At 42.0% G+C, this 71,153-nt stretch overlaps 5 protein-coding genes, 1 long non-coding RNA gene and 2 pseudogenes across 18 annotated transcripts in view; 4 read left to right on the top strand and 4 right to left on the bottom strand.

Annotated features, from left to right (window-relative positions):
• The window catches only part of LOC100282427 (uncharacterized), a 7,188-nt gene extending 6,981 nt beyond the window's left edge, over positions 1-207 (bottom strand). For 3 of the 5 annotated variants that reach the window (XM_008679023.4, XM_008679024.4, XM_008679022.4), the window contains exon 1: positions 1-207. This exon is cut by the window's left edge and continues 69 nt beyond it. The gene's annotated coding sequence lies outside the window, so the exon portion shown is untranslated. The other 2 variants (XM_020551556.3, NM_001155338.3) reach the window with 2 other exon arrangements.
• Positions 208-4,213: 4,006 nt separating this feature from the next.
• Positions 4,214-4,789, top strand: LOC103656008 (uncharacterized). The gene has a single exon (XM_008682660.1). The coding sequence runs from the start codon at positions 4,214-4,216 to the stop codon at positions 4,787-4,789; it is 576 nt and encodes a 191-aa protein (XP_008680882.1).
• A 1,052-nt stretch (positions 4,790-5,841) lies between these two features.
• Positions 5,842-8,630, top strand: LOC103654869 (sucrose synthase pseudogene; annotated as a pseudogene). The gene is made up of 6 exons (NR_160902.2): positions 5,842-6,047; positions 6,121-6,241; positions 6,911-7,569; positions 7,641-7,807; positions 8,084-8,292; positions 8,430-8,630. The product of NR_160902.2 is annotated as a sucrose synthase pseudogene (transcript).
• Positions 8,631-11,489: 2,859 nt separating this feature from the next.
• LOC100273662 (ATP-dependent DNA helicase pseudogene) lies at positions 11,490-14,095 on the bottom strand (annotated as a pseudogene). 2 transcript variants are annotated; one of them, NR_158605.1, is made up of 4 exons: positions 13,339-13,726; positions 12,678-12,744; positions 12,543-12,597; positions 11,740-12,051 (listed from the first exon to the last, which is right to left on the bottom strand). The product of NR_158605.1 is annotated as an ATP-dependent DNA helicase pseudogene, transcript variant 2 (transcript). The 2 variants fall into 2 exon arrangements; NR_158604.1 differs by lacking the exon at positions 12,678-12,744 and having other exon boundaries at positions 11,490-12,051; positions 13,339-14,095.
• A 1,167-nt stretch (positions 14,096-15,262) lies between these two features.
• On the bottom strand, positions 15,263-18,418 carry LOC100280201 (uncharacterized). Of its 3 annotated transcripts, none has more exons than XM_020551511.2 (10): positions 18,115-18,418; positions 17,838-17,925; positions 17,492-17,724; positions 17,214-17,397; positions 17,035-17,130; positions 16,633-16,961; positions 16,263-16,475; positions 16,090-16,182; positions 15,918-16,022; positions 15,263-15,829 (listed from the first exon to the last, which is right to left on the bottom strand). In XM_020551511.2, exons 2-10 carry the CDS (start codon positions 17,893-17,895, stop codon positions 15,458-15,460), a joined length of 1,683 nt encoding a protein of 560 aa, XP_020407100.1. In that variant the 5' UTR covers positions 17,896-17,925; positions 18,115-18,418; the 3' UTR covers positions 15,263-15,457. The 3 variants fall into 3 exon arrangements, with proteins under 3 accessions (XP_020407100.1, XP_020407101.1, NP_001146604.1); NM_001153132.1 differs by having other exon boundaries at positions 15,278-15,829; positions 18,110-18,372; XM_020551512.2 differs by having other exon boundaries at positions 17,838-18,406.
• Positions 18,419-27,348: 8,930 nt separating this feature from the next.
• LOC103654868 (gamma-glutamyl peptidase 3) lies at positions 27,349-28,589 on the top strand. Its single transcript, XM_008681687.3, has one exon. The coding sequence runs from the start codon at positions 27,438-27,440 to the stop codon at positions 28,395-28,397; it is 960 nt and encodes a 319-aa protein (XP_008679909.1). The 5' UTR covers positions 27,349-27,437; the 3' UTR covers positions 28,398-28,589.
• Positions 28,590-59,897: 31,308 nt separating this feature from the next.
• Positions 59,898-67,288, bottom strand: LOC100280672 (STE20/SPS1-related proline-alanine-rich protein kinase). Of its 4 annotated transcripts, NM_001153591.1 has the most exons (16): positions 66,744-67,239; positions 66,173-66,430; positions 65,657-65,784; positions 65,504-65,545; positions 65,308-65,389; positions 65,162-65,230; positions 64,917-65,087; positions 64,779-64,844; positions 64,465-64,533; positions 64,263-64,385; positions 64,115-64,176; positions 63,728-63,825; positions 63,427-63,512; positions 60,374-60,435; positions 60,247-60,290; positions 59,899-60,164 (listed from the first exon to the last, which is right to left on the bottom strand). In NM_001153591.1, the coding sequence occupies exons 1-16, from the start codon at positions 66,945-66,947 to the stop codon at positions 60,157-60,159; spliced, it is 1,572 nt and encodes a 523-aa protein (NP_001147063.1). In that variant the 5' UTR covers positions 66,948-67,239; the 3' UTR covers positions 59,899-60,156. The 4 variants fall into 4 exon arrangements, 3 of the variants coding, with proteins under 3 accessions (XP_008677174.1, NP_001147063.1, XP_020407116.1); XR_004857565.1 differs by lacking the exon at positions 63,728-63,825 and having other exon boundaries at positions 59,898-60,164; positions 66,744-67,287; XM_008678952.4 differs by having other exon boundaries at positions 59,898-60,290; positions 66,744-67,288.
• On the top strand, positions 60,442-62,716 carry LOC103654867 (uncharacterized). The gene is made up of 2 exons (XR_566390.2): positions 60,442-61,435; positions 62,513-62,716. It is a non-coding gene; the product is annotated as an uncharacterized lncRNA (long non-coding RNA).
• Positions 67,289-71,153: the final 3,865 nt, after the last annotated feature.

Here is a 71,153-nt window from a genome sequence, read left to right as displayed (position 1 = left end):
GCCTAGCGGGGGCGGGGACAATCCGATGCAGGAGAGGCTCACCTCCGCTCCGCTGCCCGCTTCCGTGCGCCGGCTAGCCGTCTAGGGTTTTACGGGTGGCTGGCGGAGCCGTGCAGCGTCGCGCGGAAGGCTCGTCCGGAGTTTGGGGGGCGAATAGCACCGAAACGAGAGAGGCAGATGCCCACGTGTGTGCCATCACGGGCTGACGAAGGGGAGTGCAGACCCAGTGGACCTTGGAATCTCAACGGAATCAAAAGCCCATGGACCATACGCGAGAGATCGGGAGGCCTCAAAAATTTAAACACATTTTCTACTGTAATAATTGAACGAGAAACGCTAGATACTGCTGTAAACAAAGTTCGCCCATCCAAACCAAATTTAAATTTCAAGGATACGAAAAAAGATTTTAATATCTATATATGTATACAAATAATCTAAATCTAGTTTATGTGCGTATGAGAAGTAGGATATAGAATCTCAAAATTCAATGAATAAAGATTATCCCATCATTGATGTGAAAAATAATACTCCCTATGTTCCAATTTATAATTCATTTGACTTTTTACCTCGGTTTTACTGACTTGTCTTATTAAAAAATCATAATAATTATTAATATTTAGCACATATATTTTGAATTTTCATTTCCCGTAAACATTTTAAATAAGATGACCCGGTCAAACTAGGTACGACGAAGGGGTACATTGGATAATGCCTTTCTAGTCTAAAACAAAAAAAATAATATAAAATTAATAATTGATAACTATTGTTTCTTATAAGGACACTCTTTGAGTGTCATTTCTGATATATTTCAAGAAAAACAAAGGTTGATACAAATGGAAGACAATAAGATACAAAACAATTTTCAAAATTCAGAGTTTACTTTAAATGTCTAATGTCCGCTAGAGTTTAAAGATTGTAATGTGTAGAAAGCAAATAAGATGGACATTTGCAAACAATCTCACCAAACAACGCTTTAAAGACCAAAAACCCACTTGACAATCAGAACGAGATCAATTGTTCATTGAAAAAACATTGGCTAGAGGAAACATTCAAAGAACACATGCTTATATCAATCCTTCATCATCTAAACAATGTGATGAAGATGTAGTACCTTGTGGTATATGTTAGAGTATTATGGGTCGTATGTGTGCTGGCCCATTAGGGTTCTATATTTTGTACCCGTTACTGTAGCTAGGGTTTTGTATTCTGTAATCCAGCAGTATAACATACCAAAACAAGAGGTCAAGATCAACGTATCAAAAGCCAATCAACTGCCCCTCTTATTAGCACACCAAATGCAAAGACTTGAAAAGGTAGAACAATTTTGACATACCAAAGTCTTATTGGTCCTTCGCCAGTGTTAGATCGAACATCATCGAGGTAGGAGAGGGCTAGACAGACATTATTTCAATGTATCATCGTCATCACCATCTCATCAAAGACACATGAAATCAAAATCCTAAATCAACCACAAACCTAAACATGAACTGTGAAGAAAAAAGGAAAATCAGGTCCTCGCTCATCTATCCACCAACAAGATCGCCAAATAACAGAGGAGAAATGGACACGGTGGTATGTTGCTGGATGTGAGCCATGCCAATGGTTGAGAACCACGCAAAAGCGTGGGGTCTTAGGAAGACAAATGGTCAATTTTTTTGATGTGGTTGTTTTTATTGTCTAAATTTTGAATTGAGAACTTGCTAAGTGTTATTATTTACTTCCTCTATTCTAAACTATGTCGTTGCTTTGACTTTTTATGGTGCATCAATGTTCTGCTACATGTTTAGATATAATATGTACTAAAAGAGTAAAAACAATTTATGGTTTAGAATGAAGAGAGTATTAGCTAAGGACATGTACAATTGATGTTTTGAGCTGTGTTTAGGGGGTTGAATGTACAAAATCATAACATGTCTCTTAGCTCTATGCTTGAGGTAGAAGACATACCTAATTTTGATTTTTTTTGAATACTCTGACTGGTGTAATGAATATAGTAAAACACAAGTTTTAGATACATCCACTCAAGGGAGGATACAAGATTCATACATCTCTACATACCTTGATGATTACTTTTGGGTCAAACTATATTAAAATTCTAGTATCTACTATACTTAAAGCACCAGTTTCAACGGTCGTCCCACGTCATCTTTTTACAAAAAAAAAGTTCCAATATTTCCTCCAAATCAACTCAGCGTAAAATACTAAAAAACGGTGCATCACGTGGGGTATGTTAAAAAGCGGTGCAGGAGGTAGTGTTTGAACCCACACCCTAATGGAAGAAGGGTCAAAGACACTAGGCGAAGTTGTCTAACCAGTAGAACATAATGCTCAGGTGTTTATAATATTGAATATAAATTGTACATATGTACATATATGGTTTTTTTATAAAATAAAAAATAATTGTGTCGGGCTGGGCTAGCACTACGGGCTGAGGCTACGACCCAAGCACCGCACGACGCTCGTGCTGGGTTGGGCCAGAGCCCCAGACACTATTAAATGGGTCGTGCCTCGGGTCGGCTTGCCAGACACGACACATTTGACCATCTATATATCCGCACGATAATAATGATCCTCGGCTCAGTTGCCACCACCTCGTTCGTTATTCTACTTCTTTTCTCTCCCCCCTCATACCTCCACCTCCGCGCTACCCCATTCTCGGCAGAGGGCGTAGGAGCAGGCGCCTCCTCCCCGTATTCGTCCGACACCAGCCCCGACACCGACTCGCGCAGTGGCTATTGCACGTCCAAGAGGATGTTTCACATCATGCATGCACCATCGTTTTCGCCGTCGTCGAACGTCCCTTTCGTCTTCCCGGCTCCCCAACATGCTGCCCCCGCCCACGGTCATAGCCACGAGCCGACCGACGCTCGTCGACGCGGGTATGGGGCGAGTCGATCATGCTCATGGCCTTTTCTCCGTGTGTGCCGTCGAGGAGGACATGGTGGCATTTGCCACACTTAGGTTATCTTAGCGATGAGGAGTCCAGTTCTAGGATATTGGACAACTAAGGCCCATAGCGTGGCAATAGTCGGCATATGCTACGGAGTTGATGGTGGTGTTGTGTCGCTTCGGCGGGTCCAGAGCTGGGAAGACACTCGCATTCTCTCGCTCTTCTCGGACTGACGCCTAGTGCGGGTGCCTCTTGGTTTGGAGCTGCTTCGGCTGGGCTTCTTTCTCCGTTTGCGTGCTCTCTCCTTATATATCTAATGATATACTGTCTATGTCGTCTTCAGATGCCCAGGTCTTCGTCGTGTCCTTCTCCGGCAAAGAACGGGTATGTCCGCCTCTTCCCTTCCCCTCCCGCTCTACGAAACCTTAGAAGTGCGGGAGGCGAGGGATGGAGGTCTCTGATTTGCTGCCTATGATACCCGTGCGTTCATAAAAAATATTATACGAAGAGTGGAGACAATCAATAAAAAATCTTGATATCTTTTTGATGGATAATTTATGTGGGTATTGTTGTTAGCCGTCGCAACGCACGAGTAACCGACTAGTATATTAAATAGACCAGCCCAGGGCGTGATCAAATCTTGGATCCTCCCCTGCACGCACTACATCACATTATATCTTAATTGTGTCTTGAGCTTGAGTAACATGCAAGGGGTTTAGAGTTGTACATGCCCTATTAACTAGTCGTACTGTCAATTAGAGATGATTTGGTGATGGCTAAAACCAGTTATAATTTAGACCATTGTTAGTGCTAATTTGATAACCCTATTTTTATAAAAGATTTTTATTTTCTTAAGAGAAATTAGTCCGTTTTACTCGGAAAATAGGAATCCCTCGGAAAAACAAAATGTAGTTACTTGTGCTTTTCTCCATAACACCCGAAATCTCTACTACTTATTAAGTAAGCAATAGTAGTCTGCCATTGACTTGTTCTGCCTTTGACCTGTTCTGCCATGGCTCTGGTTCTGCCTCCACAGGCCGTACACGCAGGTGTCCAGCAAAAATTCTTATGCCTGCGCGAGTTGAAACTGACCACCAGTTCAGCCACCATTTGAAACTGATCAGTTCAGCCACCGCGCCAAAGCTTATAAGCCGCTCCATGTCTCCTTTACTAGCCAATATGGTACTAAAGTTTTGCAAGACAATACAACAATACAGCAGTGCAGGCGTTTTGGGCTGCTTTTTTGGTGCGGCCCATACTCCAATTAGGTTTGGGCGGCCCATGGTCGCGCGCACAGCAGCCGTTTCTTCCTCCGTCCGCACGATGGAGCGCCCAACCGTCCGTTCCGGCCGCCCCTCGGTCAGCTCCACGACGGCACGACCTCAGCTCTCCAACCTGGGCCTCGGCTACTCCATCGCCATCGCGCTCGGCTTCCTCATCCTGTTCGCCTCCTTCCTGCTGGCTTTCTACTTCTGCTTCGGCCGCGGCGGGGACTACTGGGCCGGGGAAGCAGTCACCACGGCTTCCAGCTCCGGCCACCTCTCCATCACCGTCCCGCGCGTGCTCTTTGTCGCGGAGGGGTCCGAGTCCCCCGAAGACGACGCTTACCCCTCCTCCTCCGCCGCCGCGGCCTGCTCCCCCGTCGGGCTCGACGCGGCCGCCATCGCTTCCTACCCCAAGGTCGCCTTCTCCAGCAGGGCCGCCGAGGCCGACGCCATGTGCTCCATCTGCCTCAGCGAGTACAGGGACGGCGAGACGCTGCGCGTGATGCCCGAGTGCAGGCACGGCTTCCACGTCGCGTGCCTCGACGCCTGGCTGAGCCGGAGCGCGTCCTACCCCGTCTGCAGGTCCTCTCAGCTCCTTCCCCGTTTTCTCTCCTTTGCAGTTTTTGGTTCCTGAATTCTGCACTGTCAAACCCAAGCTATACATAAACAACTGATGGCTCAATATGCTAAGCAATTCTTTACATTGGGTATAATCAATATAGGGGCATTATGGGATATTAATTATTTTGGTTATATTTGATTGTTTGGAAATATTGTTGTTCTTTACATTCAGGGCTTGGTTGAGCGTATGTTTAGTGACAAAAAAACATTGATCAGAGAAGCTTCAAATGTCCAAGTCATCCTCTTTCAGGGGAACATTTGCAGGTAGAGGATGGACTGCTTAATGGTTCTATTTACCAGTGCATTTGGCAGTTCTATTTGTCAGAGGCAAATGTGGGTGATTTCTCATATCTACTTGCTATACATCTTGTCAAAGCACTGCTAATAGAAGAAGGGGACCATCTTATGTCAAAAAAAGAAGGGGGCTATCTAAGAATTATATGGTCAATTACACCTAGCATCCAGTTTTACACAATTGGTCCTTGACATTATCTAAGTCACCTAATTGGACATGAAGGCGAGGGGTCCATCTTCCATATTATAAAGGAACTAGGTAAGTTTACTTCCACAAATGGTTGTTGTACTTATGATTTTGCTAACCTTATCTACTCGAGTATAGTCATGTCATCCTTTACTCGTCAACCTGTAACATATCTAATCTAACTACTATAGGATGGGTCGTTAACTTAATGCTAGAGAGAGCAATGGCAATAATGAGTATTTTTTCTCAGCAAGCATGAGGCTCACTGATGCTGGTGATGGTCAGGTTTGATCCATATTATCTTAGTTGAGCTAGCATAACCATTTTCATTGGAGACACTTTGATATTACTTACGCCTTTTATGCTACAATTATTTTAGTATAATGTAGCACACATGGAGGATATTGTTCGGTTGATCTCCAAATATCTTCATCTGTTAAAGGAAGTCAGTTAGTGGATATTTAATGAGGTAATGGAAAGGGCCATGGTTTACATATCACGAGAAGCAAATGGTAAGTCAGAAGACCTGAAATATGTAACTAACTTGAACAAATTGCAAGAGGAGACTGGTGGTAGGAGCTTACAAAAGCAATCAAAGCCTTAGAGGGCTTGATGGAAGCAAATAGGGACTTTGAAGAACTAAAAGTATGTGTTCCAGTCTATATAATGTTTATTTTTCTTAGATTTTCATGTACGTACTTCTTTTGGGCACAAATCAAACCAGCTCCTGAACTGCTAGATGAGCTGTGCATTGTGGTTCGTTATAGCTGAAGCACATTTCATGAATAAGGTATAAAATTGATCATTCTATTTCCAGTCTGTAAGATATTGAGTTTTCAAGATGGTTATGCCTTGCTTTCTAGGTTGAAGCCTTATCGAGTGTAAACCATAAAAATCTTATGAACCTTGTGGGTTATTGTGAAGATGAAAACCCTTCATCTGGATGATGGTCTTCGAGTATGTTTCAAATGGATCACTATTCGAGCGATTGCATGGTAAGTTTAATTGTGGGGTTACCTTTATCTATTTTGATGTGTACATCACATGGTACTGCGAATCCGAAACACCCTGGTTAACCGCTATTAACAATTTTCAATTTATTGGCATTTTCAATTTATATCTTGAAATAGCATATATCTAAACCTAAGTGTCGGTAATTTGATATGACACGAACTAAACTCCAGTCTGATTATAAATCTAATTACACAGATGAAGACTAAAATAGAAGACATATTTATTAAACATATATTTAATATATAAAATTAATATTCAAACATTTGATATGACATCAACTAAACTTCAGTCTGGGGAACCAAACACCAGCTAACAAGCAGAGTAGTTGCATAGACGATGTTCTTTTCTGGTCACATGCATGGAAGCGCGTGCACAAACTGGCCTAGGTTTCCAGTGAGATGGGATGCCGTCCACCTAAAATTAGGGGATTTGTTTTTATTTTATTGGTATTTGCTTTTGTGGTCTCTTAGTTATTTTGGTTCATAATTTTCAAAAATCAATGGCCACGATTTGTTCGAGATATTACTTTTTATGGGGTATCAGACCCTAGCAAGGCTCATTTAATTATTTACTTATTTGTTTTAGGTTACTCGACTGATACCAGATGCAAAAGGAACATCATGCAATCAACGGCTTGAGAGAATTAGTGGAACACAACATACTTACATTTTACGAGTTCCCTTCAGAAATGAAAACGGGATACTTAAGAAATGGATATCAAGATTTGATGTGTGGCCATATCTGGAAACATTTGCTGAGCTTCTTTTAATGAAAAAAAATCTGAGGAAAGTACCTTATGACTTCATGGTACAATGTAAAATCTGTGAATAGTTAGTTAGGAGACGATATTTGATACCCCCTCAATTTCAAATTGTAATTCAGTTTTTTTTTTCTAGATTTGTAGTTTTACTATGTAACTCAGTGAAAATTATATACCTAGAAAGCAAGACAACTTACAACTTGTAATGGAGAGAGTACATATTAAGAAAAGGTCCAACACTCAAAAGGTAAGAATCCAAATTATTTCCAGTAGAGTTGCATGAAAAAGCAACATTTCTGCCTTTGCAAGTGTTGATTTCTTATATGCAAATTTTCTGTGTACCGGTTCTTTTTTACATGACATTTTCTACTTCAATGGTCTTCCCCATTTGACAAAAGCTGTATTTTCCTTTTTTATATAGGATGCTGCTGGTGAAATTGCTACTGAATTACAAGGTACTCCAGACTTCATAATTGGAAACTACAGTGATGGAAATCTTGTGGCATCGTTGCTATCTTACAAGATGGGAATTACCCATGTATGCCTGTTAATCATACTTGAGGTCTTACATTTGTTTCGTTACTAACCATATATGCATGGTCCTTGCAGTGCAACATTGCTCATGCTCTGGAAAAGACTAAGTATCCAGATTCAGACATATTTTGGAAGAATTTTGATGAGAAGTACCATTTCTCCTGTCAGTTCACTACTGATATAATTGCTATGAACAATGCTGATTTTATCATCACCAGCACATACCAAGAAATTGCTGGAAGGTTTTTATTCTGTTTCCGTCTTGTTGGCCACTGTAGATTTCTTCTGGGACTTAGCATTCACCAATTAATTTGCATGCACACTGAATCATGTTTACCTCGCTCATGCATATACTGTTCTGATGTTAAGTTACTGTATTGATTGTAATTATGGTAACATGCAATCCATGCTTTTTCATGCATTAATCTTGCATGGACTGTGATCACATATGGATAATAGCTATTCTTAATTTTCTACAAGACGCTCATATATATACTTATTCTAATTTTTTTTCTCAGCAAAAATATTGTTGGACAGTATGAGAGTCATATTGCCTTTACTCCGAGTTGTCCATGGGATCGATGTCTTCGATCCAAAGTTCAATATAGTCTCTCCTGGAGCTGACATGTCCATATACTTTCCACATACCGAGAAGGCCAAGCGACTCACCTCTCCATGGTTCAATCAAAAATTTGATTTATGACCCGGAGCAAAACGATGAACACATGTGAGTACTTTCTGCTATCCTGCCTGGTCCTTTGAGGCCTTTTGGGTTGTGACATGGACGTCCTTCGCAGTATTCTCTTCTAATTCGATTCGAGCTTGGAAATTTCTGCTGATGATATTGTTATCACTAATTCGCAGTGGGCATCTGGATGACCGGTCAAAGCCCATCCTCTTCTCCATGGCAAGACTCGACAGGGTGAAGGACATAACAAGGCTGGTCGAAGCTTTTGCTAAGTGCGCTAAGCTGAGGGAGCTGGTAAACCTTGTTGTCGTTGCCGGGTACAATGATGTCAAGAAGTCCAAGGACAGGGAAGAGATCGCGGAGATAGAGAAGATGCATGAACTCATCAAGACCCACAATTTGTTCAGGCAGTTCCGCTGGATCTCTGCCCAGACAAACAGGGCCCGTAACGGTGAGCTCTATCGCTACATCGTTGATACCCATGGTGCTTTCGTACAGGTGTATATATATGGCTATGGATTACAATCTAGATTATATAGAGGTTTCATTCCATACCTGGCATATGTATGGTCCGGTCGTTGTCCAGCAACAGCGGCTTACGTACCGACTTTAATCTTGGCATGTTAACTACAACCGACCTTCTATGAAGCGTTCGGTCTCACTGATATAGCTGAATATTTGATTTAATATGTAGGCAATGTGATACTGTCCATACTACAGTAATGAGTTGTTTTATGTATTGCTAATACTTAACATAACTACCTCACATGTCTGATCTATTAATATGTGCATTGTATATGTTTGGTTTTTCTTTGCTATGTCCACATTCAGTTTTTTTTAAAAATCTCATGAAATGAGACAATTAGTGTGGACATAGGATTGTATTTTGTTGGTTCTTGTTCTGATCTCCAGATATATTCTTGAACCATCTTTTTCCCCTTGTTAATAATTTCTATTTAGAGTCATTAATCTGGGACACCTGTAACATTATCAAGTTACTCCCTGTGCTGATGACTTTCTGTATTTTGATTTTTGCATGCTTAATGATATTGGTGTTACTCTAATGACTAGAAAATGGCATCGGATTTCCTGGGTACTTCTAGATTTGGGTTGATGCGACTTGGTTTGTCTATACAATTTATGTATGGATAGGATAACAAATGTATTAAGAAACCTTTTCTCATAGCAGTACCGTGGTATTATGTGTTTTCGTTGCAACGCACGGGCACTCAGCTAGTTAATTTTTACTTGTGCTTTTCCCTCCGACTCCGGCTTTCCAAGGTGTCAACATCGTTCGACGTGGCAATAATTGACAATGGATTAGTAATAATCAAAACAAAACTAACAAGTCACGCGAGTTGCCGATTAAGTTATTCCTAGCAAGACTTTTGCGTAGCCTTTTAGACAGCTGCTGGCGGGGCGGCCCGCAATATGATATTGTACGCGTAGCCTACCGTCGCAGTAAGCATTTCGGTAACTTAGCAGCACACTACCGTCCGTATGGGGTCAGGTTGAAACGTGAAACCCGTTTACCTCGTGCTTCAATATATCGACACATTTTGTGTACTATACCATAACAAATTAAATGCAGCTTGACACGGTTTCTACATGCATGCGGTATGAAATTTTTACAATTCAACTTTTTACGTAGAAAGTTATCCCCATTCCAAGATGTGCTAAATGTTCCCGGCTAAGTTTTTTTTTCTTATACCAGTACTACTCGATCGCCAATAACTTGAACACATTCTGGTGTTAATTTTTTTTCTACTAGTGGTTCGTGTGTGTAGTCTTATATCAAGTATAAGTCTCATGATAATTCTATCAAATTGCGAGCAACATAGTACGTATTAATTGCTACTATCGAAGTACTCTAGCTAGTTACGCGTAAGCACAAATGATACTTATTTACCATGACCACGCGTATATCAATAACTTAGTTTTATTCTTATTAAATGGCGTGTCATGTCAGTAATTTGGATGATGTGGCAAACAATTATTGGTACAGAGTTGGAATGAGTTTTATGAAGATGAAACTATATCTACATTGTTACCCTAGACATTGTCTTGCATATTACTTATGCGTAGAATGAAACTCTCCACTTCAAATAATGGTGTTAACTAAGTTTTTTTTAAAAAGAAAATATGTAGCATCTTGAAATACATAAATATGAAACCTACCCTTGTACATGGCTAGCTGTAAGTTAATCATGATGCCAGAACGAAGGGGTTCTACTATTAAAAAAACACCAATTTACACTGTCACCGTGTTCCCCACGTTTAAATGGTAAAAAGCTAAAATGATGCACAAACAAGAATTTGAACAATGGTTGTTGGTTCTAAACCCACATTCACATCTATGTAACTAAAAAAAACACGCATATTTTTATGTTCTATATAAAAAAATAAATAGAAATCTTAGGCACGTACGAGCATTACTAGTATTTATTTAAAGGTGTGGCATACCTTATCTGTTTGTTATTTATTTAGGCGAATCTACCATGTGATTTGGCAACTGATTGTGACCCTAGTCACGGAAGTATAAGTGATCAACGGTACACCATCGTCATTGACAAATTGCCTCACACACACACAACACACACACACACCATAATTTCCTCTAGTTTCTTCATTTCCCTTCATGGTGTGTGTATGAAAATAATTAATTTTCTACTTGATGGAAAAGTGCCCCAAGAATTATGATGATATGCATCTCAATTAACGAGGGAAGGTGTTACTTAATATATCCGCTCTAGCATCTGCGACAACCACGCAGGAGCAAATACCATGGTGAAGCAAGCATACAGCGAGGGATTCTTGTGCTCGATGAGTGGTATTGGATTTATGTGGCCTAAATTAATATTCAACTAATGACATGTCCGTGCGTTGCGACGGGCACAAAATCTCTACTCCCACAAAATCGAAATCAACAACACAATTAGATCTTAAGATGTGTCTTATTCCCTCCATCAACGAAATAAGCCCGAAAAATTCTATTTGAGGCCTAAATAACCTCGCAACATATGCTTGCAATCTGATAAATCTTTTTTAGATACCAGAACATATTGGATCTTTAAAAAAGACAATTCAGATTGACACATAAATGCAATGATATGATCAGAAAAAGAAAAGAGGGGATGTGACCAGCCAAAAACACAAGCCACATATAGTATCTGATCTCTAAAGTCTGGACACATGTCACACATGAATAGCATGAACTGAGTCAGGGACAATGGTTTGATGTGACACTATATTACCATTACACAACATAGCCCCTGCAATTTTCGTTTCAAGTGAGAAGAGTCAACCTGCCCCTTATACTTTGTTCAACCCTACTGTGAACTGGAGATTGAGTTATAGCAACCACCATGAGACCGCGACAAGAAACGTTCGAGAAAAAACAAAGAAAGGAACAAACCGGGACCAAGCCCTTTTTGAAAACAAAAGGATGGCAGCATACATAATTCATTCAAAAAAGGCAGAGTAGCTGCATTACTTGTAGAGGCCATTTATATCCAAAAGCTCTTCTTTCGTTCTTGGTACTCGGATACTCATTTCCTTCAACGTGTCTGTTCTAAAGATGTGAAGCTCACCCTTATCAGGAGACAGTGAATGCTTCCACAAATGACAAGGTGAGCTCATGCAAGTATAAGCTAATTTCCAGCCTAGTGATTGTGTAGTCCCTGAGAAAATCAACCCAAGAGACCTTCCAATCATGGGCACCCGGAAGTAGGACACTCAACTCTTATGAAGGGCATGGCAATATGTGACAACTCTAAGAATAAGCTGAGGTAATAACTCCTGCAGTTAATCAACACAATATTATTTTTCTTAATTTAGGTATGATACAAATGGCAAAATTAATCATCTCAGTGGAAGTGATCTGCAAATTTAATCACAAGCAAAATATAGTTTAAACTTTAAAGGAACAACACTGATCTGGGGCATTACTACATTGACTACAGAGCATCCACCACAACTCGCGTATATTTTGTTTTCTTAGGATATGGCACAAACCGATCAACATCTATTCTTTCCATTACCCAACAGAGATGGAACCAATATTACTTTGCAATTGGGAATACAAGAGAGAAGATATCTGATGCAATCTAACTCTATCTAAAAGAGGAGGTACAAAGATAAAAACTATAGCTAAACATACTTCGAATCAGTACACTTTTCTAACAGTTAGTTGCACATGTCAATGACTTTCATCGAGATCTAGTTTTACCGCTGCTACATCATATGCAAACTAACAATGGAAGGTCAAATTCTTTCTGAATGTAACTTACTTGATTCCAACAGGCGCATTGAGAACAATTGATCCAAATGCATTAAGGAATGCTCCTGGAATGGGTGGGGAAAAAGATGTGTAGTAAAATCAGAGAAATGAAAATAGGAAAATAAACAGATCCTATATAACTCACAACTAACAGTTTGACTGTTGTTCGGTTTCATGGAACATTATGAGGGGCAAACAACCTTCACTTTCACCTAAATTTGCAAATGAAACATTATGTTGTCACCTCATGGAGTTCCATCAACAAAGCAAAATATAACTAACTGATTTATGACATGAGTCAATAGCAATATATAGAAAAAATACCACAAAAGGAATGTCCACAAGCAAGCCTCTCAATGAACCATGGTAGTAAAATATAATTGGATCACCTACCTCTATTTTTCAAAATTTGAGCACCATCCTGCATAAAAGAGAATAATAGCCTACTGCATGTTTAATTCTGTATCAATGTTCAAACTAATCACACTACAGAAGAAGAGGCTACATCTGCTTACATGAGGAGATATAATTTGATAGAGAATGTTGTTTTCCATGATCGAGGATGGCACCCAGAATGCAGCTATGACATGTACTGTATTTTCATTTATTGAAATAGTTGGATGCAAGACCAAATTGACATCATTACCCGCTTCACTATTTTTTAGGTGCCGACAACAAGCATGAGTTTGTCGAGCTGACACTCAGATCTGTTTGTCGAGCTGACACACAAACAGATCTGAGTTATTTTGTTAGATCGATCTTGCGCGCTCTTGAACCATCCCGTTCAGCTTGCCTAGGTAACTCACCAGCGAACGAAGAAATCGATCTGAGCCTGGAAGGATCTACACCCCACGCTTACCCACCATCTCCCATTCCTTGTAGGTCATCCAGGAACCAAAGTGCCTCTACCAGCATTGGCCCCGAGGACGATGGAGATGGCAAGGTGGCCGGGGAGGTTGTCGCAGCCTCTATCTCGGTCACGCACTCACCCCCTCGCCTAGCGCACGCTCTACATCAGCGGCGTGGATGAGTCTGGCACGGGCCCAGCACGAGCGACAATGGGGACATGGGCGTGGTGGAGAGGTCGGGATGAGGAGGTAAGGTGCGACAGGAGGGAGGCATCGCCGACGGTGGTCCTGCTGGCAAGGTTGGGAGAGGGAGGCAGGGCGCGGCGGGAGGCGACAGATCCGGAACGCGGACGCGGCGGGAGAGAGGCAGGGGTTGGCGTGGGCGAGGGCGTGGCGAAGGCACAGGCTAGGGTGCGGGAGCTGCCCAGCCACGTGGGCGCGCGCATGCGTGGGCGAGCGGGGACGAGGGCATGTTGACGCCTTCCATGGAGAGCTGGGTCTCGGTCGTCGCGCCTTCCATGGAGAGTCGGGGTTGGGTTGGTGTGGTAACTGGTAAGTCAAGGGAGCGTTGATTGCGAAGCGAGGATCTGCGCGGTGGAGAGCGAACGTGGCTGGGCAGCGAGAGAGACGGGTCGGGGGCGAGAGAGATGGTGCGCACGCAGATCCGGGCGGCTTCCATGGACGCGGTGGAGAGTTTCCTTCCATGGGAGAGCGGATCCGTTGGTGGGCGTAGACAGCGAGAGATACGGGGCGGGGGCAAGGGCAGGCTTCACCATAGAGGTGTGGACGCCTACACTCTAGTCATATAGAGTAGTAGAGATAATAGTCAATGCTAAAGGTCTACTTTAATACTATGATATATGTACTAATACTTTAGTAACATACCGGAAGTTTAAGTGACAAATCAATCAACTTATATAGGTGGCTCATTGGTGCATCTATTGAGAAGTTGAGAAAATGATGAAAGACTGTCACACGCGTGCGCACGCCACCGACCGGGCCGTGATAGATCCGATATTGGTCCGAATATTCCTTCCTAACGGTTGTGTATTTTGCCTGGAGTGATGATCGTACATTAGTAACGGATGGGTTGTAATGGTCGTTAGCCGGCCGGGCCGTGGTAGATCAGATCTTGATCCGAATATTCCTTTCTAACATTTGCACATTTTGCATGGAGTGATGACCGTCCATTATTGTCGTCCGTTACTGTCTGTTTCTTGCGTTACGACTAGTAACGGACGGGCTGTAATGACTGTCAGCTAATAACAGACGTCACTGATGGCGTCAGTTTCTGGCTGACGGTAACTGTAGCTTTGATGGTGACTGTTACTGTCCGTTTGCCTCCCTCTGCGCGTGTACATACACTACAAGAAATCCCTTAATCAATGACAGACAAATTCTGTCATGGATTAGCGAAAAAACGTCACAAAGCCAAGATTGTGATGGATTTTGATAACGTCATGGAATGGGGGTCACAAATTGTATTTTTTGACGTTTCTATATAATCATCATAGGTCATGGCAATCAGTGACAGTTTGTGATCGTCACAGAATGCTCCTAAGCCCACACAATCCAGCCCAAGCCCACAGTTAGTGACGAAAATAAACATCACAAATTATTGCCACATAGGATAAAATCCGTCACGAAAATAGTTGCCACATGGCATTTATGCCAACATGGACACTGATGTGGCACATATGGCAATACGCATGCTGACGTGGCAAACATGGTTGATGGGTTGATTTTAATTTGTGCATTTATTTTATTCAGTTTAATTATTTTTGCCAAGGCTAAAATCTAGAAATTTTATCGACCATTTATAACTACAGCCCATAATAATTTTCAATAATTTCATTCTCACATCAAAAGCACAATCAGCACATAACATAACAATTATAATGACAAAATATCAATATTTAAATTCAAATATCCAACTAGAACTTCACATGGACAATCCCAAACAATAAAGACTATCCAACCAGAACACCACATCATATCCAAAACATTATAGTTGGTTCCATAAAAAAGAAAGAAAGTTGTTGCAACAACAAAAAAAGTTGTCAACATGACATAAATACTATCTCAATCTTGAATGAATCTGACTCAACACAAGTTGCATCTTTGTTTCCATCTCAGCTTGCTTCTTCTTCACTTCCTCTTGCTCCCTGATCCTATTTTCTTCAGTTTCTTGCATTTGCTTTAACAATGCATCCAATTGTTCATGTTGAGCATCAACAATAGATTTAAGGTCACTGTTTGCCCTCTTCTCCACTTCCAACTGTGCTTCAATATTTCTCAGACTAGACCTAGGACCAACATTTTGTATCCCCACATTTTGAAGGAACAAATTCTTCTTTGTATTTTCAGCAAGCACATTAGCAACAACTTCAGTTGCAGACATTGATTTTTCACCTTCTGTAGTTGCAGACCGCTTGTTATCCATTTGAGTCTAGCATTCAAGAAACATAAATGGTTACTGATTATAAAAAACCTTGAAGAAAACAATATAAAAGCATTTTTAAATAGAGATGCCTTACTATAGCTTGTTGCACGGTAGATGTGTAACATTTCTTTTTCCTGCTGTAATGACACTCCTTGAACAAATCTAATGCATCGGGCTCTTGACCAATGTTTTTATCTCCCTAGAAATAATAGTTAGATGCAATATTATTACTTATGCGATCCCTGCAATCTATTAAATGAACTTACCAAATTTTCTACATGAACCATATAGCTACGAGATCCCGTTGTTTGATGAAATTTAACTTTGGATCGGTTATCTTTGTTCTTTTGTGATGTCTCCTGCATCAAATTACAGAAACATGTTAGGTAAGTGTCGAACTATGGATAAGGCAAGAGTTTAGATTTTAGGAAAAACATACCATCCTTTTTGGGCTCTTCCAATATTCCACAAGATCATTCCACTCTTCATTACTCATCGATCTGATTGGTGATGTTTTTGTCACCAAATGTAGTGGAAAAGGATCAAAGAATTTTTTCTTTAGTCTGTACCGTTGTTGCCTTATAGCATTTTTCATCATTTGGGAACAAGCCTTTTGGACTGGTGCATCATTTGTGTTGATATCAAACTTTGCCTACATAAAAGCATGGGTAAATATGTAGGTTAAATTCAGAATCATTCTACATTAAAGCAGGGGTAAACAATATATGCAAGCAAGCAATGAGAGCTAGTAGGTATAGTGTTGGAATGTCATATTTTATGGGAAGAGAGGATGAAGATAATGCACTTACACTAAGTTTATCTGTAAATAGGTTAAACATGCCATTATGGTTCTTGTAATCCTTCCAATGCTTGTACACTGGCACATGGTTCCTAACTGCAATATTGCATTCAGTTGAAAACTTTGCAGCAACAAGAGGTGCCACGGGCCTTATCCTCCCTTCAGGAATAACAACCGGCAGTTTTCCACGCATAGCTCGGTTCATCCTATGGAGACCATGTCCCATATTAACTCCCCTTTCCCATCGATCATTTTCACCTAGTTGTACATGTACACTAGGCTCGATGCTAGCTTCACCTCCACTGGTCATGTTGTCATCAACTTGGATGTTTACATTATCTAAAAATGGTACACATAAGAATGCGTACATCATTCAATGATGGATAATATAACGATAGTTAGAAATCATCACCTTTGTTTCCCATCAGGTTGTGCCCATCAGGGCGAGCAATGGAATGACCTCCATTAGCCATGTGGGTGTACTCGTCAAATAGAGCAGGGTCACTAGCTGAAATAAATTTCAGTTTGTAAGGGCAGTCATCATGCAATTAACAATACTAGAGCGATAGTAAACAGAATGACTGAACTAGCCTTGAACTGTAGCCTGGGTATGGCCATCGTTGTTGTCAAACACTTCAGTACCATTAGGCTGGGCAGCAGTTTTTTTTGACCTTGTAATTCTAATAGATTCTTTCTCTGCAAGAAGTCTTTTAGTGCGTAGCTTGATTACACCATTAGACATGTTTGTAGTCCTCATATTATAATCCTTCGAGCCCTAGTAGAAATGAAAGCACATGTGAATTAATAAAGTGGATAGATATATTTAACAAGCAAACAGCTTGTTAATAGATGGAGGAATTAATCTGCACCTGAACATTGTCATCATCAAGTAAATCTTCTTCACCAGTGTCATTTGATGAAGGATTATAATCAGATTCTGAATCTTCATTATTTGTAAAATTTGGCTTATTTTTGTTGTGATGAAAGGAATATGCCTTTGGCAGTGTGTCGCATAAACCAGGAATTCCCAGTTGTTGCAGCCTTGCATTGTTTCTCATAACTTGTCTAAGGCGCTGCACTTCATATGGATGTAATGTGTTTCCTAACATGAGAGAAAACACATGATTACTAGTTATACAACAACACTTTACTACTCATGTGAATTATTCACAAGAACATGAAATACATTCAGAGTAGATGAGTTAAGGACTGCACCTGCTTGGTTATGTCCTTCTGTTGTTTTTGTTCCAACCTGCAAACGACTAGGAGGCATCTTGTAATAGTGTGGCTAGCACCGAGTCACCTAGGTAAAATTAACAAGCATAACTTAATTGAGTACTTTTGGCTACCTACTAGTGAACATGAACAACTAACTAGTAAACATGGGCAACTAGTAGTGACTTACATCTGTGCCTAAAATTTATTATCAAACATAGAACAAGTAATAAGTGGTTAAAGAAAGCAGTATCAAAGAAAGTAAAGGACACCTGACCTAGGTCTTCTCGTGCAGTTTGCTGGCACCACGGATGGAGGAAGGTCGCGGATGGAGTCAAGGAGGCGACGATTGTCTGCTGCCCCGTGCAATTCGTCGGTGCCGGTTCCACGTACGTGCTGCCGTTGCTGGTTCCCCGTGCACACTGATCCTGATTCCACGTCTAGGGTTGTAAGACCTAGAGAGAAGAGGTCATCCTTAATGCAGGGGAAGTCGCAGATGGGTCAAGGAGGGAGGGAGAGATGAGGCCAATGAAGGGAGGCAATTATTTCTGTGAGGTAGAGGTCGCGGTGTTTTCTGAGATAGAGCGGCGGCATTTTCTGAGATAGGAGACAAGAGAGGAGGCGTACAAACTAAAACCTAAAGCCCACCTAAAAAATTGGACCTAACGTGCTGGTCCATTTTAGAAATTCTTGACTTGACAAAACTTGTGTGATGTTTTCATTTGATAAAACTTGCGTGCTGTCATGGAAAAAGGAGCCAAGATTTTAATAGAATCACAAATCCTTCTCTTTTAGAACTACAGAAACTGTATCTTGTATTCTTTCAGTTTCATACGTATACGAGTAGCCAAGATTTGAACAGAGAGATGATCTTCTAGCTACGAATGAATAAACACCCTTCCATATGTGGCACTGTGAAATTGAAAATTAAAAGTGGAGACAAGCAGTGCACAGATTTCAATTTCAGATTGCATTATAACATATGCAGCAGTATCGCAACCTCAGTTTTCAGATTTTAGTTTTAGTTTTCTTGATAAAATATGTATGTAGGTACATATTTCAGTTTTAGATTTCGTGTAGACTACATATATAAGCCGGCCTCGCAACCTCAATTTCAGATTTCACCATAATATGACTCTATGCCAAGTTTCAGATTTCAATTTCAGATTTCTTGATAAAACTTGGATGTAGGTACAGGTTTCAGATTCAGATTTGTGTAGACTACATATATAAGCAGGTCTCACAACATCAGTTTCAGATTTCACCATAATATGACTCTATGCCAAGTTTCAGATTTCAATTTCAGATTTCTTGATAAAACTTGGATGTAGGTACAGGTTTCAGATTCAGATTTGTGTAGACTACATATATAAGCAGGTCTCACAACATCAGTTTCAGATTTCACCATAATATGACTCTATGCCAAGTTTCATATTTTTTGGCCACATTTGCAACATGTCATTACAAATACATGGTCTATGGACAAACATCAAATGAACCAGCCTCATGGTCTGAATCATTACAAAATGGCTATTCATCATCACTGTCAACCTCATTTGTAGTACCTTCATCTTCACTGCTGCAATACTCCATAATTGTGTCATCTTCCTCTTCAATATCAATCTCATGCATTTCTTGGCCTTTTCCTTTCATCAATTGGGCAAATTTAGTAGCATCTAAAACAAGGCCTTGTTCATCATCTCTATTTAATGGCTTCTCATGTACAATGTCAGAAATTGTTTGCCGAGTTCCCTCATCTACACAACATCCATCCTCTTGATATGCAGGAGCAGTATATTGAACAGGTTCAGTTTCGCTCACATTGTAAAGATGTCTATGGTCAAATGTCTAGACGATATGCCAATTTTTACCTAATCTTGTGTCTGGCAAATAGAAAACTTTCCTTGCTTGAGTGGCTAAAATTAAAGAATCATCCTTGTACCATAGGCTTTCAAAATTTATGCTTTTAAAAAGGCCATCATCTTTAAGTTCAGTCCTCTTCCCATCTAATTTAAACCAGTCACATTTAAACAACACTACTGATCTCTCATCACAACCATATTCTAACTGAATTATCTCTATCAAGGTCCCAAAAAAATCAGTGAACTGATTATTATGGGTACCTTGTGCCATTACTCCACTGTTTTGTGTCTTCCGATGCTTGTCACGGTCAACAATATTAAACCGAACACCATTCACAATGCATGATGAGTATTTTTTAATTCTAAAATCAGGACCACATGCCAAAGAAAATAGATCATCATCAACCTCTTCTTGATCTGAATTTCGTAACCTTAGCACCTGCACATTACAGCACATATACATCAGTTTCTATTGCCTAAAAAATGCCTGAAAATGATGTGAAAAAAACTTACATGATTCCTAAACCAAGCCTGAAATCCTCGCTGCAACATTCTATTAATGTTAGGCACTACTTCTCTCTCCAATTTATCTTTGAACATACTACAAGATGAAAATAAATAGAGCATCAATGTAAAGGAAGCAAATCAGAACATTAAAGATAGTAATTAAAACATACCTAACATATTTGTCAACTTGACTACAATTGTTCAGAACATACCACACCATTTGATCGATGCCATTCTCATCATATACATGTTCAGGCGCAGAAGTAAAATGAACTCCATGCCCAAAAACATCAACTTTATAGGCTTCTTCATTAGAAAAACCTTTATTTCTTGGTTCCCTATTAAATCTTGTTTCAACGTCATCCATATATCTAGAGCAAAATGTCAAACATTCATCTGCAATATATGCCTCAGCAATTGAGCCTTCCGGTCGTGCCCTATTCCTCACATACCGCTTCAAAGTATACAACCTCCTTTCAATTGGGTACATCCAACCATATTGCACAGGACCTCGCAACAATGCTTCATCAGGTAAATGTACAGCAAGGTGAACCATCACATCAAAGAAAGCTGGAGGAAAGATTTTCTCAAGTTTCACCAAAATTATTGGGATTTCTTTCTTAATTTCAGCCAACACATCCTTGTTGAGAGTTCTACTGCACAATTCCCTAAAAAATTTCCCTAGCTCTGCTAGTGCTTCATAAATATCCTTGTCCAAAAATCCTCTTACAGCAACAGGTAATATTCTTTGCAAAAGAATGTGACAATCATGAGTTTTAAGACCCTGTACCTTGGTTCCCTCACTATTTAAACATCTTGATATGTTAGAGGCAAATCCATCTGGAAACTTTATCTCTCTTAAAAACTCACAAAAGGCCTTCTTTTGTGTTGTGGACAAGGTATATCGAGCATGAGGCATCTCACATGAACCTCCACTCTCTTTGATTTGTAGCTCCTTCATAATTCCTAGATCTTTTAAATCCAGTCTAGCTTTAACTGTATCCTTTGTCTTCCCAGTTATATTGAGAATAGTCCTAATCAGGTTCTCACATATGTTTTTCTCAATGTGCATGACATCAAGATTATGTCTCAACTTTAAATCCTTCCAATATGGTAACTTCCATAAGCTAACCATCCGACTCCAAATTGTCACATGATTCTTGTCCAAATCAGAACGCTTCCTTTTCCCACTTCCTTGTTGCTTCCCAGGTCTGACATGTTTAACTCTCGCTAGCTCAGCCATCAACTCTTCTATTGAAAATTTACTTGGTGGCTCATTGTTTTCATGAAGACCAACAAATTCATTATTTCTCCGCAGACGATGTCCTATAGGAAGGAAACGAAAATGTCCAAAGTACCCAATTTTACTCCTTAAGCGGTATGAAAGAGGGTTCTTGTCACAATGAATACATGCAAAATAGCCTTTGGTGGTACGCCCTGAAAGAGTACTCAAAGCTGGGTAATCATGGATGCACCATAAAACTACAGCACGAAGGTCAAAGTTTTTCCCACTTAGAGCATCATAAGTGCGGACACCATTCCAAAGTTGAAGTAATTCTTCTATAAGAGGCTCTAAAAATACATCAAAGTCCTTTCCAGGTGATGCAGGACCAGGAATTAGCAAAGCCATCATGAAATTTGACTCGTCCATGCACACCCAAGGTGGCATGTTGTATGGCATAACAAGTACAGGCCACATGCTGTAATTAGTGTTCTTTTCTGAAAAAGGATTAAATCCATCAGTAGCTAGGCCAAGTCTAAGATTTCTAGCATCATTTGCAAAATCTGGATATTTTCTATCAAAATCTTGCCATGCATCACCATCAGCTGGGTGGCTCATTTCCTTCTCCTTGGGATGTCTCTTTAGCTTGTGCCATTGTGCTTGTTCTGCTGTTTCATTGTTCACAAACATCCTTTGTAACCTAGGTATCAACGGAAAATGTCGTAACACTTTCTGTGGAATCTTCTTTCTTTCAGCATCAATCCATCTTGAGAGACCACAAACTGGGCAATTGTCAAGCTTGGCGTATTCCTTTCTAAAGAGCACACAATTGTTGTAGCACACATGTATTGATTCGTATCCAAGACCTAATTCCTTTAGAATATTCTTTGCTTCATAATACGATTTTGGGAGTGTATTGCACTCTGGAAAAGCATCAGCCAATAGCTTTAATATTGCAGAAAATGCAGAATTGCATACCCTATACAATGACTTCATATGAAGGAGCTTTATCACAAAATTCAACCTCGAAAACTTGGTACAACCTGGATAAAGGTGGCGCTTGGCCTCTCTCATTACTATTTTGAAAATCGAGTCATTATCATGAAATTCTGCATCTGTGTTTCTAACTTCATTTTCACTATCTCGTTTATCTTTCTCTGCATTGCATAGGTCTTGTAATAACCCGTTCAAATTACTATCATCAAAGTTATCGTTCACCTCAACATGATGTTCATCAACATATGCATCAAAAACCTCTCCATGATGAATCCATCGAGTATATGTAATTTCCATGCCATTCATCAATATGTGCCTCTCCACAATAGCTTGATGTTGGTAAATCTGATTAAGGCATCTACTGCATGGGCATAAAATTTCTTCATCCTCACCAAATTTTCCATGAATGAAACTCATAAATTCTTTAACACCATTGATATATTCCTGGGAAAACAATCTAGCATTCATCCAGTTTCTATTCATCTAATCAAACATCGAAAAAGACACAAATCAGCAAGTCTATATACAAATAAAACTCAATAGATCTGAAACTGCTCTGAATTTTGAAAGAAAAAATCTGCAGCCACCAAAGACACACCATATCTTCCAAACTAGCAGGCCTAAAATTGCAATTCTTGATCCCAAAGGATCATTACAGAGTCCTTTCAAAGAATATGAACTTTTACTTAATTTAAAAGGCCTAAAAACTAGATATAAATAGATCTACACAATCTGAAAATTCCAGAGCATACAAAAAATAATCAATTCAACAATCTCCAAAGGATACTCACCTCTGCCGCGGGCTCAGGCTGCGCTCCTGCCGCAGGTCGTGCTCAGGCCACGCTCCCGCCGCAGGCCATGCTCAGGCTGCGCTCTTGCTGCGGGCCGTGAGGGCGGTCCAACAAAATGGAGGTTGGTTGTTGTTCTTGGCGATTAAGACTTCGTAGGGTATAAGGATTCGGTACTGTATAAATTAAACACATAGCAGGCTGTAGATGAAGTGGTATTGATCAAAAACTGTGTGTTGTGTGGTCATGGGTTCGAATCTTTGATATTCTCAAATTTTTGTTCCATTTTAGATATTCCTTTATTTTGTCTTTAAGATACACAAACATTACTTTCATGCACCAGCTAATATTTTGTTCCATTTTTAGATATTCCTTCATTTATCTTTAAAATACAAAACATAACTTTCATGCACCTGCTACTATTTTTTACCGCATCATAAATTATAGTAGTTCCCTTTTTAGTTTCATCCTATTATATACTTTAAGCCCTTAATAACTACTTTTAAAATATGTAAGAGATTTCATCCGTAATATATAATAGGCTAATAGGCCCTATCGTATACGTGGCCATAATTTTTCTCCACCTTATCATGACCAATTTAAATTCGTCACTACAACTTCCTTTTATGACGATCTCGATGGTTCTGTCATAAAATATGGGCCGTGAAGCCCACCCTGGCAAATCCATGACAAAAAATTATAATCGTCACAAATAATAACTTATCTATGACGTTTTATAGATATGTCACCACATATCCGTCATTGATTAAGTGATTTCTTGTAGTGATATACGGAGGAGGTGAGGCTACTTCTAGTCACTACACGTACGGACAGTCTCAGACGTGTTGCATACAACCCATCCCCGTCCTACCTTCTGCGAGCACAGAGAGAGTGGGAGAGCAAGCCTTCGAAATCGTCGTCCGCAGAGCTACACTTGCACGGGTGTGCGGGCGATTAGGTTTTTGGGGAGCGTACTCGCGACTGCTCGCTTCGTCCGCTCGACCAGCGCTGATCAAGTTCCTCGTCGTCGGCACCGTTTGAGGGACTGCACTGCGCACATCTGCCCGTATCAACTGCGTATGACTACATCGAACATACACACGAGATGTCTCGTATGAATGGAGTGTCTTGAGCATCGGTCCCTCCGCAGGGTACATTATCTTCTTAGTAATTGTTTATGTTTTACTGTTGTTTACTACTTATATGAGTAGTGATACACACATGTACATACATATCGTCACATACGTTAGTCTAGTTTTCTGGATTAAATTAAAACCAAAAAATGGTTATTTCTCTAAAGGTGATTGTGCGCACATGTGAAGTCTGTCAGTTTTTTATAAAACAGGCATGTGGCCCTGCGCGATTAAACTTCAAACAAGGTCAAGGAAGAAGCTGCATATCTCTTCAAGATAATTGATAAATTGACAGAGTGAATCAAGGTCAAGCTTGTGGGTGACAGCTCATGCACGACCCTAGGGCTGAAAAAGAGTAGATCCGACCCGAGTGTGGCGGCTCGACTTGTCCACTTGCAACCTGTTTGGTTGGTTTCTCTAGGTAACCTGACTGTGTGAGCCAGGACCGCTGAAGCCTGGCTCCACAGATGCGACCAATCTGCTCGTATCTGGTGAGCCTGGTCCAGGGTGCTTTAAAGATCGTGCGAGTCTGGATTCAAATATGCATGCAGACAACCAAACACAGAGCTCGCACGCGCATAGCCTGGCTCACAGCAACCAAACAGTAGTTACCCGCATTCCACGATACAAGCACGCGCAGATACAGACAACCAAACACACCCTTAGCGACTTATAGAAAGAGACTCAGCTCTCGCGAGCCATTTACTGATACTTATTATTGCATTATTTAGTGAATTAACTTATATAAATTTGAAATATAGAATCACCATTCAACGTTATAAGTAATTTAAATTATAACGGTAATATATTCATCATCAAAGATATATAATGAGCTATTATTCATAAAAATATATTATTCATCATGATTCTATATTAATTTAATACAACTCGCGAGCTGGAATGAGCCAGCTCGGCTCGGCTCGTTGCAAAAATGAGCTTGAAAAATGGGCTCGGCTCGTGAGTCACTTCGAGCCGACCCGAGCTGAGCCTCTTTGAGCTCGAGCCGAGCCGAGCCGAGCCTCGAGCTTATTTTCCAGCCCTACACGACCCCACCTCTTGGGTCGAGCCCACCTAGATCTGCCCGCTCGTGTGCTATATTGTGCATGTACTGGACCAAAAATATGGGGTTGTTCGTTTAAGATTAAAAACGGCTGTTTGAACTACTACAAATGTAATCCATAAAAACAAAACAATGTAAAATCAGTAAAAATGGGTACATATTAAAGCTAAGCGAATAGGCTGATAGCCTTTGATAATATAAAGTATATATATATATATAAACAATGTTAGAGAGTAATAAGATATAGATGAGATAATTTTATATCCATATAGATACTTCCGAAATCCGGCTCTTTGTCGAGTGCTCGACGCTTTGTCCAATGTCACTCTCGGCGAAATAAGACTTTCGGCACAGACCTAATTTGCCGAGGGTACAACACTCGATCGACATAGAAAGACACTCGGCAAAGGAGTCTTTATCGAGTGTCCAAAAAAAGTACTCGGCAAAGAAACTGTTGTTGCTGTACAGTTTGTCGAGGATAACATATCTAGTGCACATGTAAGTTTAGTGCACATGGTGCACATATTAAATCATCAACACCCATCTTAGATCTAACGTCTTTAGTTGTTTGATATATTTTGCTAAAGATACCCTCTGACGTGGTGGGTGTAGTGGTGGAAGGTGTTATTTGTAAATTGCAATGATCAACCAGAGACGTTAGATCTAAGACGATGTATAGTGATGATTTAATATGTGCACCATGTGCACTAAGCTTCCATGTGCACCAGATATGTCCTCTTTGTTGAGACTTCTTTACCGGGAGTCACACTCCACAAGCGTTTGTCGACTGTTTTCCACGCTTAAGCACTCGGCAAAGAAGTTGTATCCGCTAGTGAGACTCTCTCCTCCTCTATCTATTTTTATATTTAGACAACAAATTAAATAAAAATTATATATATATATATATAATATTTGAGGGTATAATAAACATGTATGTATACAAATTTGGAGTAAAATATTATATCTTTGACATGTAGAGGACGTGAAAGTAAAAACGTTGATGAAGAAGAATAAGGGGGTGTTTAGTTAGAGCTCTAATTTTTAGTCACTTTTTTACCAAACACTAGAACTAAAATATGAACTAAAATAATTTAGTCTCTTGTCTTTCACCTAGGTGCTAAAAGAGACTAAAGGCCCATAATTATCCTATTGTCCAAACCTATCCCTAGTCTCTCTCGCACAGATGCACGCAGTCTTCTAGTGTTCCAAGGGCATTTGAGTCTTTGGACAGCTACTATTATGACTTTAAAATCTGTTTAGTCCCTACATCCTACAACTAAACATGTAGGGACTAAAGTTTAGTCCTAAGACTAATTGAAACCAAACAGGGCCTAAGGGAGTTAATATATATAGATGAGGGGAACATATCGAATGCAAACCACGTTTTGGTGCAAACTCCGTGCAAACCTACTAAAAAAGTTTCAAAAAATTTTGAAAAAAACATGAATGTACATCTCAGCTTAACTTATATATATACAAAATTTTATGGTCAAATTCATCTTACTCTAGCAGTTACAAAAAAGACAAATTTTGGTGCATTTAAACTATTACTGTTTGTCAAAAAAATTGTCTTTTTTAACTGTTAGAGTAAGATGAATTTGACCATTAAATTTTGTATATAGTTGAGGTAAGCTAAGATGTATATTCATGTTTTCTTTCAGATTTTTTTGAATTTTTTTTAGGTTTGCATAGAGTTTGTACCAAAACGTTGTTTGCATTCGATATGTTTCTATAGATGAGTAACAAACTAGAGATAGCCACGTCGTGCCGGTTCTCTGTGCAGTGTGCGGTGCAATTCGCACGCGTGCCAGTCATTAGTTTATATTCAAAGCCATGCATGTGTTCCACAAGCGATCTCGACTCCATCGAGCTACAGCTACACGCCTACGCAGCTTAAATAGGAGCTCCGAACTGCTTGCAGATCATTGCAACTTTGCCAAACACGCACACAGCAGATCCGTCTAGTGCACTAGGCTCACAATCTCGAAGCTACTAGCTATATCTTCTCTTAGTTTGCTCGTCACCACCGGAAATGGCTACGGCGACGACTAAGCCGGCGGCGGGGCGCGGCGGGAGGCGCTACGCGCTGCTGCTGGCGCTCTGGGACTCGGAGTACGCCAAGGAGGTGTACGGCGGGTACTACAACGTCTTTGTCGCCGCGTTCGGCGCCGACGACGTCGTCGGCGGCGGTGGGGAGGGCCCGGCCGGCGATAGGTGGCACTGCTTCCGTGTGATTGCCGGCGAGTTCCCTGCGCCGGAGGACCTGGCGTCATACGACGGCTTCGTGGTGAGCGGCAGCCCGCAGGACGCGCACGGCGACGAGCCATGGATCCGGCGCCTCTGCGCGCTCATCCAGACCGTCCACGCCATGAGGAAGCGGGTGCTCGGCGTCTGCTTCGGCCACCAGGTTCTGTGCCGAGCGCTGGGCGGGAGGGTCGGCAGGGCTAGGAACGGCTGGGACGTCGGGGTGAGGAAGGTGACGTTTGCGCGAGACCGCCTGGAGGGCCTTGAGTTCCTCGGGGACCTCGTCGAGGAGCTTCCCCGGAGCGCCTCCCTCATCGAGGTTCACCAGGACGAGGTGTGGGAGATCCCGCCTGCGGCGACGGTGCTGGCCTACTCGGAGAAGACGCGCGTGGAGGTGTTCGCGGTCGGGGAGCACGCGCTGGGCATCCAGGGACACCCGGAGTACACCGTCGACATCCTTCACAACCTCATCGACCGCCTCACCAGGCAGAACGACATCAGGAGGAGCGTCGGCGAGGAGGCGCGGCGGACGGTTGCGGAGACCGGCGGGCCGGACCGCGCTTTCTGGACCGCGCTCTGCAAAGGTTTTCTCGGAGGGGGAGGGGCGGGAGGAGACCGTCCGCAGCCGTCTGCTGCTCTGCCTGCGGTGCGGGAGACGGCGCCGCCGGAGGTGACGACTAGCTGCGCCGTCGCTGGTTGCTTCGCCAGCGCCGCAGGTGCAATGGTCCAGATGGCGCGCAGCAACTAGTTATGGCTAGGGCTGCCCAAAATCTTGAGTACCTGGTTCCTTTTTGCTGCAGTATTGCACTCTGTACTGCAGTTCGATTTTCTGTTGACAAAAAGATGTACTCTAGTTCTCCTCTAAATTATTGGTGATGTACTATACTAGCTAGAAACTACTGCCTTTGATTGATCAGTGCTCACCCCATTTGTGCCGCAACCTTTGTTTAGTACATTTTTTACTCAAATATTCACTCATTGCAAAATCACTTTTATATATCGATATACGATTTGTCACATCAAGTGATGGCCCCACAGCCCATAATCTATAACACCACCATAACATCCATTAGTTTAAACTTTACAAAACCTACCCAACCAAATCAGTCCCACACCCATAATAACATCACCAAGGGCCTGTTTGGACGTTGACGTCCAGCGCCACACTCCGCCTAAGGTGCGGTGGCCGATTCGGCCGCCACAACTGTGGCTCGCGAAGCGTGGCGCGGCGTGGTACCAGCGACGGTGATCCAAACACGCCCTAAATTTACCAAACAAATTGCACCCACACTTAACAAACCATCAAAATCAATAGTTCAGATCGCTGGATAACCTCTCTCTTACTCACTCAATTACAATAGATAATATTATTTGGATCATCTCTCACCTATCTCCCTCTCACTCCTCCCACGACCGGCCGCCTCTAGCCTCCCCTTTCCCTCCCCCGCGTCCCTACCGCCCCCTCACTCATGCTACTGCCGCTGTCGTAGTCAACCTCTTTCCCGGAATTATAGTGTTAGCACGAGCTATATACTACCAGGCATCTGTGTTTGAGTCAGTCAGATTCAGATAGCAAACTACTAACTTATCAATCTTTTGACCGTGCTGCCATAAAACCCTGCATGAGGGTCACAACCTTGACGAGTCCCCATCCCTAAAAATACAAATATTATGGTTTGTTTGGTTTAGCTATAATTTCTAAAAAACTAATCCTAGATGTGAGCAATGAAAAAGTTACCGCGAGGTAACGATTATGAAAATATGTTTGCTTAAATGTACGTTACTAAGAGCAACTCCAGTTCTCTAAAACAGTATCTAAATCAATAATTTAGGTAGCTAAACTAAAAACTCCTCTCCAACAGCTTTATAAATAACTTCCTAAATTTAGCTACCTCTCATATTACCTTATTTTGTCCCTACATTTAGCAACCATTTACCAACTCTCTAAACAAAAAACTAACGGTAATATTTTTGTTTCAGTTCTTTTTTTTCATTTTGTAGTAAAGTTATATTAACAGAGCCCATACGGCAGACGTCGGTGATGCACAATTGCGGCAGGTAAGCTAGAGATTAAACAGTTGCCAATACATCAGCCGCACATGCACATGTCGGAAATAAACGAATAAACAATTGTTGAACAACACAACTCACCAAGTTGAATCTGTCGTCGCTGACGGTGCCACTCAAACTGGTGAAATATCAAATTTTAACATATTTAGAAAGTAATATATAATATTTAGAAAGTAATATATAGAGAACTGTTGGAGGAGACGAGTTTTTTATTTCCTATATTATTTTAGGACTTTCTATAATTATACATAACTATTAGAGTTGCTCTATGAGCATGATAGTGTTGGGGCCTTCTGCTGAAACTTCTCAGAATATTAAGTTGTTAATTATTTTTAAGTCTATTTTAGGTGCTCCAAAGCGATAATAAAGTTAACCTTTGTTTGGGACCTTCGTTTCGATGATGCACACGCAAAGGCAAACTAAGAAGCTTTGGCTCCATGGCCTGAGGACGAGACAACATGTCATCGTAGAAGGAGAAAGAACCGAAAGACTTAGTCTGTAAAAGATGAGGATGATGCCTCTAGAGGATTATGTAGTCTATAAGTTTAGGAGCTGAGAATATGTTCGTAATTTTATATAAAATTATACTCTGGCTCGTCACAATAAATAGAGCTAAGTGTCATACATATGGGCTCCTTTTTCGGAGGGATTCAGTTTGCTCTTCCTTCGAAGCTTTGATTTACTTACCTTCGCATTGCTATTCAGACTTTCTATTTGGTTTTTAATTGGTTTGTAATTGGTTTTTAATTATATATATATATATTAATTAAGATATATATATATATAATGTATATAAACGATATACATATTGTTTATTGTGGACAACTCACAATAGTTTGAGCCGAACGACTATCAACTTTTTTCTCACATCAGACAGCTCAAAGTAGCTTTTTTAAGTTAACATCTGAACCAAACACACCCTTAGACCGTGTCCAGCAGTTCAACCATATGTTACCCAAAATATTGTTTTGCGTTGTAGATCATACTGTTTGCATAGTGGAGTTTGAATATGGGTAAGCTACTAGAGATAGCCTTAGAGTAGTGATAAAATCTATATTTTCCTTTGATTGTACTATAAAGTGGCATGGAATGGTAGCATGACCACATCAAGTCTAGTTAAAAGTGGTGATGCATGAAAGGATCACGATGCCCAAGAGGGGGTGTGAATTGGGCTTTTCTAAAAATCAACACTAATTAAAAACTAAGCAAGAGCTAAACAAGAGCCCAACTTCACCCCAACAACTAGCACTAAGAAAATAATAATAGAAATGCAACAAAGCTAAGATAATACTTCAAATACTTGCTAAACAAATACACAATGTAAAGTGCTTGAATTAAGTGCGGAATGTAAAGCAAAGTTTAGAAGACTCCTCCAATTTTTCCCGAGGTATCGAAGAGTCGGCACTCTCCACTAGTCCTCGTTGGAGCACCCGCGCAAGGGTATCGCTCCCCCTTGGTCCTCGCAAGAACCAAGTGCTCACTACGAGATGATCCTTTGCCACTCCGGCGCGGTGGATCCCTCGAGACCGCTTACAAACTTGAGTCGGGTCACCAACAAGATCTTCACGGTGATCACCGAGCTCCCAACGCCACCAAGTCGCCTAGGTGATGCCGATCACCAAGAGTAACAAGCCGTAGACTTTCGCTTGACCAAGAGAAGCCTAATGCAAGTGGTGTGTGCTCTAGGTGGCTCTCACTAGCGCTAATGAGGAACAAGCGCGGATTATGATTCTCTAATTTCCTCACTAGGCTTTTGGTGCTTGCAATGCTCTAGCAATGTGCTGGAATAAATGTGGAGTGCAAGACATTGAATATGGTGGGTGGAGGGGGTATAAATAGCCCTCACCCACCAACTAGCCGTTACAGGCATTTCACTGCGCAATGGCGCACCGGACAGTCCGGTGCGCCACCGGTGCGCCAACGGTGCGCCACCGGTGCGCCAACGGTCGTTTCCAACGGCTAGTTCTGACAGGGAGCCGTTGGACTCATGGCGCACCGGACAGTGAACAGTCCACTGTCCGGTGCACACCGGACAGTCCGGTGCGGTGTCCGGTGTGCCACTAAAATTCAACTCTGAAAGCTGCGCTCTCGGGTTTCTGGGAAGGGGAAGCCTCTGCCGCGGACCAGCCTGGCCCCACCTGGCAGAGGGTGCACCGGACAGTCCGGTGCACACCGGACAATCCGGTGCCCCAAGGCCAGAAACACTAACTCTTGTTTTCAGCTGATTTTCAAATTGGTTTTCGTTCTAACTTGAGTGTGAGTTCTAGAGTGACACCTAGCACTGTGTATGAGTGTGATTGTGCACCAACACTACACTAGAACTCTCTTGGTCAAACTACTCATCGACAACCCCTCTTTATAGTACGACTAAAAGAGAATAAAAGACCTAACTAAATCGCGAGTGTCCACATCTCCTTGACACTCGGACTCCGTAGACCTTCACCTTTTGTTTCGTCGTTTTAGCCGTCACTTCGAGTTCTTATCTCCAGGATTGTTTTCACCGTTGTAGTACTTCTACCTGTCATGCGACCTAACTTACCATTTGTCTCTGCAAAACACACGTTAGTCACATATAATGTTACGTTGTCATTAATCACTAAAACCAACCAGGGGCCTAGATGCTTTCAATCTCCCCCTTTTTGGTGATTGATGACAACCCTACAAGTTTGAGAGAGTAGTTTGTTTTGAAGTTTCTGTCAATAGAAAGAATGGTTAGTTATACTCAGTAATTTTTGACAGAAAGAGCGTGTACCATAATAATAAGAGTGAGTGCATATACATCATAAGATTCTTGTTCATATAAGAGTGAAGTTAAATCAATGAAACAAGAGCTAGAAGACTGGTGATAAAATATAAGGTGAAAACATAATACACACAGTCAATCATCAGCAACGAGAGTATATATGTCGAGTTTGTGAGCCAAAAACATCAAGCTAGTACAGAGAGTAGCAAGCACATATATTACATCAAAATGACTCTCTACTAACTCTCTAACTCCCCCTAGCTCTCACAACTCATATCTCTCCCCCTTTGGCGTCAAACACCAAAAGGGACCTGAACCTAAACATCTGAAGCAGGAGGAGGCGGCGGGGGCGCATCCGGTCGTGGTCGAGGTAGCAGAGCAAACGCCGATGGAGGGTCAGAGTCAGTCTCGGATCCAGGATCTGCGGTAGAAGCTGGAGCTGGTACTGACTCGGACTGAGGCCGCGCTGCAGGAGCTACCGGAACAGAAGCGGTCACAGATACTGCCACAGCGGTAGTGGTAACAGCAGATGCTGGAGGCACTGGCGGCTGCGGACAGACAGAGCTGAGAACCGGAGAGGTGAACGCCAAAGTGACCGGCCGGAGCGGAGAGGTACCAACAGGGGGTCCTGACAAAATCGATGGCACCACTGGAGCGTGAAGCGGAGGGGGTGGAGCAGACTGAACTGGAGGTACTGAGATACCAGAATGCTGAAGCATAAGTGCCATGAATGCCCTAGTCTCAGCCCGATCCTGAAGTAGCTGCTGCTGAAGGGCATCCTGCCTGTCCTGCATGTTCTGAAACATCGAGAGCATCCTCTCGGATAACCGGGCCTGCTCGGCTGCCAGGTTGGCCAGAATCGTAGCAAGAGCAGGGTCCATAGCCTGAGGAGGAGCAGGGGCAGCACTAGAACTCCCAGCCTCATGATCATGTGAGCGTGGAGGCATAGGAGACGGAGGCGGAGGAGGAACCCCAAAATCATCATCATCATCATCATCATCAGCTGCTGGACCCAGAGTGTCAAACTGTCGAAGAGCTGCATCCTCGGCCTGAGAGTCAAACACAGAAGCAGAAGCTGGCACAGGAATCTCAGGAGCAGGACGATAGGATCCAAAAACTAGGCGAGAGGCCTCAAGGGTGCTCTGAAATCGAGGGGGCTGAATCAGCTGCGCAAAGATGTGGCATAAGTAGTGAGCATAAGGCAACTACCGACGAGCACGAATCCCATCCAGAACGGTGTCCTCGATCTCACAAATCAGGAAGTCCACAACGTCAAACTCAGAGTGGGAGACCAGGGCACCAAGGAGCCAAAGCTGAATATGAGTGGTAGCCTCCCTGTATCCCATCCTCGGCAGAAGAGTTCGTCTGATGAGCTCATATAAGTACTTCGTTGCTGTAGTAAAGTCTGCCGGTGAACGTAGCGACCCATCTGTGAAAGGCGGGCGGAACAGAGCCGCGACGTGAGCTGTCCCCGGAGCCACACCGCCGTGAGGGCGACGAGGAGGGTCAGAAGAGCCGTAGCAGAGGCTGTGAAGGCGAGTCGTCGACTCTGGGAATCCAAAAAGCTGACGGATCTGACTGGCAGTGATCGTGACATCCTCTCGCTCAAAGCGGAACCTCATCCAGTGATGATCCGGGTCAATCCAAACAGAGGCGTAGAAGACTCGGACCCACTCATCAACATATCTGCCGCTGATAGTCACAAGGGTCTGAAGGCCAGGCAGATAGGTGAGATGCGCCTCAGAGTCAGCACCGGCTGCAAGCAGAAAGACTGGAAGATCCAAAAGCCGGTGCACTCGCAGAGCTATCTGAGCAGACATCTGAGCTCTGAAGAATGACTCCTGAATCCGTGTGCTGAAAAGATCACCAGCTGCTGGGTCTCTCTGAGCTGGTAGCCAAGACTCCACGGGTACGTATCTGAACCTACGTACCCGTGCCGCTGTAGCACGCTGAAGGTCAAACAGTCGAGGATCCGTAGGCAGGGGTCGAACCTCAGTCTCATCGCGCTCCCGGAATCGAGGTGGAGGGACAGGAGGAGCTGAAGCGGGAGCGGGAGGAGGAGGAGCAGTGGAAGCTGGCGTAGTGGAGGTAGTGGGTATAGCTGTGGTGGTGGATGGAGCAATAGGAGTGACGGGAGCAGGCAGAGTGGGTGGCGGAGTGGAAGCAGAGGTGTGAGTGGAGGAGCGCCGGGAGGCGAGACGACGAACACGGTATGCGATCTGGTCTGATGGAGTCTGTGGCTGATCTCCAAGCTCGGCCTGCGCAGCGGCTGCTGCAGCCGCTGCCGCTGCACGGGCTGCTCTGTCCGTACGCCGCTTCTTGCGGCCTTCCTGCTGCTCCAAGTAAACAGTCTTGCCCTTGACCTGCCTGAAGGGGCGACGAGGATCCTCATCATCGCCTCCCCCTGGCGCCGACACATTCTTCGTGCGCGGCATCCTGAACTGATGTCTGCAAATGAGAGAGAGTGACTAAGCACAGAGCAAAAGTGACCGATAGATGTAGCAAAGAATGAGATGACTACCTGGAAAGCTCACACGAGAGGTGACGATCCAGGCAGGATGGGAGACGGCACACGGGCAATCAAGGTCACTGAAATGACAGAAGAGGTGAGCACGTATTAGTCACATAGTCATAAGTATATGAAATGTGAATAAATACATACACAAGAGAAATATGGCACAGGAAACACAAGATGAGACGATCGAGAAGTCAAACGACGTGAAAGCGACGTTTGAAGGATAAATAGTGCCATAGGAGGTTTGGAATTCGAATTGAGGCACGAAACGATATGGAATTTAGCCGATACTTCACGAATAGGTTTATATAGGTGAATATGAGTGAAGTGTGTGCTTGGTTTGAATTTAGGCGAAGAAAAAGGAATTTGGGCACTCGGCTCGGAAACGATCGCTCAAAACGGGAAATTTGGTGAAATTTAAGCCTGGAATCTCGGATTGGCGTGAAAAATTTGGGTTACTGGAAGTGTTGTGAAGGTGCCTGAAAAATTTGGGTTCAATTGGAGCAAGTTTGGCTGGTTTGGGCATTTCACCGAGCACGTGGCGTGCGTGGAATTAGGTTTTCGGTGAAATGGCTATTTGAGGTGGGAAAACCCTCCCGAAGGAGCTAAGAACCTGCAGGGATACTCAATACACACAGAGACTCACAACCACAACAGGGATTCACCAGATTTCTCAAGATTTGAAGTGTTGCACAAAAGGGAGAAGTGAGGGGCCACTGCTCACCAGAAAGAGAGGGAGAGGAGAACAGAGGGAGAGGTCTGCTCACCGAGGGAGGGAAGGAGAGGGGCCCAAAGTCGCCGGAGCACCGTCGGTGGACGGAGATCGCCGGCGGGGGAGAGGGAAACGCCAGGAATCAGAGAGCAAAGGGAGTTGGCAGAGCCTCTGGCTCGGCTGCGGGCTGGAGGCCTTTTTTTAAAACGCGATATGGGCGCACCGGACAGTCTACAGTGCCTGTCCGGTGCACACCGGACAGCGCACAGTAGCTGTCCGGTGAACCACCGGACAGCGCACAGGAAAATGGATTTATAGCGCGCGGCTGCCGGTGCACCGGACATTGCACAGTGCAGTGTCCGGTGCACACCGGACTGTCCGGTGAGCCCAGACAGAGGAGAGTTTGGAAAATTTTGAAATTTTCTATCTAACTCCCAACCAAACCAAATCCCAACTTATAATCACACAAAATAACACTTGTTGGGACATGTATTGGCACCCTCATATACTTTTCAAAATATTTTGCCATAGGCTAGATAATTTTTAGAGAAAATAGGCAAATGGTGAAATTTGCATTTTGGCTTGCCATAGGGGTTTTCATGAGTGATTTGAGTTATGAATACTCCCCCTAAGTGCAGTACCTCATGCATATTTCAAGAACCAATAATTGCATAAAAAGTAAGAATTTAAGTGCTAAAAGCTTAAAACTAAGACTTGTCAGGTTTGACCCGAGTTAAGCTTTTTCACTCGCTTTGTTGGCGGTTATCTCAACTAGGTTAGACAAGTCCTAGATGCAATACAAGGAATTTAAACATGCAATGCAGGCTTGACAACTCCATTTGACATTTTACATAAAATTTCTGAGATCAAGAATATTTAGTTCATTCCTCAACATGCAAAAGCGGATCTTATCAAGTGGCTTAGTAAAAATATCCGCTAATTGATCTTCCGACCTCACTCCTTCTAAAATGATATCTCCTTTAGCAACATGATCTCTAAGGAAGTGATGACGGATATCAATGTGCTTGGTGCGAGAGTGTTGAACAGGATTATTAGCAATTTTAACAGCACTCTCATTATCACACAACAAAGGTACCTTTTCTAGAACTACGCCATAGTCTAGAAGAGTCTGTTTCATATATAAAATCTGTGTACAACAAGCACCTACGGCAATGTATTCCGCTTCGGCAGTTGACAAGGCAACACTATTTTGCTTTTTGGATGTCCATGAAACTAGTGATCTACCAAGCAGGTGGCATCCCCCAGAAGTACTTTTCCTATCAATTTTGCAACCGGCATAATCCGAATCGGAATAGCCAATTAAATCAAAAGTAGCTCCTTTGGGATACCACAGACCAACGCTTGTGGTGTGCCTGAGATACCTAAGAATTCTCTTAACAACGCGAAGATGAGCTTTCTTAGGATTAGATTGAAATCTAGCACACATGCAAACACTAAACATGATATCGGGTCTAGATGCGGTAAGGTACAATAAACTACCAATCATAGAACGGTAGAGAGTTTGATTAACCGGGTTACCTCCCTCATCTAAGTCGAGATGTCCATTTGTAGGCATGGGGGTCTTGATTGGTTTGCACTTCTCCATGTTGAACCTTTTCAACAAGTCTTTGGTATACTTTTCTTGTGAGAGAAAGTTACCATCTTTCATTTGCTTGACTTGAAAGCCGAGGAAGTACATTAGCTCACCAATCATTGACATCTCGAACTCCTTCGACATCAACTCACCAAATTCCTTGCAATGATAGTCATTTGTCGAGCCAAAGATTATATCATCAACATATACTTGACAAATGAAAATATCACCGTTATGTTTCTTTGTGAAGAGAGTTGTGTCGACGGTCCCGATCTTGAAGCCCTTTTCGATGAGGAAGTCGCGAAGATGCTCATACCAAGCCCTTGGAGCTTGCTTTAGTCCATAAAGCGCCTTGGACAACCTGTAAGCATGGTTAGGATATCTAGGGTCTTCAAATCCAGGCGGTTGCTCAACATATACAAGTTCATTTATGAAGCCATTTAAAAATGCACTTTTTACATCCATTTGATAAAGTTTTATATCATAGCATGATGCATATGCAAGTAGGATACGGATGGCTTCCAGTCGAGCAACCGGTGCAAAGGTCTCTCCAAAATCTAAGCCTTCAACTTGAGAGAATCCCTTTGCGACAAGTCTTGCCTTGTTTCTTACAATCACACCTTGATCATCTTGTTTGTTTCTGAACACCCACTTTGTTCCAATGATTCTTGCATCTTGTGGGGGCTTCTCCAGGGTCCAAACTTCGTTACGGGTGAAGTTGTTAAGTTCTTCATGCATGGCATTCACCCAGTCCGGATCCTGTAGCGCCTCATCTATACAAGTAGGCTCAACACAAGAAACAAAAGAGTGATGTTCAATAAAAGTAGCATGTCTATGTGATCGAGTAATAACCCCTTGTGAAGGACTCCCGATGATTTGGTTTTGAGGATAAGCTTGAAGTAATGATGAGTTTCTTCTGTCAACCACTTGGGAAGAGGATCCAGGAGCATCAACATCTTCGGCTTGTACCCTTGCTTGTTCATGAGAGACAAATGTATCTTCATTTGCATGCCTCTCATCTTTTTCATCATCTTGTGGTACATTTGATGAAGAAGGCCTGTCAATGATTTGCACCTCTTCTTCATCTTCTTTTGGTTTGATAGCTCCAATAGGCATGTTCTTCATTGCTTCCCTAAGTGGCTCATCACCTACATCATCAAGATTTTCAAGTGCTCCTTGGGAGCCATTAGTCTCATCAAATTCCACATCATATGTTTCTTCTACCACGCCTGTGGCATGGTTGAATACTCGATATGCTTTGGACTTTAATGAATAACCCAAAAGAAAACCAATATCACAACGTCTTTGAAACTTCCCTAGATGATGGCGTTTTTTGTAGATGTAGCATTTACACCCAAACACCCGGAAGAAAGAGACGTCTGGCTTTTTCCCATTTAGCAGTTCATAAGGAGTCTTTGCAAGTAACCGGTGAGGAAATAGCCTGTTTGATGCATAACAAGCAGTGTTGACAGCTTCGGCCCAAAACCTCTCCGGTGTGTTATACTCATCAATCATTGTTCTTGCAAGGGTGATCAAGGTCCTATTTTTCCTTTCAACAACTCCATTTTGTTGAGGTGTATATGTGGCAGATACTTCATGCTTGATCCCAATTTCATCACAGTACTCATGAATGTTGGTGTTGTCAAATTCTTTGCCATTGTCACTTCTAATCTTCTTAATCTTGCAATCAAATTCATTTTGTGCTTTCTTGGCAAACTTCTTGAATATAGATGCAACTTCAGATTTGTCATGGAGAAAGAACACCCAAGTGTATCTTGAGAAGTCATCAACAATCACTAGACAGTAGAGGTTGCCACCGGCACTGACATAATTTGTAGGTCCAAATAAATCCATATGAAGTAGTTCCAGTGGCCTTGATGTTGACATGAAAGCTTTAGTGGGATGTGTATTAGCAACTTGCTTTCCAGCTTGACATGCACTGCATGGCTTGTCTTTTTCAAACACCACATCCTTTAAACCTCTAACCATATATTTCTTTAATACCTTCTTGAGTGTGCTCATCCCAACATGTGCAAGCCTCCTATGCCAAAGCCATCCAAGAGAAGCTTTGGTGAAGAGGCAATTTCTTAAGTCTGCATCTTCTGAAGTGAAATCCACTAAGTAGAGGTTGTTGTATCTAAATCCCTTGAATACCATTGATTCATCATCCATTTTTGTTACAATAACCTCTGATGGAGTGAATAAGCATTGAAGTCCAAGATCACAGAGTTGACCCACTGATAATAAATTGAAGCTCAAAGGTGCAACTAAGAGAACATTTGATATTGATAAATCATTTGAGATTGCCACCTTGCCAAGTCCTTGCACTTTTCCTTTTGAATTGTCTCCAAATGTGATTTTATCTTGACCATCAACATTCTCATCTAGTGAGGTGAACATCCGTGGGTTGCCTGTCATATGTTGTGTGCATCCACTGTCAATAACCCAATGGCTCCCACCGGTCTTGTAGTTCACCTACATTCACAGACAATTCAAGCTTGAGTTTTGAGGGCCCTATATTGCATAGGACCAGTGACTCTCTCAATTAAGGACTTTGCCACCCAGATTTGTCTAGGTCTACTCTTATTTGGTGGACCTAGGAATGTAACCTTAACCTTTCCATTTGCAACCTTTCTTAGAACATAGTGAGCATTGAAAACAAATGGTCTTGAGTGCTTAGGCAAGGGAGTTGGTGGTTTAGCTTTGCAGTTGTGGGCAAAATGACCTTCATTTCCACACTCAGAGCATTTGATAGGCTTGTGAGTCTGCTTTGGCTTGTATTGAGTGATAGCTTTCTTTTGCACAAAAGCATTATATCCAATACCACTCTTGTTATTTTTTATAACAGTGTTCATAAGCAGCTCATTTTGGAGGTATTGACCCTTGTTGAACTTTTGCACACTTGTTGCAAGATGTTCATTTTCACTTTTTAGTTTCTTGACCTCATTCTTAAGCCTTTGATTATCCACTGCCAACTCATTGTTGAAATCATTGTTCTCAATAGCAACTTTTCCTCTAGTAGTTGCATCAGTCAAGTAATTCTTCAATTTTTGGTTGTCTAAAGTCAGGACTTCAACTTTTTCAGTCAATTCAGCATGTAGACTAGTTTGCTCTTCTTGAGTCAAATCATCACATGAGGTTGCTACATCAAACTTAACAACAGGGTTAATAGCCTCATGTGTTTTGCAAGATAAAAGTTCATTTTCAACAAGAAGATTGTCATGATCAAATTTAATTTGAGTATAGTCTTCCTTGATCTTTACTAGTCTATTTTGCAACTCCCTATTAGCTTCATTTAATTTGTCATATTTTTCCTTAGCATCTTTTAGGGAGTTTGTGAGCTCATTTACAGTTGATGACATAGTTTTATTTTCTTCTTTTATTTCATCACTAGCCTTTATAACTATGTCATACTTGGCATTTAAGGATTCATTTTCATTTTTCAACCTATCACATTTAGCTTTTGACTTTCTAATGATTTGAGTATATTCTTTAAGTAAGTCAGCTAACTCATCATATGAAGGTGAAGCAAATTCTTCATCACTATCACTATCACTATCATCAGCAATATTAATATCATTTTGTACCTTCCGTTCACCCCTAGCCATGAGGCATAGGTGAGAAGTGGATGATGGCGATGGTGGTGGTGAAGAGAAGTCCCCGGCGATGGCGGCAACTTTTTCATCATTCTCTTCTTCACTTGAAGAAGACCCACTTGATGATTCGATGTCGGTGAGCCAGCCGCCAACAATATATGCCTTTCCATTCTTCTTCTTGTGAAACCTCTTTTGCTTTCCATCCTTCCTCTTGAAGAATTTCTTTTCCTTCTTTTCATCATCGCTGTCATCTTCTTTCTTGCCCTTGAACTTGTTCTTCTTGGGCTTGTTGCATTGATGAGCAAGATGACCAAGCTCACCACAGTTGTAGCAGTCCATCTCAGAAATGGGCTTTCTTTTGTTGGAGAAGAACTTCTTTCTTGAATCAAATTTGATGCCTTCTCTATTTAGCTTCTTCAACATCTTGGTGGTCTTCCTTACCATCAAGGCAATGTTTGCGTCAAGGTCATCATCTCTTGAGGATTCTTCCTCAACTTGTATTTTTGCTTTTCCTTTTCTTTCATGATTTGCTTTGAGAGCCAAATCCTTTCTTTTGGAAGATGATTCTTCTTTGTCGTTGATGTGCATGTACATTTCATGGGCATTGATCTTTCCCAAAATTTGTGTAGGTGTGGTAACTGAAAGATCCATTTGATGTAGCACAGTGACAATGTGTCCATATTTGTCTATTGGGAGGACACTGAGAATCTTCTTCACAACATCCGGTTGTGAGATTTGAGTAAGCCCTAATCCATTGACTTCCTCTACAAGAATATTAAGTCGTGAGTACATAGCATTTGCATTTTCATTAGTAAGCATTTCAAAAGAATTTAACTTTCGCATGGCTATGTGATATCTTTCCTCACGTTCACTTCTAGTTCCTTCGTGTAGAGCACAAATGTCCATCTACAAATCATGAGCATTTTTATGATTCCTTACTCTATTGAACACATCTTTGCAAAGGCCTCTAAAAAGGGTGTTTTTGGCCTTAGCATTCCATTTCTCATAATTGAACTCATCACCTACAAGATTTGTGGGATCTCTAGGTTCGGGGAACCCTTGTGTGGCGGCTTTATAGACACCAATGTCTATAGCCTCTAAGTATGCTTCCATACGAATTTTCCAATAAGGAAAATCGTCACCATAAAAAACGGGAGGAGGTCCATCCCCACCGGACATCGTAACTCTAGCGGTTAAGCTAATCTATGAGCAACAAGGCTCTGGTACCAATTGAAAGGATCACGATGCCCAAGAGGGGGGGTGAATTGGGCTTTTCTAAAAATCAACACTAATTAAAAACTAAGCAAGAGCTAAACAAGAGCCCAACTTCACCCCAACAACTAGCACTAAGAAAATAATAATAGAAATGCAACAAAGCTAAGATAATACTTCAAATACTTGCTAAACAAATACACAATGTAAAGTGCTTGAATTAAGTGCGGAATGTAAAGCAAAGTTTAGAAGACTCCTCCAATTTTTCCCGAGGTATCAAAGAGTCGGCACTCTCCACTAGTCCTCGTTGGAGCACCCGCGCAAGGGTATTGCTCCCCCTTGGTCCTCGCAAGAACCAAGTGCTCACTACGAGATGATCCTTTGCCACTCCGGCGCGGTGGATCCCTCGAGACCGCTTACAAACTTGAGTCGGGTCACCAACAAGATCTTCACGGTGATCACCGAGCTCCCAATGCCACCAAGCCGCCTAGGTGATGCCGATCACCAAGAGTAACAAGCCGTAGACTTTCGCTTGACCAAGAGAAGCCTAATGCAAGTGGTGTGTGCTCTAGGTGGCTCTCACTAGCGCTAATGAGGAACAAGCGCGGATTATGATTCTCTAATTTCCTCACTAGGCTTTTGGTGCTTGCAATGCTCTAGCAATGTGCTGGAATAAATGTGGAGTGCAAGACATTGAATATGGTGGGTGGAGGGGGGTATAAATAGCCCTCACCCACCAACTAGCCGTTACAGGCATTTCACTGCGCAATGGCGCACCGGACAGTCCGGTGCGCCACCGGTGCGCCAACGGTGCGCCACCGGTGCGCCAACGGTCATTTCCAACGGCTAGTTCTGACAGGGAGCCGTTGGACTCATGGCGCACCGGACAGTGAACAGTCCACTGTCCGGTGCACACCGAACAGTCCGGTGCGGTGTCCGGTGTGCCACTAAAATTCAACTCTGGAAGCTGCGCTCTCGGGTTTCTGGGAAGGGGAAGCCTCTGCCGCGGACCAGCCTGGCCCCACCTGGCAGAGGGTGCACCGGACAGTCCGGTGCACACCGGACAGTCCGGTGCCCCAAGGCCAGAAACACTAACTCTTGTTTTCAGCTGATTTTCAAATTGGTTTTCGTTCTAACTTGAGTGTGAGTTCTAGAGTGACACCTAGCACTGTGTATGAGTGTGATTGTGCACCAACACTACACTAGAACTCTCTTGGTCAAACTACTCATCGACAACCCCTCTTTATAGTACGACTAAAAGAGAATAAAAGACCTAACTAAATCGCGAGTGTCCACATCTCCTTGACACTCGGACTCCGTAGACCTTCACCTTTTGTTTCGTCGTTTTAGCCGTCGCTTCGAGTTCTTATCTCCAGGATTGTTTTCACCGTTGTAGTACTTCTACCTGTCATGCGACCTAACTTACCATTTGTCTCTGCAAAACACACGTTAGTCACATATAATGTTATGTTGTCATTAATCACTAAAACCAACCAGGGGCCTAGATGCTTTCAATGCACACTTATGAAAACTGGTGCTAGGTAAACTCATGAGAGTCCATAAAAATCTGAAACAAAAATTAACTAAAAAACAATCGGAAGAAGTGAGTTGGTGGTGCTACAATAGCACCGGACATGTCCGATGGGCATCAGATATGGGTAATCAGAGAAGTGTGTCCTTTTAAAAACCACATAACATCGGTATATCCAGTGTGCACCGTTCTAGACACCCAAAGGGCTTGCTGAACTGATAAGAGACACAACATACTCACCGGACATATGTGGTAGCATCGGATGACGTACTAAGAGAGGTATGTAACTGTACACTTAAGCATTGTAGTCACTAGCTAGATATGTCTACTGTAACATTGTGCGAGCATTAGATGCTAGTATAGCAATGGCTAGTTTCTGAAACTAGTCATTGGAAAAGCAATAGACATGTCTGATGTAGAGAGTCTGTGAGCACATGACATGTCTAGTGCATATGATTGGGCTGAATGAAGGAGTAACGAGTAGTTCCATTGCTTGGGGCTATTTATACCTCCAACTCATCCACATGAGGTTTCTTTCCCGTTTCAACTTTTGAAGAAATCCATTTGAGAGTAAGAAAGAGCCCTTGTCTAATGAGGGGCTTGAGAGTTGATAATCGCTTTATTAGCAACTTCATTAGTGCATTGAGAGTAGCTTGTGTGCATTCGCCACTATTATTAGACTTTGTTCGGTCAAATGAGAGTTAGTGTTTGTTACTCTTAGTGGTTAGCACCACCTAGACGAATTTACAGTGATCATGAGTTTGGAGATCATATAGAGAGATGTGGGTGATCTGACTCAAGGGTGTACATGGTTATAAGCAGTTTATGATGCTAGAGACAAAAAAACTAGCACGTAGAGAGCACTTGGTCCTTACGCGGATTAAGACAGAGTGATAAGCTTGTATGGGTTCTTTAACGATGACTAGCAGGGAGTGCCAACTATTTGATACCTCGGCAAAACATTAAGGTGGTTCTAATGTTTTCTTTACTTTGAGCATTTATATCTGAGCAATTATATTCAATTATTTACTTTACTAGGATTGCCATGTCAATATATGATTGGAACTTAGGGTGCAAAACTTTTTATTGTAAGATAGAAACACTTTTCTAGATGTAATGAGTGAAGTTAGACTTGTAGGTTTTAATCTATGCAAGAAAATTTCAAGCCTAGTTCATCTTTCTCGAGCACAAAAGGTTGTAAATTATTTTAGTTTTTCCAAATACATCTCTATAAAGCAGTATAGAGCCCCATGTTTTCATAGGGACAATACTGCCCTCATCGACACACTAAGGTAAGGTTGGCCTATGTGCCGCTACAAACATGAATGCATATTTTCTCCTTCGTCTTCCCAATCCCTAACCCTAGACTCATGATTCCTCGAGTATTGGTGGTGCCTTCCTACACCGACGAACTCGTGTGATAGAGACGAATCACCATTAACGACCACCAGTGGAGGATATGGAGGATAATGACAAAAGTGTTATTAGTGTGTGGCGTATGGTGGTGACGACAAGAGTACCCTTAGAACAACAAAATGACACATAGCAAATACGATGACAATGTCAACTAAATAGATAACTAACCTAGACCTAGCTTTTAACTAATGTGACAACTAAACAATGGTGAAGACTTGTTTCACTTAGCAATCTCTTCCTTTGCTTCAATGATATTGAGCATCACTTCACCAATTATACCTTTATCTCACACATCTCAGGCTTCAAGTGACAGAACTGTAGTTCTAAACCGCCATTGCCCTCTTCTCCTGCTACCTTCTACTGTAGGATTCAAATTCAACAACTTAGGGTGACTCAAGCACAAATACTCCACATAAGCTTCCTCAATCTAGCACATGTTGTCTCCCTACTATAAGATATACTCTTGCCCAACCCAACAACACATATAGAACATGAAGCAAAGCAAAAACAAACAAACCAACATATCAGGAATTTGTTAGGACACTTATAGAACACTCCATTGTTCCTGCTCTTACATCTTATCACCTTGATGTGACACTTGAGGCAGTCAATCCTAGGGAGGTCACTCGACTGGCTTGAGGCCAATGATGCAATGCTCGTCATCTTTCGAGTATTGTGGGTGTGATTACCGCAAGGGTAAGAGATAGCAGGCACACTAACGTGAGCTCATGGTCATTGCAATGACATCACGATGGAGTCAAATAGAGGAGCCAGATTGCCTCTATAGCGGGGTTAGAGATGGCAAAGGGGTTGTGCCTTATCGTGTTGGTGAGGGCAGTATTATCTCTATAGAAATATGTGTATGGTTGAAAATGAGCGGTAAAATCCCGCTCCGTCCCGTACCTGTTTCTATATTTGACTCGACCATTTCCATATTTACGGAAAATATGGAAACGGGACAAAAACAGGAGATGGTTTATTCTGTCCATGGGATTCTGTTTTTATCCAAATTGAACTTGTATTTATTCCGTATTTGATAAATATGGGATGAGCCTAATATGCATTAATATAAACTAAAGCCTCATATCTTTAGGTGATAAATTATAGCACAAGTGGGCATGGTAACCTATAATACCCAATTTGTAAGGAAATATAAAAGGAGAAACAATTTCTTTTTATCCATGTGTGAGTTTGACCTTTACGTACCATCACATGTGAACACCATACTTAAAAACAAATAATTAATAAAATATATGCCACTAAATTATGCATCATGCTGGGATTTTATTTTTGTGTGCATTTTGTGACAATATAAAAATAATGTGACAAGAAATATATTAAGTCAAAAAGGAAATTTAGAATATAAAAGAAATTCTAGAATTTAGAAAAGAGAAGAAAATAAATATTATGTGGATAAAAATAAGTAAATAAAAATATATTATTCCTACACTAGAGTTTGAATTTGTATAATTGACTCAAAGGTGAAACTCATATTCAAATTCAAATTTGGATTCAAAATAATTATGAATAAAGAAAAACAGAAAATAAAAACAAAAGAAAAAGGAAAGATTGCATCTGGCCCCAAACCTTCACCTCTGGCCCAACTCCGATTTACATCCGCGCGGCCCATCAGCGGGGACCTTGCGCCGACAAGTGGGGCCCGCGGGGCAGGCTCTCCCGCGCGCCAGCCCAGTTTCCTTCCGCCACCAGTCGCTAGCATGTGGACCCCCACCAGGCAATCTCGTGACCGTCGCGCGTGGAACTCGTCTTCCTCCTCCGGACGTCCGCACAGACTTGTCGCGGCGGTGTAAACCACCACGCGCAAACCGAGGGCACGTGGACCAAGCACGTTCCAGGCTCATAAATGGATTCATCCAGATATTTTCTGCCCACCTCGCCACTTCTCGCAGCTCCACTAGGTCCGCAACCGACCTAATTTCCAGAGCCGCCACAGCCACCATAGGGAGTGCTGAGTGCCACCAGTGAACATCGTCCCCGTTGCCGCATTCGCCTTCGGAATTCAGAGCCGGGGCTTCGTTTTTCCGCGGAGAATACTGGTGTGGCATCGCGGTGATCGTAGACTCACCGGAGTGCAAGCAATCCTTTGCTGGAGCTCAACCGTCTGCCGCTTGATGTGGTCGGGTTCTTCTGTATCAAATCGTGAGGTACTTGACCTTCCACTGCATTCGTCAGATATGGGGCATCGTGTAGCTAGGCCGAATTAAAAAATGGCCACCTCAAGGCGCGGATTGGATTTCCAGTCCAGGGCGCCGTCGTGCAAGGGGTTGGTGCCGCCGCCGTCGGGATCGTTTGGGGAGATGGCCTCGGACCGTCTGATTTGGGATGGACGGTGTAGATTAGGGAGATTGCACCGCCTCGGCTTGATCTCGTGCTAACCATAGGATCGTCGACGTAAGGGCAGGATCGGATCGGGCGTATTTTAAATCTTAACCGTTGAACGTTGATCCGATGGCCCAGTTCCAAACCGCTTTGTAGCGTGTAGCGATCTAATCTGTGCCATCTGACTGAGATCCAACAGCCGAAAAACACTCGTACCCCTTCGGCCGCGACAGTTATGCATATAAGACCCTCTGTTTTCGCTAAACTAACATGTCGTCCACCGTAGTTTAACCTTGTGTCTCGGAATTTTTCACACAGAAGCCCCTGGCCTTTGGTTCATTTGTGCACGCGGTCCAGTTAGGGGATAAAATATAGAAATTCATTTGGAAAAGTATTTTTAATGCAAAAATAAATGCTAAAACATGTTTAATCCCTAGAAAATTCATACTAATTCCAAATGGATCCATTCTAGTTTCTAAAATTTTGTAATATTATTGTTTATCCATTAGAACCACCGTTTTGACATGAAAGTCACATTAAAATTTATTTCCTAACTAATCTTATACCAAGCACATAAAATCTTTGGAAATTCATAACCTAAAATACATAACTCCAAAATTAATGATTCATGTTCCTAGGATCTTATTTTAATGTGTAGATTTTATTATGTATTTTGGTTTACATGTTTAGTGTGATGTTAATTTTCTCTATATATTGTGCTTGTTTGTATTGTGGCGAGTAGAAGAGCCAGTGGCTGAGGATCCTGGTGCCCAGCAGATAGAAGTTGTTGAGCAGGAGCTCATTGAAGGAAAGTTGTGCCCTTGACCACTTTTTACCCAAAAATGTTCTGAAAGTCGCCTAGAGGGGGGTGAATAGGCGTAATCTGAAATTTTCAACTTTAAACACACACTACAAGTCGGGGTTAGCGTCAGAACTAAAATCAAGTCCGAGAGAGAGGGCGAAAACAAATCAAATGAGAATCAAGCGGAAGAACATGGTGATTTGTTTTACCGAGGTCCAGTTCCAAAGAACATAGTCCCCGTTGAGGAGGTCACAAAGACCGGGTCTATTCCAACCCTTTCCCTCTCTCAAACAGTCACTTAGACCGAGTGAGCCTTTCCCTTAATCAATCGGGTCACTAAGACCCCGCAAGGACCACCACACTCTTAGGTGTCTCTTGCTTTGATTACAAGTCACTTGAGAACAAGAATGAGAAAGAAGAAAGGCAATCCAAGAGGCAAGAGCTCAAAAGAACACAAAATCACTCTCTCACAAGCCACTAAGTATTTGAGGTGAGTTTGGGACTTGGAGAGGCTTTGATCTTTTGAATTGTGTCTAGGAGTGAATACTAGAGCTCTTGTATCGAATGTGATGTTCAGAAATCTTGGATGCTTGAAGTTGTGGTGGTTGGGGGTATTTATAGCCCTCAACCACCAAAGTAGCCGTTGGGGAGGCTGCTGTCGATGGGCGCACCAGACAGCCCAGTGCGCCACCAGACAAGCACTGTAGGCTGTCCGGTGCGCCGCCACGTCACCCAACCGTTAGGGTTCTGGAGCAGTTGACCGTTGGTGCCTTTGTCTTCTTATGGCACCGGACAGTCTGGTGGTGCACCGGACAGTCCGGTGCCCCTCTAGCTTGCTGCTCTGACTTCTGTCGCGGTACTGTGCTACACTGTTCATCCGTCAGAGTCGACCGTTGCGCGCTGGATAGCCGTTGCTCGCTGGCACACCGGACAGTCCGGTGAATTATAGCAGAGCGCGCCTGCATTTTCCCGAGAGTGGCTGATTTGACCCTGTACGGTCCTGGTGCACCGGACACAGTCCGGTGGCACACCGGACAGTCCGGTGCGCCAGACCACAGCACATTCAAGTCTTTGCTCCAATTCAACTTTGTCCCTAACTTGAATCTTTTATTAGTTTGTGTTGAACCTTATGCACCTATAATACATGACTTCTAGATCAAACCATTTAGTCCATATGTTTGTGTTGGACATTCAACCACCAAAATTAATTATAGGAAAAGATTAACCCTATTTTCCTTTCAGTCTCCCCCTTTTTGGTGATTAATGCTAACACAAACCAAAGCAAATATATAAAGTGCAGAAATGAAATAGTTTGCATATGGTAAATGCATAGGTTACTTGGAATTAAACCAATTGATAAACTTACTAGATATGAATGGATTGCTTTTCTTTTCTTTAACATTTTGGACCATATTTGCACCACTTGTTTTGTTTTTTGCAAATCCCTTTGGAAAATCTTTTCAAAGTCTTTTGCAAGTAGTCAAAGGTATATGAATAAGATTGCAAGAAGCATTTTTAGAATTTGAAATTTCTCCCCATGTTTCAAATGCTTGTCCTTTGACTTAATAAAACTCCCCCTAAATGAAATTTTCCTCTTAGCTTTCAAGAGGGTTTTGAAATAGATACTAATTTTGAAAAATGATCTTGAAAGATACCAATTGAAGAGATTTCCATTATTTAGATACCAATTGAAATTTTGCTTTCTCAAGACAAGTGAAGCATGAATACCAATTGAGAAATTGCCAAATATCAATTGAAGCTTTATTTCGAATTTTTTTGAAATTATGGGGTGCGGTCCTTTTGCTTTGGGCTTAATATTCTCTCCCCCTTTAGCATTAATCGCCAAAAATGAAGACGTTGAGAGCCCTTATGCACTTTTCTCCCCATTGGTACAAGTATATAAGAGTGAAGGATTATACCAATTGAGAGTGGAGGAACAACTGCAAAGGGTAGATGATACCGTCAGAGTTGTGGAGTGGAAACCTTGTTCTTTGCCGAAGACTCCATTTCCCTTTCAATCTACGACTTAGTATAGAAATACATTTGAAAACATATTAGTCGTAGTCTTGGCACAAGTATGATACGAATTATGCATTTGCACCAAATGAAAGAGACATGATCAAAGGTATATAAATGAGCTATGTGTGCAATGTTTTAATCAAAATTCCAAGAATCAAGTATATTTAGCTCATTCCTAAGTCTGCTAAAGGTTTTCTCATCTAATGGCTTGGTAAAGATATCGGCTAATTGATTCTTGGTGTTTACATAAGCTATTTCGATATCCCCTCTTTATTGGTGATCCCTCAGAAAGTGATACAGAATGTCTATGTGCTTAGTGCGGCTGTGTTCAACGGGATTATCTGCCATGCGGATTGCACTCTCATTGTCACATAGGAGAGGACCTTTGCTCAATTTGTAGCCATAGTCCCTAAGGGTTTGCCTCATCCAAAGTAATTGCGCACAACAATGGCCTGCGGCAATATACTCGACTTTGGCGGTGGAAAGAGCTTCTGAGTTTTGTTTCTTTGAAGCCCAAGACACCAGGGATCTCCCCAAAAACTGACAAGTCCGTGATGTGCTCTTCCTACCAATTTTACACCCTACCCAATCGGCATCGGAATATCCTATTAAATCAAAAGTGGATCCCTTGGGGTACCAAAGCCCAAACTTAGGAGTGTAAACTAAATACCTCATGATTCTCTTCACGGCCCTAAGGTGAACTTCCTTAGGATTGGCTTGGAACCTTGCACACATGCATACAGAAAGCATAATATCCGGTCGAGATGCACATAAATAGAGTAAAGATCCTATCATCGACCGATATACCTTTTGATCTACGGATTTACCTCCCGTGTCGAGGTTGAGATGCCCATTGGTTCCCATGGGTGTCTTGATGGGTTTGCCATCCTTCATCCCAAACTTCTTAAGGATGTCTTGAATGTACTTTGTTTGGCTGATGAAGGTGCCATCTTGGAGTTGCTTGATTTGAAATCCTAGAAAATACTTCAACTCCCCCATCATTGACATCTCGAATTTTTGTATCATGATCCTACTTAACTCTTCACAAGTAGATTTGTTAGTAGACCCAAATATAATATCATCAACATAAATTTGGCATACAAACAAATCTTTTGCAACAGTTTTAGTAAAGAGTGTAGGATCGGCTTTTCCGACTTTGAAGCCATTAGTGATAAGAAAATCTCGCATGAATTCATACCATGCTCTTGGGGCTTGCTTGAGCCCATAAAGCGCCTTTGAGAGTTTATACACATGATTAGGATACTCACTATCTTCAAAGCCAGGAGGTTGCTCAACACAGACCTCTTCCTTGATAGGTCCATTGAGGAAGGCACTTTTCACGTCCATTTGATAAAGCTTAAAGCCATGGTAAGTAGCATAGGCAAGTAATATACAAATTGACTCAAGCCTAGCTACGGGTGCATAAGTTTCATCAAAGTCCAAACCTTCAACTTGTGAATAACCTTTGGCCATAAGTCGAGCTTTGTTCCTTGTCATCACACCATGCTCATCTTGCTTGTTGCGGAATACCCACTTGGTACCTACAACATTTTGATTAGGACGTGGAACCAAATTCCATACCTCGTTTCTTGTGAAGTTGTTGAGTTCCTCTTGCATTGCCAACACCCAATCCGGATCTCTTAGTGCATCCTCCACCCTGTATGGCTCAATAGAGGACACAAAAGAGTAATGTTCACAAAAATGAGCAACTCGAGATCTAGTGATTACCCCCTTATGGATGTCACCAAGTATGGAATTGATGGGGTGATCTCTTTAAATTGCTCGGTGGACTCTTGGGTGTGGCGGTCTTTGACCCTGAATTTCTTGATCATCTTCCTTGTCTTCATTCTCTTCATCTCCCCCTTGATCATTGTCCTCCTCTTGAGGTGGTCATCCTCTTGATCTTCATTTTCATCATCTTGAGCCTGATCCTCATCTTGAGTTGGTGGAGACGCTTGGTTGGAAGATGACGGTTGATCTTGTGCTTGTGGGGGCTCTTCGTATTCCTTAGGACACACATCCCCAATGGACATGTTCCTTAGCTCGACGTAGGGAGCCTCTTCATCATCTAGCTCATCAAGATCAACTTGCTCCACTTGGGAGCCATTAGTCTCATCAAACACAATGTCACAAGAAACCTCAACTAATCCAGTGGATTTGTTGAAAACTCTATATGCCCTTGTGTTGAGTCATAACCAAGTAAAAAACCTTCTACAGCCTTAGGAGCAAATTTAGATTTTTCTACCTCTTTTAATAAGAATAAAGCATTTACTCCCAAAGACTCTAAAATATGAAACATTGGGCTTTTTACCGGTGAGGAGTTCGTATGATGTCTTCTTGAGGATTCGGTGAAGATATAACCGGTTGATGGAGTAGCAGGCAGTGTTAATCGCCTCGGCCCAAAATCGGTCTGGTGTCTTGTACTCATCAAGTATGGTCCTTGCCATGTCCAGTAGAGTTCTATTCTTCCTCTCCACTACACCATTTTGTTGAGGTGTGTAGGGAGAAGAGAACTCATGCTTGATGCTCTCTTCCTCAAGAAAACCTTCAATTTGTGAATTCTTGAACTCCGTCCCATTATCGCTTCTTATCTTTTTGATCCTTAATCCAAACTCGTTTTGAGCCCGTCTCAAGAATCCTTTTAAGGTCTCTTGGGTTTGTGATTTTTCCTGCAAAAAGAACACCCAAGTGAAGCGAGAATAATCATCCACAATAACTAGACAGTACTTACTCCCGTCGATGCTTATGTAAGCAATCGGGCTGAATAGATCCATGTGGAGTAGCTCAAGCGGCCTGTCAGTTGTCATAATGTTCTTGTGTGGATGATGAGCACCAACTTGCTTTCCTGCTTGGCATGCGCTACATATCCTATCTTTCTCAAAATGAACATTTGTTAGTTCTAAAATAAGTTTTCCCTTTAGAAGCTTGTGAAGATTCTTCATTCCAACATGGGCTAGTCGGCGATGTTAGAGCCAACCCATATTAGTCTTAGCAATCAAGCAAGTGTTGAGTTTAGCTTTGTTTTCATTAAAATCAACTAAGTATAGCTGACCCTCTAACACTCCTTTAAATGCTATTGAATCATCACTTCTTCTAAACACAGTAACACTTATATCAGTAAAAAGATAGTTGTAGCCCATTTTGCATAATTGAGAAATAGAAAGCAAATTGTAATATAAAGAATCTACAAGAAAAATATTGGAGATAGAATGGTCAGGTGAAATAGCTATTTTACCCAAACCTTTGACCAAACCTTGATTTCCATCCCCGAATGTGATAGCTCGTTGGGGATCTTTGTTTTTCTCATAGGAGGATAACATCCTTTTCTCCCCTATCATGTGGTTTGTGCACCCGCTATCGATTATCCAACTTGAACCACCGGATGCATAAACCTACAAAACAAATTTAGGCCTTGTTCTTAGGTACCCAAACGGTCTTGGGTCATTTCACATTAGAAACAAGCACCTTGGGTACCCAAACACATAGGAAGCATATTTGGCAACTACTTTGCCTGGTTTGTTAGTAAGCACATAGGAAGCATCAAAAGTTTTAAATGAAATGTTATGCTCATTTGATGTAGCAGGAGTTTTATTTTTAGACAATTTAACATGAGTTGATTGCCTAAAGCTAGAAGCCTCATTTTTATACATAAATGCATGATGAAAAACAGTGTGAGGTTTTCTAGCATGAATTCTCCTAATTTTGTGCTCAGTATAGTTAGCAGGATATAAAATTTAAGCCTCACTATCCTGAACCATGGGAGCCTTACCCTTAACAAAATTAGACAATCTTTTAGGGGCATTAAGCTTGACATTGCTTCCCTGCTGGAAACCAATGCCATCCTTAATGCTAGGGCGTCTCCCATTATAGAGCATGCTTCTAGCAAACTTAAATTTTTCATTTTCAAGTTCATGCTCATTAATGTTAGCAGTCAATTTAGCTATATGATCATTTTGTTGTTTAATCATAGCAATGTGATCATCAATAGCTTCAACAATAATATGTCTACATCTAGTGCAAATGGAAACATGCTCGATAGTAGATGTAGAGGGTTTGCAAATATTTAATTCTTCTATCTTAGCATTTAAAATATCATTCTCATTTCTAAGACAGGAAATAAAATCATTGCAAACATTCAATTTTTCAATCTTAGAAACTAAACTAGCATTTTCATTTCTAAGACTAGAAATTGAATCATGACACATGCTAAGCTCCTTAGATAAATTTTCACATTTCTCTACTTCCTGAGCATAAGTATTTTCAATTTAACATGTTTTTGTTTTCTTTAATAAGAAAGTCCTCTTGGCTATCCAAGAGTTCATTCTTCTCATAAATAGCTTATATTAATTCATTTAATTTTTTCTTTTGTTCCATGCTGATGTTGGCAAAAAGAGTAAGTAAATCATCTTCATTTTCACTAGACCTACCCTCATCACTAGATGTTGTATATTTGGGGGTGGCTCTAGAGTGTACCTTCTTTTTCTTGTCGTCCTTAGCCATGAAACATTTGTGGCCGACGTTGGGGAAGAGGAGGCCCTTGTTGACGGCGATGTTGGCGGTGTCCTCGTCGGAGGAGGAGTCGGTGGAGCTCTCATCGGAGTCCCATTCTCGACATATGTGGGCATCGCCGCCCTTCTTCTTGTAGTACCTCTTCTTTTCTTTCTTCTTCCCCTTCTTGTCGTCGTCCCTGTCACTTTCACTAGACATTGGACATTTAGCAATGAAATGATCGGGCTTACCACATTTGTAGCACACCCTTTTGGAGCAGGGTTTGTAGTCTTTCCCCCTCTTTTGCTTGAGGATTTGGCGGAAGTCCTTGATGATGAGTGTTATTTCCTCGTTGTCGAGCTTAGAGGCGTCGATTGGAAGCCTACTTAGTGTAGACTCCCTCTTTTCTTCTTTCATCACTTTGAATGCGACGGGTTGCACCTCGGGTGTGGAGGTGGCGCCTTGCTCCAAGTTGACAATATGTTTGGAGTCTTTGATCATAAGTTCAAAACTCACAAACTTTCCTATCACTTCCTTGGGAGACATTAGCTTGTATTTAGGATCCCCACGTATTAATTGTACTTGAGTAGGATTACGAAAAACAAGGGACCTTAGAATAACCGTGACCATTTCATGGTCATCCCATTTGGTGCTCCCGAGGTTGCGCACTTGGTTCACCATTGTCTTTAGCCGGTTGTACATTATGTGTGGCTCTTCTCCTTTGTTGAGGACGAATCGACCGAGCTCCCCCTAGATCGTCTCTCGCTTGGTGATTTTGGTCACCTCGTCCCCTTCGTGCGCGGTCTTGAGGACGTCCCAAATTTCTTTGGTGCTTTTAACGCTTGCACCTTGTTATACTCCTCTCGACACAAGGAGGCGAGGAGTATAGACGTGGCTTGAGAGTTAAAGTGCCTAATTTGGGCGGCATCATCCGAGTCATAATGCTTGTCCCCCACTTGAGGTACCTGCGCTCCAAATTCAACTATGTCCCATATGCTTTCGTGGAGTGAGGTTATGTGATGCCTCATTTTATCACTCCACATACAATAATCCTCACCATCAAAATATGGTGGTTTGACTAAGGGAACGGAAAGTAATGGAGCGCATTTTGAAATACGAGGATAGCATAGGGGCATCTTACTATACTTCTTGCGCTCATGGCGCTTAGAAGTAGTGGACGACGATTCAGAACCAGAGGTGGAGGGTGACGAAGAGTCGGTCTCGTAGTAGACCACTTTCTTCATCTTCTTCTTCTTGTCACCTCTCCGATGTGACTTGATGGAGGAAGATGATTCCTCCTTATGCTTGTTGCCGGAGTCTCTTGAGAGAGTCCTCCCGAGCTTGCGGGCTTGTCGCTGGTCACGATCTCCCTCTTAGCGTGCTCTTCCGACATCACTTCGAGTTGTTAGACTCTTAATGAAGCACCGGGCTCTAATACCAATTGAAAGTCGCCTAGAGGGGGGGTGAATAGGCGTAATCTGAAATTTACAACCTTAAACACACACTACAAGCCGAGGTTAGCGTTAGAACTAAAATCAAGTCCGAGAGAGAGGGCGAAAACAAATCAAATGAGAATCAAGCGGATGAACACGGTGATTTGTTTTACCGAGATCCGGTTCCAAAGAACCTAGTCCCCATTGAGGAGGTCACAAAGACCGGGTCTATTTCAACCCTTTACCTCTCTCAAACGGTCACTTAGACCGAGTGCGCCTTTTCCTTAATCAATCGGGTCACTAGGACTCCGCAAGGACCACCACACTCTTAGGTGTCTCTTGCTTTGATTACAAGTCACTTGAGAATAAGAATGAGAAAGAAGAAAGGCAATCCAAGAGGCAAGAACTCAAAAGAACACAAAATCACTCTCTCACAAGCCACTAAATATTTGAGGTGAATTTGGGACTTGGAGAGGCTTTGATCTTTTGAATTGTGTCTAGGAGTGAATGCTAGAGCTCTTGTATTGAATGTGATGTTCAGAAATCTTAGATGCTTGAAGTTGTGGTGGTTGGGGGTATTTATAGCCCTAAACCACCAAAGTAGCCGTTGGGGAGGCTGCTGTCGATGGGCGCACCGGACAGTCCGGTGCGCACTGGACAGGCACTGTAGGCTGTCCGGTGTGCCGCCATGTCACCCAACTATTAGGGTTCTAGAGCAGTTGACCGTTGGCGCCTTTGTCTTCTTGTGGCACCAGACAGTATGGTGGTGCAATAGACAGTCCGGTGCCCCTCTGACTTGCTGCTCTGACTTCTGACGCGGTACTGTGCTGCACTGTTCATCCGTCAAAGTCGACCGTTACGCGCTGGATAGCCGTTGCCCGGTGGCACACCAGACAGTCCGGTGGCACACCGGACAGTTCGATGAATTATAGCGGAGCGCGCCTGCGTTTCCCGAGAGTGGCTGGTTTGACCCTGTACGGTCCTGGTGCACCGGACACTGTCCGGTGGCACACCGGACAGTCCAGTGCGCCAGACCACAGCACACTCAAGTGTTTGCTCCAATTCAACTTTGTCCCTAACTTGAATCTTTTATTGGTTTGTGTTGAACCTTATGCACCTGTAATACATGACTTCTAGAGCAAACTAGTTAGTCCATATGTTTGTGTTGGACATTTAACCACCAAAATTAATTGTAGGAAAAGGTTAACTCTATTTCACTTTCGTGTTCTTTAATATCACTTATTCATGCATAAGTTTAGTTTTGATGGGGCCCAATAGGTCACCCTAATCTGTTTATCCTTTTTACCTTGTTTACCCCTGAATCATTTGGGTAGTTATGTTATTGCTTTACATGGTTTTGGGTTAATATTTTTCATTATATCAATGTTCCAATTATTTTGTTATTTTATTTATGTTCATGTCAAGATCATCATTATCTTTAATTGGAACATGGAGCTTAACTTGAGAAACACGTGCCACCACAAGGGTGGAATGGGACGCCCTTGGCTGACTAATTAGGAAAGCTAGTGGAAGACTACCTTACCCGAAAGGGGCAAGGTCAGTAGGGGAGTTGCATGCAGGGAGGTTCTCGGGTTGATTTTGCTGCGATGGCGGTCAGACGAGGGATTCTTGCAAGTGCTCTTCACATAAACTGTAGCGGGTTTTCCGAAGCTAGTGGAACTTTGTAAAGGCCTCGTTGTGGATCCCTAGCCATTCACCTCGGTAGTGCCTAAGGGCCTTGCAGACCCTGGTGACATGGGATACACGACTTGTGGGTAAAGGGTACAACCTCTGCAGAGTGTAAAACTGGTATACTAGCCGAGCTCACGGTCATGAGCAGCTCAGGACTCTCGCATGATTAATTTATGGAACTAAATTCAATTTGTCATTTGCATTGCATGGAATTATTTATTAATTTTGCTCTATTATTTTTATTATGGTTTAGTATTCACTTACACTTAGTAACTGCTAATAAAAATTGACAAACTTATTAAAAGCAATGCTCAGCTTTAACCCCCTATTGTTGATCAACTTTACATATCACATGAACTCCCACCTTTGGTGAGTTCATGCCACATTATTCCCCACAACTTGTTGAGCAATGAACATGTGTGAGGTCACCCTTGCTGTCTCACACCCCCACAGGAGAAGAACATGTGGTTCAAGATGAGCCACACAACGAGGAGTTTGATCTGATCTAGGTGGCGTCTCCCAGTTGACTTTATGGCGCCAAGGACGAACTTTAGTATGTTTTATATTTATCTTTTATTTTGTAAGACTTCCGCAATGTAATAAGTACTCTGATGTTATTGTGGCATTTATCACTATACACTCTGTTATTATATTTGTTGTCTTCTTTGGCGCATGTATGAGATGCACCCGGCTTTGTCCCTTACATCCAGGTGTGACATAACCATAGGCCCTTTTCAATAACAAGTGGTCTAAAGTCTTAAACAACATCGGATGTAGATATGTTCACCATTAGCAATCAAACAACAATAGAATGTTGCCTCTTTGTATCTATTTGTTTTATATTATTGTCCTACCAATCAATTACTAGTCAACCATCAATGTCATTTGTGTTTGTATTAAAATACGAGTTTTCGTTAGTATTTATGTTTTCGTTCGATTTCGCAATCCCGTTTATCTCGCTCCCGTTTCCATTCCAGACTATTCTGGACTCGATCTTATTTTCGATGATAAAATGCGGATACGAAAACGGGAGAGGTTTTCTGTCTGTTTTTATCCCTAAATATGTGGTGTTCGATAAAGATGCTAGTAGGCCCCAAGTATCCCAAACAGGTATATAATAACATGTATCAAACATCTTTAGAGCTATAATGGCAACAACATAGTTTCATGAGTTCCAATGGCGTGATTCAAAAAGGTGAAATTATAATGGCATAATTAACCCTAAAATATATATCTAGACAACAAATTATAATTTACAATGGAGTTTATAATTGATTCATTTCCAATCTTAACATGACTATTCACAAGTACTAGTTTTTATACCACCCAAACAAAATGCTATTTCAATCCACTTTGGAAAAATATAAAAACTTAATAAAATATGTTTTAAGAAAACAAATTCACACAAATTTAATGTGTGTTGATACAACGTTCATAGATTTAGGATTATGTCAACTTGGTTTAATAAAATAGGACTAAAAGATGTTTAAAAACCAAATCATGAAAAAGATGATTTGCATACCATATTTCATTGTTTAAAGATAAAACATATATCATCCAAGTTCAACAAAGTACAAACACAACTATATGGCAACAGAACATAAAAAGGAATTCCAAGTTATCTTCGTAGGCCAATACCATGTACCTATGCCATTTTACACCATTCTGGCTTCAAGATCCATCTATCCACAAGGGATGAAATCTCATCATGGATTTAATACGGGTTTCGATTCGGTGAATTCATACCTCACAATCAATCCCATTGTGGGATTAAATCCATCATTTAATCCATGTACCTCTCAAAACTAGTTATTCTTTTGATCCATAGATTCTAATGTAAACTTCTACAATATCCTCATAGATTTGTTGCATACCTAATGAGCTATGGATATAATCTATGTCTTCCATAGTTTAAAAAAATCTCAAACCCTTGGGTTATAATCCATGATGGGTTTAACTGAATTTTTTTAAGTGTGCTTAGATTATTTTGGGGTATGATTGTGACATGGATTTAATTCCAATCCAACGGTAATCGAGAGCTGGATTTATATAAACGAACAAGGACTTATAAAGAACAAAAGCATCACATCATAACACTAGACCATCATATATAACAAATCTCATTTTTAAATCCATCTAATAAGAAAGGAAATATCTAAGAAATATTTGAAAATAATACATAATGCGCAAATGATTTCTAATAGATAATCCATCGGATCAACTTAGTGTACTCTTTTATGGTTAAAACGTACTACAACTGCTTTCTATCATTACAAGCTCTAGGTAACAGTTGAATTTAACTTCCACTTCACTACTATTGTTGTTGCAGTCATCCTTCTGCTCCTTATGACTCTGATAAACAATATAACCCATTTATCGGTGATGATTAAAAGTCTAATGAAGTGCTACTATACCAGCATTATAGCATATTTACCCTTTGCTTTAAGCCTCTCAACTTCGTCTTGGGTAGCAAGAAGCCTGTAACGATAGATATGTAGTGAGATGATCAATACCTTATTTACTAGTCATAATAATAACTTGTTTAAAAATTCTAGACTTACATTTGCTCTAAACTACTTATACGATCTAATAATTCCTTCTCTCTTGGCGTTGCTCCTTCAAGCTGTCTCAAAAAATATTTGAATTAAAATTTCAATGTGGAGTGCAAATTTAAGACAAATATGACATTTCAAATATACAAACATTGTGATATTGCAAATGGGTTTCCAAGAATGGCTGCCCTGCAGCTGTTCGGACTGTTATAGCTGCAATCTATAGAGACAAAATAATGTAGAAGCCGCAACCGCAGTCGCATTAAAGCCACAGCAAGCCGCAGTCGCATTAAAGCCACAGCAAGCCCTAGCTGCAGTCGGATTAAAGCCGCAGCGAACATGCATGCAAAAGCTTTGCAAATCCTAGAGTTTTTGTTGCTCCCATGCATGCAAAAGTTGGGTCACACTAGCATGGTTGAACCATCAAAGGCGATATATGAGTGACGGTAGGTATGATTGTAAGATTAATAACTGATTCTCACTTTGTGTGTACTCAGTCCGAAACACCATATTAAAGGTATGTTTGTTTCCTTTATAGTTTATATAAGTTAAATTATGGTGAAAGAGTATGCAGGTAAAATATCCCTTTTAGACCATAAATAAGTTAACATTGGATAGTTTATTTTAGCTTATTTATAATCACCAAGTGATATTTTATCCTCCTACACTTCCACCATAATCCAGCTTATAAAATCTAGGAGCTTATCTCTACTAACTATTAAGATGTTAGTGTAGACTGCCCCCGCCCTCCTCTCCGCGCGTGCTCCCCTCCCCCCTGGACCGTAAGCCGGCAGTGGCGGCCGCATGACCGCCCCCCGCAAACCCCTCCCCCTGCATTCCTCCCCGTCCTCGCCTCGTGCGCTCCGCCCGTCGCTCCTGAACGCCCCGTCTCTATACCACCGAAGGCGAGGAGGGGGCCAAGGACGAGCGCCTTTTCATGCCCGCTGGCCATTGCCGCTGCTCACGAGCCTCCCGCCTCGCGCTGCCCTGCCCTCTACGGATCTGCCCCAGGAGAGCCAGACAGCCAGGTAAAGGAGCCGTCAAAGCCCCCGCCGAGGAGAGCACGCAAGGGTAAGCCCACCTACCAACGAAGCCCCATCTCTTCGCCTTGCCCTTCGGCTTCGATTAGATTGGATCCCGATCGCCGTCGCTGCAGGTAAGATTTGCCCCCTTTTTTTTCTTCCTCGCCGCAGCTCCTTCCCTCGGGCCGTGTGTAGATCTGCACGTTCCCTGGCGTCTGCTCGGTGTCATGCCTTCATTCATCTCCGTCGAATTCTCAGTAGATACTATGTTCCCTACTCTGTACGGTTATTGGATTATGCAGGCAATTTGATCTAGCTGGTAGGTCGATAGGTTAGTTATGGCAAATAGGAATGTCGTTGGCCTCATTTTCTCAAGAGTTGGCAAGTCAGTGAGGCATAGACCTACGCCTGCTCTGAGTTCTGTCCATATATACTCCATGAATGAACTCAGCAATTCTGTTGAACGATTCAAGTTGTTATATACTAAGTGCTAGACCGACTCACGGACATTTTTTCATATATTAATGCACTGTTACTCAAGGTCATGATGGATCTGATATTCCGACTCCCAGTATTAATGCGTGTCACTAGGTGTATACCCGTACGTTTTTTATGGCGCCAACATGTTATGATAAAATACATTAATATACAGAAACATTAATCATCATTCCACGTATATGCTCCCCAATGAATAAACTGATGTCAAGAGAACAAAAAGGATGGAAAACAAAAAGGATTCAACGAGGCTAAAGCCATACATTTCATGCAACTCTGTATAAAATTGTAAGTTTGTTTTGATCAGGAAATTCATGGAGGTTCTGGTGTAAATTTAATATATATTTTTTCTTTATTAATTTCTTGAGAATTAAAGCTGGAGGTCTTGAAGATTTGTCCTTAACAGTTTATATTGTCAGTTTTACAATAGCATATATCTCATTACACTGGTTGTTGTTCTTGGATTTGAAATTTCTGTTGGAGTTGTTGTCTTGAACTCTGAATAGCATGGTGTGGTAAGAGCAGCTGATGATAAGATAATATATATGTTGCTCACGTAAAGGAGAAGTGTAGAACAAAAATGTCTCGACTTATAGTGAGTTCGTTTTCCCACTGTCCTGTAATCTTTCAGTTGGTTTGACCACGGTTGAAGGAATATGATACTGCTACCGAGACATGAGAGACTATGCACGAGGCATGCAAATTAACAAGACTCATACAAGCGCGGAACAGTGTGCTGATGGGGCATAAAGGTAACACATACTAGGTCTTAACATATTTGGCTTCTGAGTAAACTTTCTCCAGACCCCAAGGAAATATAAGATCCGATTAGATATGTGTCGATGCTCATCTCAGCGTACTCCCGTTGCAACGCACGGGCACACACCTGTGCCCCCGCCTCCCCTCTCCGCGCGTGCCCCCGTCTCCGCGGAACCTCCGTGACATCGACGCCGACTCCACGCACATGGAGCTCCGACTCCACGAAACCCTCGCCCACCTGCGTCGGATAGCCAACCTCCGCACGCGACCTCCGCAACCTCCGTAAACTGCTATTGTAGCTCCATGACATTTGCGCCGACGACTCCGCGACCTCCACCACGATGGCTCTACCACACTGTGCGCCCCATCGCAAAAACCTACGCAATGCGCCATGCGGCTCCCACCCGCCGTGCCCCCGCCTCCCCTCCGCATACGCCATGTTTGTCGTTTCGTATATACGTTTTATTTATAATATTTTTTACTTATAATATTTTTTACTTCCGTGGCAACGCACGGGCACATATCTAGTAAAATCTAGGAGGGAAACAAACATGGCCTAACTAATTACAAGATAAGATTAGTAATCACTAACAAACTTTTCAATTTTGTAGTGAAGATGTAAGCTAGTATGACACAATCAACAAAATTAAAGTTCGAGAAGACTATATTAGTTAATTAGCTTAAACATGTGATCATTGATAATCAAAGATATCATGGTATAACAATATATAGTAAAAAACAAACACCTATGATAAGAAACAAAATATTTTAATTACAGAATTGTACCTTGCTATAATCATGTATCACCTTAAAACGACCCTTCTGAAAAGCTGTTTTCTCTAAATATTCATCAACATCGTTGCACGTAGAAACTGCCCAATACAGACAACATTATTTGTCTTATTGTATATATGGCAACTAAATTAAATCTTCTATATCTCTAATCAACGCGATGAAATATATAAATAAAAATACATATAAATTTTAATAAAAACGTATATAGCATGTTATGGCACATTAAAACTATTTGTATATATAGATATATGTGTGAAATTTTTACTTTGAGGGTGAAGAATTTAAAACATGCCTGCTGTTGTCAGTTGCTTAGCGGGTGATATGGAATGAATTTCAAATGATTCACTGCGCACAAGGCCATTAGGACTTCCTTTATCAAGCTGTTTCACACTGATAAAGGTAATTTATGTTAGGCAGAAACATATGTCTAACTATACCTCAAATGAAATATTTTCTTCCTACGCAACTAAATCACACAAACATATAAGCAACCAATCCTTAAAGACACTTTTTTGATAAATAAGAACATGCTTATTGCAACATTAGATAGAAATAAACTTGTTTAAATTTACGTAAATAAATCATATATGACACAGTAATGTTTATAGACAAGTAATGTTGGTATAATGACAAACAACTAACACAACATCCAGATATATATATCTAAATAAAAACCAACCTTTGGGATGAAGACATCGGACTTGTTGAATTTGATTTTCCTAAGCCATCATCAGCAACATTCTGTAAATGTAGCTTCATTTGTTACTAAATACATTGTGTTGTCTAGTCATAAAAAATCACTATAAATCCACTTAAAACCATATTACCGTTCCATCATTATTTATAGAGTGACTTTCTGCTCTAATATCTTTTAACTGGGTTGTTTCATCAACAATGTCCAGTTCAAATAGAAAACGTAAGAAGTCTTCTGCTTCGTTCTCATCGGGGTACTGCAATTAAACAGAAGTTTAGTCACATGCAAACAAAAAGACATTATTTCGTAACTTTACTTAGTGATTATGCACGTACCAATGCCGCTTGTGCTTTTAAATCTGCAATATCGAAATTCCACTCACTCACACCTCTTCTATACTCTTCCTGTTTCAGAGTTTCAAAGTGAGAATTGATATATATATATATATACCATCTAATATAACATTTGTACTTATACATCATCCTTGGATGGACCATAACTTTAATTAGTAAGCATTTACTTAACAAAGATCCCCCTTGACTATGCACACTATTTAGTTAAAAACATAAATGTTGAATAAGTTATAAGAACTTCCAAAGAAAACTAAAAATATATTCCAATAATAATAATAATATGGACGTGTATTTACCTGTGATGCTTTCTCTTTGCAGTTATCAAGAGGTTTTTTATCTGCCTGCAACTTCGCCTCGTTTTCCTATTTAAAATATCTATAATGTATTATTCACAATCTACAAAATCATATGTATATAGAAAACATTCATTTTACCTTTATAAATTGCATTCGCTCAGCCAATGACGGCAACTTATTTAGCATACATTTCACGGCATTATGGTCTGACCTTGCTCTTCTGAAAAATGGGTGTTTTAATAGCTTTTTTGCAGGTGGCCTCTTTGTTGGGTCTTTAATGAGACAAGTGGCAATCATACTTTTAAAAGACTACAAAACCAGACAAGAAATGATTCAATAATCACACATAATTAATTTCTTAGAAAATATTTTTGAAACCATACGTCTGAAAACTTCTTCTCCTTCGTGTTATGAAGTGATGGAGGGGCATGTTGCAACGTCATGAGAAAAACCTGCATGGTATTTCATAAACCTTCAGGTAAGCACATAATTATGATGGAACAATATATAGACTAGATTAATGCAATACCTTTGCTGGAGGTTGGCTAGAAAATGGTGCATGACCAATAGCAAGTTCAAGTGCAGTAATGCCAAATGACCAAATATCCGCCCTGTAGTTTTTTTGGATAAAGAAAACAAATCAACAACTATACTTAGTTACTTACGGTGATGAATAAATAAAAATCAACAACTTTCGATAGTAGTAACAAGGTAACAAGATATACTTGAAATCGTAATCCTTTTGCTCCATAACTTCAGGGGCCATCCTTTGAATGTGAAAAGGAAGCGGAGATTAACAACGCCGCCGTTAGTATGTAAGGAAATATGGAATGCATTATATTTAGTTGAATAATTTATAAATTGCAATATTTTGCTACCAACAAGGCGTCCCAACAAGTGTCTTCCTTTTGCCGTGTCTATTGATTATTGAGTCATAAAGGCTGGCGGTAACTCCAAAATCCGATAGTTTGACTCCTTTATCTTGATCAAGCAGTATGTTTCCAGCCTGTGTTCACGCATGGAACGAAATAAATGCCTTCTCGTTATAATAAAATTCCATGTGTGAATAAAGACTTGCTCATCCCCCTCCTCCATTCACACGCAGAAAATTTTCTAAGAGTTTGAAGTGAATGTTTTATTTCATTCATTATTTCATGAAGGAAATCAAGCCTTTAATTTCCATATGAAAGGAAAACTTGATCCCTCCATTCCAAACATGGTGTAAGCAAAACAAAACAAAAAAATTGGATTCCTTTGAAATTCCTATAAAATTAAAATCCTACAACCCAAACAACCCCTCCCTTAAAGAGCAGATAGATATATAGACCATTTTTTAAAAATTTAGTTAACTGATGCATATATAGCAGTGAGGCAACGGCGGCAAGGATCCATACCTTTACATCCCGATGTATGTGGCCGTTCTCATGAAGGTACTCCAGACCTTTCAGCGTTTCGCGCAGCACGAACGCGATGAAGTTCTCGTCGTCGAATCCCTTGGGGTACGACGATTTCATCAGGTGGTAGCACGAACCTCCGGCCATGTAGGGCATTACGATCCACAGGGCTTCGCCTTCCGTGAACGAGCAGTACGCGCTGAGAAGGTTTGGGTGGTCGATCATGATCATGGTCTTCACTTCCTCTGAGGCATTGTTCTGCAAAACAAAAGAAATTAAAGCGAGTGAGTAGTAGGTAATATAACCCTTTTTTCCCGAATACTTGTACAATTATTATATAGGTAGCAGTAGCACCGCAAGAACTGAAGTTACGTACTGAAGAGACTGTGTGTTCCAAAGCTTTCATTTCACACACAAATCAGCTAGTCATCAGTCATCACCCCATAAAGTTTGCGTGAATTTTGGATGTATACTTTGGGTGCGGTGCGAGTAATTTATTCAGTCAGTTTCAATATTACATGACCAATTAAGGACTAATTGATGAGAGTAACGAAAGCAGTAGCGTACGTACCACGTCGGACTCGGTGCGGTGCGCCATGTTCATGACCTTGACGGCGACGATCTCGCCGCCGTGCGGCAGGCAGCGCGCCCGGCGGACGACGGCGGTGGCGCCGTCGCCGATAGGCTCGAGCAGCTCGTAGTCCGCCGCACGAATGGGGAACTCCCGCTTCCGGCCCCGCGGCGCCAGAGGCCCGCTCTTCTTCCCCTTCCACATGACGGCGGCGCCCCCCTCCGATCCCCCGGCGGCGCCCCTATTAGGCCAGCCGAAGGCGTCAGCGGGAGGGCCCGAGATCGAGACCGATCGGTGGACGTACGGTGGCACGCACGATGCCTTGCCTCCAAGGCGCGGCTAGCTGGGCGCGCGATGTGATGATGGTGAGGGCGCGCGCCCCGCGGATCTGGACTAGCTCTAGAGGCCGCGCGCAGGGTGGATCCACGGGGGGTCGGGGTCGGCGCCGCGAGGCTTTAGGGGGCGGGCGGTGGGGGATCTCGAGCGAGGACCGCGTTTGCGTGCTTTCTCGTGAGCGAAACGAGGAGGAGGAGGACGAGGAAGCGGTGGCCGTTGCGGGGGAGCGCCGATATTTATATAATAAAATCGGACGTCCGGGCGCCGGGCGGGCGGGGCTTTCTGCTCGGCTTTGAGGAGTGTGATCCGGCCGGGCGGCCCGTGCCGTGCCTCCCGGGGTCATTGATCAAAAGGGGATCGCGATCACGGCGGAGCAGCAGGGAAGGAAGGTACAGTACAGATCGCCCTGCTGTTTTAACTTCCCCTCTCTCCCGGATCGAGACCGGTGGGGGCTCTATACACCTCACCTACACAACACAATCGAGCAGATGATCCGCGTAAGGTTAAGAAATCGTATTAGGGATCGATTCCGGATTCTTAAGCCCATATAAATAACTCGTATCTTAAGAAATATCAAAGAGTTAAGTAACAAAAAAAAAGACGTATTTTAGTGAAGGAATGTCTCTAACACTGTTAGATCTAGATATGGTTCCTTTCAAAAAAAAGATACAATGCTTAGATGTGTTGAACGTGACTACGTGAGCAAGACTATAAGCCAGGCAGCTCAAAAGGAGGTTCGGTTGTAGGGTGTGTAATGCCCTATGTTCTCTTGGTACTCATTAATTGATGAACATAAATATGAAGAAGATTGTAAAACGCATAAGGGTATGTACAACGCCAATAATTACTTCGTCTCTAAGCTGCACATCAGCGAGGGTTAAATGAAAAAATTGACTTGAAACATAAGGAAGAATGTGGGAACGCTAACCATCGATATCAATTAACCAAGACGAGCTAAATATTATACCATCAACATAAAACATGATAAATGAAGATATCATTATGCATTTTCATGGTGATTAGTGTGGTGTCAACCACGTCGATCCTAAAGCCCTTTTGCAATGAGGAGGTCCCAATAAAGACGGCCATATCAAGCCCTTAGAGATTGTTTTAGCCTATATATCACATTGGACAATCCATAACACATGATTAGGATACCGTAGGGTCTTCAAATCTAGGAGCTAGGTTGATCAACATGTACGAAAGTTCATTTAATTAAGAAGCCATGTCAGAATGCAGTTTCTACATTCAATTGAAGTAATTTAATGGCATGTGGGTGGATGCATATGCAAGAAAGAACATGTATGGCTAGTCATATGCTATCGCGGTGCAAATGTCTCCCCAAAATCCGAACCTAAAACTTGAGAGAACCCCTTGATAACTAGCCTTATTACCCTGTTCTACGCTATTGCACCTTGATAATGATATCTTGCTTGTCATGGAACATCCATGTTGTGTTCCAATTATTATTATTTCATCTCGTGGTCGCTCTTAAAGTGTCCAGACCTCGTCGCGGTGAAGTTGCTAAATTCTTCATGTGTGACATTCACCCGATCTCGATCGTTGACAGCTTTATCTTTATAGGGTGAAGTTGCTAAATTCTTCATGTGTGACGTTCACTCGATCTTTATATAACGAATGATGGGATCCCAAACAAACAACGCTTTCTAACTTAGTGACGCCATTGGTCGCGTTATTAGTCACGTATCAGATCCGAGAACGTGCCATACACACGCACGCGCGCACAGTACATGTACAGGTGATGGATGCGAGTGAGATGAGATCCGCGTGATGGATGGATACGGTATCAGTCACAGGGGAAAGAAATGTGTGCCGCCTGCCGGGAAACCTGTGACCGCACAAGTCACAACCGTAGGTTTAGGTTACTGTACCAAAAGGCGCGAGAGAAGGGGAAAAAAAAAGATGCATGCAATGCAATGCAAAGCAGCGGCTTCCGCCCGTGAGGCCGTGCGTCGGTCTAGGCATCTATCTCCGCATGCATAGCCAGGCCCAGGCCGGCCCAGGGGTGTGATCTGATGAGCTGGATCAGATGCATGCACGCGATGATCATGCCATGCCATATTAATTGCCATGCATGCTGCGTCTCAGTCTCATCGACCATATAGACGAACTGAAGACGTGCACGTCGATTATTACGACGACGTACTGGGTGGTCTCGAATTTCCTAGCTTTTTAGTATCTAAGCACGGCACGGTCGAACCCAGAATTATTTCAAACTTTATCGTAGAGTATTTTCGCACGATCTAACGAACACGGTCATAAGACGAAGTAAAGTGAGCGGTGTTGGAGAAGTGCTGCTACTGGCGGGAGTGCGGGACTGGTTAATGACCCTCCTCCGTCCGATCACGTCGCCAGTCGCGACCCAAAACTCCTGTCTCGTGGGCCGAAAACATGAGATCGATGCTGAGCAAGAAGAAGGATCGTTAACATTCGGCCCACCGGCCCAGCAGGGGGGGGCCTTACGCACTCCTGAATCCTGAATCTCTTTACTGCACAGTTTTGTTTGAGACGCGGCGGGCGGACGGGCGGGCGGATCACGTCGACTTGCAAGTAGTAGGCGTGTGCATTGCAACCAGCCAATCACGGATACAGAAATAAGATATTTTTATTTTTTAGAACCAATATCGAGTACAGAATCATCTCTTCAAATTTTAATTAAACTAAAATAATGTCAACAGAAACAAACTGTGTGTTTCCTTCAAACGATTTGAATCAGACACCACACGCTTGTATCTTGATCAAAGATGCAACGATCCACAGCGTGCTAACTGGCTGAGAGACCACACGTACGGCAGCATACATATTAAGAATAATTATTTGAAAGTTATTAAAATATATACAATGAATAATTATTTGAAAGTACTATTACTACAACAAGTGACTATAAAAAATATATTACAACAAGTCACGGATACATATTAAAATATATACAATGAATAATTAATTGAAAGTACTATTACTACAACAAGTGACTATAAAAAATAGCATACAAAGATATATATATTATCGTTAAGATGATATCATTATTTCTAGCTAATAAGTTCATAAATCATGTAATAATACCATCACATATTAAGAGTTTTTTTTATATTTCGGGTTATTAGGTCTATTCGGGTTTTAAAGGTTAGGAACCGAACCCGAACCCATAACCCAAAATATAGCACATATAGGAACCAAACCCGAACCCGAAAACCCGAATATCGGGTTCGGTTTTCGGTTTTAAAATGCCCACCCCTACCCAGCACTACGGTCGTTTCAGCTGAGAATGCAGTGCCGGCCGGTCCGCCACATCGACCGATCGACCAGTACCAGCGTCTGCTGGGTCCAGGGACCCGGCGCACAGCCCCGTCAGGACGAGCGCGCTGCCGCGGCGGACCTACGTGTCGTGTCTCCCCGTGGTTCGCGTGCACAAAATTGGATTGGCCACTTGTCGTCCAATCGCACTACAACAGCGACCATATAGAATGGAATATATGTCCCCCTTCTCTCTCTCTCTCTCTCTCTGAGGCCATTAACATATGTACTCCTGGAACAGCACAGGTGAACTGTCTTCAACTTGAAGCATCATTTTTTTTTCTCCGACGAAACTGAAGGGACCTATGCCGGCCGGCCGGCCAGCCGCTTAGCTCAACATCAACTGAAGGATATTTTTCGCAAGGAGTGTTTGAAGATCATCAACTGTTACCGTGCCAAACATGTGTACGATTTCCTTTGCGCGGTGGGACGTGTGCGTACGTCACATTCGCTTGGCGTGCGCTGCTACTGCTACGTACGGCGCGAATAGGACAAAGCAACTGTTCCCGTTGGTCAATTCCTATCATCCTATATGCCTAAGATTTGGAATGGGGATTCTTTGCCATGGTCCTTGTCTCCTCCTCCAATCAATATCAATATGTGCTCATCGTATCAGACACGTACGCACGCGCGCCGTAGCAAGGCTAGAGAAAAGCGGCATACATGATACTTCATCTGTTTCGTTTTAGTTATCGCTGGATAGTGTAAAATTAAACTATCCAGCGATAACTAAAAAGAAACGAAGGAAATACATATAGA

Source organism: Zea mays, chromosome 4, assembly GCF_902167145.1.
Source record: "Zea mays cultivar B73 chromosome 4, Zm-B73-REFERENCE-NAM-5.0, whole genome shotgun sequence".
Classification (NCBI taxonomy): Eukaryota; Viridiplantae; Streptophyta; class Magnoliopsida; order Poales; family Poaceae; genus Zea; species Zea mays.
This window is presented reverse-complemented; position numbering and strand designations above follow the sequence as displayed.

Excerpts from the sequence above, each read along its gene's own strand:
- LOC103656008 (XM_008682660.1), top strand. The coding sequence starts at position 4,214 with ATGGAGCGCCCAACCGTCCGTTCCGGCCGCCCCTCGGTCAGCTCCACG.
- LOC100280201 (XM_020551511.2), bottom strand. The coding sequence starts at position 17,895 with ATGCCTCCTAGTCGTTTGCAGGTTGGAACAAAAACAACAGAAGGACAT. Across the intron at positions 16,183-16,262 it reads GGAAGAGCCCAAAAAGGATG|GAGACATCACAAAAGAACAA; the intron begins GTATGTTTTTCC and ends AATTTGATGCAG. Across the intron at positions 15,830-15,917 it reads CTACCGTGCAACAAGCTATA|ACTCAAATGGATAACAAGCG; the intron begins GTAAGGCATCTC and ends CTTGAATGCTAG.
- LOC103654868 (XM_008681687.3), top strand. The coding sequence starts at position 27,438 with ATGGCTACGGCGACGACTAAGCCGGCGGCGGGGCGCGGCGGGAGGCGC.
- LOC100280672 (XM_008678952.4), bottom strand. The coding sequence starts at position 66,947 with ATGTGGAAGGGGAAGAAGAGCGGGCCTCTGGCGCCGCGGGGCCGGAAG. Across the intron at positions 66,431-66,743 it reads ACCGCACCGAGTCCGACGTG|AACAATGCCTCAGAGGAAGT; the intron begins GTACGTACGCTA and ends TTTGTTTTGCAG. Across the intron at positions 64,534-64,778 it reads GCAAAGAGAAAGCATCACAG|GAAGAGTATAGAAGAGGTGT; the intron begins GTAAATACACGT and ends ACTCTGAAACAG.